This window comes from Cryptomeria japonica, chromosome 6 (assembly GCF_030272615.1).
Source record: "Cryptomeria japonica chromosome 6, Sugi_1.0, whole genome shotgun sequence".
Taxonomy (NCBI): Eukaryota; Viridiplantae; Streptophyta; class Pinopsida; order Cupressales; family Cupressaceae; genus Cryptomeria; species Cryptomeria japonica.
This window is the reverse complement of record NC_081410.1, coordinates 295,183,719-295,255,807: the sequence shown is the minus strand read 5'-3', so window position 1 is coordinate 295,255,807 and position 72,089 is coordinate 295,183,719. Positions and strand designations below refer to the sequence as shown.

Sequence of the window (72,089 nt, the reverse complement as noted above, 5' to 3'; positions counted from 1 at the left end):
AGGAGGACCAGAGCTAACACAAAGATCAAGGGCGACATCAAAGGTCGTGAATTGGAGGAACTGAATACCTCAGCTAACAACATGAAACAAATGGTTGTTCATGCTGAGGAAATTATGAATAGTATTTAGGTCTTTGTTGGTGTCCCAAGTTCTATCTTTTTTATGTCTCTGTGCTTTCCATTCATTGTTTGTTCCGTATTTTTAATGATATGTTATGTTAGTTGACCTCTTTCGATGGGATCATTTTGTCTTTTTGAAGTGATCAGGCACTTTTTTCTAACAGTTCTGTTCTCTTGGCTTGTATAAGGTTCGGGTACCTTTCAAATACCTGCTTTTACTTAATCAAAAAATTACGACCTTTCATTCACAAACACTTTTCTCATAAGAACATGTTAAATACAATAGTCAACTTTTACAATGAGGGTAATACCCCAACTAGTCTCTCATTCCTAATTATGAGGACTTAGATAAAATAATGCATTTCTTCATACAAAAATAAATACAATATAAATCTCCTCACTTACATTTCTGCAATTCAAATATAATATTACATTTCCTATTCTTTCCTTTTTAACAAATTACAATATTACATTCTTTTTCTTTCTTTCTGCAACTAAAGTAAAATCTGCAACTCCTAGCTTTCTTTTCCAAGCAACCTGCATTCAAAATTTAAGGTTGTGACCATGGGGTGCTCACCTCCCAGCCTAGTCTTACTAGAAGCCACCCCTGAGCTTGGAGAACCAAGTCCTAGACGGGTTACACTCAAGAAAACACAAGCAAACATGGGAAAAACTCAACAAACACATTCCCATCCCAAGGCTGAAACTTCATCACATAATGTCATGTTTTATAAGGGTGGAAGTGGACCAAGTACCTTTGAGGAGAACTGCAAGAACTCATGGCAACCAATAACACAACAGAAATCATCTTAACCCCACATCCTTATGACCCCCAAGGCATACATGCCATATTTTCTCCCCTTATGACCCCCGAATGCATAAACAAAACTTATGCAGCAAGGGTCACATCAACAAACTCTTGTGTTCACTCTCAAAATGAGAGCCTCTCACTCTAAGGTTGTCAAACTCCTTCCACCCCCAAGACCATTTTGCCCTCCCAAGGGTAAGATGGCCTTGGATACTCCCAAAACACAATAAAATGCATAAACAGAAATAAGAGGAAGATAACATAATATTTTCACAAAGGAAAGAGCAAGGAAAACAACATTACATTCAAGCAATCCTACAAACAGTTTTCAAATAAACAAGTAAGAAAATGCACCAACCTTGAATCTTCCAAGGGGTTTCTAGGGATAGCTTGGAGAAGAGCATCCCAATTCCACAAATCTTTTTCTGCAACACTTAGCCAAAAATCCCTATTCTAAAACTGTTTTTCCTCCAAAATTGTCAAGATCTCCAAAGATGGAGAGTGGGCAATTAACTCACTAAGCCTCAATCTCTAGCTTAAGAAGGCTTCTCTCACTCCTTCCAACCTCTTGGATAGAGTGAGAGACTCCCATTGGTTGGTCTTCCCTAGGTCTTACACACTCCCTAACCAAGGCACCTCAAGAAGAGGAATGAAAATGGAGAAGAGGAATAACACCTACCAAAAAGGTTATCTAACCAAGGATGGCACTCCTAAAGATGAAATTCGACCATATAGGAAAACCCACTTTTTTGGGTGGTTAAACAAGTCCTAGGGGAAGGACACATGGCCAAATTTGGCCTTCACCCATAGGTACCCCATGAGGCCAAATAAAAATGCCCCAAAATTGACTCTAGGAGTTGATTTAACCCTTTGAAAGTCCACCTAAAGTCAACCTACGGGTCAACTATGAGTTGACCCTCCTTATGGCTCACTATCCTAGATTTCTTGAAACCTTCAAGGATAATTTGGAAATATATCAATTAAACAAAAAGTAAATCTCTCAAAAAGGTGACATGAAAATTGCCAACACAACATGCAACATATGTGTCAAGTGACACTACAAAATAATTCCACATCACAAATACACACATGGCAATTGTCTCTTGAAAGATTTAAACAATTTAATAATTATAATTTACACACATGCAACATTTACGTTTATGAATAAAATACGATACATATGGGGTGTTGTCTCTCCAAATAGACAACCCCTAGTTTTACGAACGTACATAGGCCTAGGCTTGATTCTCCATAATGTTTTCATGGTCACATGGATAATTTTCCTCTGCATCTCAATTACACATTAGTACTTTCCAATAGTCTCATATAATATTAAACACATAAACAAGAATACACATCAATCACTCTGCATACAATTGACACCATCCAATTCAATTTTCTATATATCAAAGCAAATCCACATAAGCAATTATCATAATCCTCATAAACTTAATCCATTCATAAGATATGCATCATATTTCTAGCATCATAATAAAGTCCTGCAAATCAAATAATGACCTACACCATCTCAATGTTACCCTATTCTAGAATCATATAAAATTCTATATCCATAATGTATAGAAATGAAGCATCAATATATCAATGTTATCAAATTCCCGGGATCATATAAAGTTTTATATCCATAATGCATAAAAATAAAGCACCCATAATAGTTCCAACATGAAAATCACTGAAATGCTAGGATGGGTCGGGGTAGGGCCTCACACTTCAGATCTTGGAATCTACATATCAATTGGTATCTGAGTTGGCTCCTTCTTTTGTTTCTTTTTTCTTGGATCGTTATGTGGTCTTTTTTGTGCATTGGATTTATTTTGGCTCCCTGAGGACTTCAGCATCCTCTCTTTCTCCTCATTTGGGTTATGTTATACTTGATCACAATGTTTATTTTGACAAGGTCTCTGATTATGGTTTCCTTTTTGCAATGTGGTATCATTCTAACCAGTGGTTTGGAGAATTGTGTTTCGTAGACAGGGGTGGTTTAGACTGGTGTTTTTTTGGCAACAATGGCTATGCATCCTTCTACTTTAATCTTCCTTCTATATGCTTTTGTTGGCGGCTTCCTTTATATCTAATGCAGCTTATGTAATTGGGATGGGTTTTTTGATGTACTATGCGAATGGGCATTTTGTATTGGGTAGAATAGGCATGTGTTACTTAAGCAATACTGAAGGGTTTTCTTAGTGGTTCTTTCCCTTTAGTGCTTTTTGAACCATACATTGTAAAAAATATTTAAAAATTAATATAGTTCAGTTGTTCTATCCACTTTTATCTATAAAAAAAATAACCCTAATTGTAACCTTAACATAATCTGTACCCTAGACCAGATTTTTAACCTAATTATAACTTTAAATTTAACATTAAATACAACCCTAATCCTATTTTTTCCTTAATTCCATTCCTAGTTCAAAATCTAAGTCTAAGCCTTATTTTAATCTTAATTTAGAAAAGATTAAAACATTATTTTAACCTTAACCATTATTCTAACACTAACTGTTATTATAAACCTAATTTTAATCCTAATAATGATTTTAGAATTATAATAATTATTAAGAATTAAGATTAATATTATTATTAATTAAGTTATAATCATTTATTTAAATTAAATTTTAAAATTAATAATAATAATCCTACTCTCAATTAATAATTATTTAATAAAAAAAATTATATAATTATTAATAATAGATTTATTATTATATATTTTAGGTAATGTTTTTTATTAATAAAGCAGTGTTAACTAGAGCATTGACCCTTTACATAGCCAAAAGGCTATCCAAAATTTAAAAACAGCACAAAGGTGGCAAATAGACCAAGCAGGGGTACAAACCCCAAACAAACAAGTCAAACAGTCAAACACCTGTCAAACTTGCAAAAACCCACCCCAACTCAAGAGTGGGGAGAAACACTCAAATCTTGACCAAGGGGGGTTGGGAAAGGGAGGCAGATTTTCCCTTCCACTTCTGACAAACAACCATCCAGGCAACACTGTCATTAGGAACATTCAAAGAAAAATTAGGCGGGGGGGACCCCGTAGAGTCACTACCAGAATATTGTTGCAAAACAACAGCAGACCGTTTCTATAGAACAACAACAAGAGCAGAATCACCAAGAGAAGAGAGAGGCAGTCGAGCAGGAGCATCAAAAGTTGGAGCCAAAGGGGCATAAGAGTCCATGGCAGAAGTAACATCAGCAAAGGCTTCATTAGCAGTAAGGGGAACCTCATCTCGGGAGGAGACATCATCCTCCAGAGAGGAGCCAACAAAAGCAGACTCAGAAGCATTAATTATGAAATGATCTTTAGTAGCGTCCTTCCACCAAGTTGCAGCCCCTCTGTTGTGGGAGAGAGAATAGTATGAATCTAAGTGACCCATTGAGAAGCATCTTCGGTAGCGAAAGGGGAGGCCCTCATAATCCACCGATTGAGTCCATGGCCTATCCCCATCCATCAGAACCATATCCCCAAGGAGGGGCAGATATATGTCAATATCGATTAACAAACAAGCAAAGGTTGAATGACCCATAGAGGTTGTGGCATCATCAACTTTCAAGAAGTTTCCAATGGAGTTACTGATGACCTCAAAACAAGAAGGCTCCCATAAATGGAGGGGAAGATTAGGGAGGCAGACCCAAACCGGATGAACAGTAAGAAGTTTGGTAAGAGGGTTGAAGGAAGTTGTCCAGGGCTTAATAGAAAGAGAGTAATCTCCCCAAGCCCATAACTTACCCAAAACCAAATCTTGATCAAGAGAAAAAGTAAAAGAAGCAATGAAAAATTCTTTAGCATAAGGAAAAATCTCAATTCCATTAGCAACTAAAGGTTTTCAGGAGTCGCTCACCTAGCTATGAAGGTCTGGAAGAGAAGGCCAGAACCCGTAAAATCTACAACCAAAGCACAACGTTGATAAAACTCAACATTTTTCGCAACCTCCTGGCTACATACCATAACAGGGAAAGTCCTGGCACAGGGAAGAGAACAAAATGGCTTGTGGAGATGAGTAGCAGCTCTGGCCATGCGAGAAAAGCTATGCCTAGGAGAAAATGGAGAAGGTTTGGAATGAGAAAGATCACCAACAATAGGGACCTTGGCACCAGCAACACCAGCCCCAGCGTTAACACCCACAACAGAAGAAGGGTCATCCATAGCAGCAGAGGAAAGAGCTTTGCCAGCTAAACCCCCAGCAACAACAACTCCCCCAACATCGATCGCAGGGGCAAAAGCCAACATCATAGCCTCAACATCTCCAGCCGAACCGCTAGCCACAGCAGGGGGCATCCAAGAGAAGGATCTAAGACGAGGGTAGAAGCATTCAAAACCTAGGCGGGAGAGATGTTATTGTTGCACAGAGAGACAGCCACCAATAGAAGCTTTATTGATTTTAGGTAATGTTATTATTAAAAAATTATTTATAATTAATATATTAATCTTTATACAATATTTTAGATTATATTATTGTATTATATAGATTTAATATTATATGATAAGGATATATAATATTCTACTTCATTTATGTTATAAATATAATTTAGATTATAATTAAATATGTTAATAATATTATCAATACTAAGTATGATATTAAGGCCCGTTGATATGCTTCCTAGGGTAAATCTTAATGGCAGTGATGTGTCTAACGTTGCATGGAGAAAATCGGAGAAGGGATGGGTGAAGATTAACTTTGATGGTGCTTCAAGAGGTAACCCAAGTATTTCAGGAGCTGGTTGTGTGGCTCGTGATGATGAAAGGAAAATTTTGATTAAAGGTGCTCAGAGATTGCAAAATGGAATGAACAATGAGGCAGAGGTTCAAGCGGCATTACTGGCAGTTGAGTTAGCTCATAATCTTAACATTTCCAAACTTTATCTTGAAGGGGGTTTTAAGATAATTATAGATGTAATCTCAAAGGGATCCACACAATGTTGGTGAATCAATAAGTTTATTTCAGTAATTGGCTCAAAATTGAGTGTCTTCCAAGATTATAAAATATCACACATTAAGTGGAGGGGAAATGGAGATGTTGACCTCTTGTCTAGTGTGGCTTGTGACTTGGACCCCCTAATGGTCTGATCGTGGGACAGCTCAGATGTGGAGGTGTTTTGGTAGGACTAATTGGCAGATGATATCATTGTGTTCAAATTTCATAGTACTACAACATCATTTCAACCCAATGGTTTCATTTTTGGCATAGATTTTATTCTTGTATACTTAAATTTCATGCCATCACCTCACTTTGTCAATAAAACAGTGGTCTTTGGTATTGGTTGTACATGAGGTGGAACGCTTTACGATGTGGGAAGCGGCTGGTTGCATTTATTTATTTAAAATTTTCCAAATGTTTTGGCATCATGAAGTTGTTTTTCGTCGAGTGAGAGAGTTTTAATTTATCAATTTTGGGTGTAGTCTTGATTTTGTTTGGCTTTATGTGGAAATGGAAGCGAATTTCACCCTCCATTCCACCAAGCAACAGTTGGCCTTTCTTGACGGCATCTCAGACAAGCGGTTGGTTGGAATTATTTTGTTCTCATGAGGAGGCATTTCTCGATATCATTAAGTGCCTTCTAGGTTGAGAATGCCTGGTCTTTGAATATAGGTACAGGACCAATATGGATATTGTGTCAATGTTGGTGGCCTGGGGGTTGAGTTTTGGCACAAAAGCTAAGGTGGAATGGGTTTTAAAAGCCTATGTGCCAGCCCATTCTCTGTGTGGTCTGGTTTTTTTAATGGAAAGGGTGGTTCTGAGGTAGGGATTAAGGAGACCCTTTGGGGAGGGAGTGATGTCGGACCATGTTAATGTTGAGTACTGGTCTTTTTTGATGTGGAGGGATGGTGTGAATCGTGTGTTGAGAACCAGTGAAATTTGTGAAGTGTGGGAAGACCTTTTGGTCTATATCTAATTTGTGGAGATTGAAAGGGACATGGCGCATGCAGCAAAGAAGAAACATGACGACAACATGAAGATCAAGACAGAGTTTGTAGATGGTTTGGGGTCCACATCTGGTCCGAATGTGGCTTAATTTCTTGTGGGTGGTGAAGGATGGTGCGTGTTGGTGAGGACTCAAACAAATATAAATTTTTTGCCCTAGTCTTGGTGTTGCAGGGCTATCGGGTGCTCTATTTCTTCTTGAGTGATGGTTGCCCTTATTTTGTTGGGTCTTTATCTTGTTTCTTTTGGTTACTTGTTAATGTTTTTAAGGCATTTATGTATCTGAGTCTGTACAGTAGTAACTGTAGGCTTGGTGATCAAGTTGGGATCGCCATTTTTAATTGAAAATTTATGTAGGTAGGATGTTTGGGAAATTGGCATTTTGGTCTTGGGCCAATTGTATGTATGTATTTAGGGGGTGACAGGGTGGTAGAGAATAGATATGGGGGTGGTTGGTTGTGTTTTCAAGCTTTTTGTATCTTTTGTATGTTGTTTATTTCCTATATTAATTAAATATATAAATTACCAATCAAAAGAAAATATGTATAATATTAAATTATTTAGTCAAACCTTTATCTCAAATTTTTTAATAATTTAATTAACCTTACTAATATATTATTATATATAATTTTGTTATTGCCTGATTATATATAATGAACATATTTAATTATAGGTGTTCACCCCACAGCGTGACGGTAATGTCACTAAGCCCCAGTATGGGGAGATCATATGTTTGAGCCATATTGCTTGTAGGTCATCTCTTGTAATACCAATACTCGAGTTGGTGTTGATACCAAGGTGAAAGAATGCTTAGTGGATGATTGGCAAACAAAAACCCCTAGTGGACAAGCTATACTCTCCACATAGGAGCACACGGAGATGCAGACTGGTAGAGTAAGGTTGGCATCACGAGCAAAGACAATGGAGTAATAAGGAGTCAGATGCAGAAGAGGGACCACAGAGCAATAAGGAGGAGGAAGTTATAAATGGAGGGATAAGGGATAACGGAGTGATAAGGAGGAAGAGGTTGCAAATGGAGTGATAAGGAGGAGGAGGAGGTGCCTATAGATGGAGTGATAAGGCGAATGTTGTAGATGGCATGGAGGGATAAGGAGAAGAATGGAGAGATAAGGGGAGTCAAAGATCAAGACCAAGTCAAAGACATATCATGGAGGTGTTAATGCCTCAACAGGTCAAAATCAAAAAAAAACATATTTAATTCTGATTTGATTTTAATATCAAAAATAAATTTAATCTTAATATAATATTTTTAATTATATTATTGTATATATATAGACAAGTATATTAATAATACTTATTATATTAAAATATTTATTCATCTTTTATCTAATATTAAATTTAATTACATACTATATAAAAAAAAAATATTAATATATTTATCAAAGATATATTTTATTTTGGATATTTTCTACTATATAGAATATAATTAATAATAGATATATTTTTTATAGGTCATTTATGTTTCTATTTTTTTTTAAGACATAAAATATAAATTCTAAAAATTCTAAAAAAATGTATTTACTAATTTGTTTAGTAAATCTACTCAAAAGTAATTTGATTCCATGTTTTTATTTGCGGTTAAAAAAACCCATCTTATTTGTTTTAATTTACTATTATTGTTGCATTGGACTCCAGCATTAGGTAAGTGTGTTGTTTTAATTAATACAAGTTAATCATCTTTTTAACTTATTGTGACAATTAAAAAATTATCTAAAAAATATTTATGTTATGTTTTCCTAAAATTTGTGTATAAGGGCTTCGGCCCTAGCTCACCCGGTCGTGGATCGCAACTTAAGGCGTGGGTATGCTCCCCATGGTCTTGAGTTCGAGTCCCCGGCTGTGTTAACTCTGTGTGTGTTGCTACCTTGTGAGTGGGTTGTACACACTGGGGGATTAGTCTTGCTTCAGCAAGGACACCTCCAGATTCCACGATAGTGAATATAAAAAAATTTGTGTATAAGAACCAAATACTTTAGAAAAAACAAAAAAATTAAAATAAAATAAAAAATACTTAATTGTAATTGGTTAAAAATAATTTTTTTAATAAGAAAAAAATTGAAACTCATCGCAATAATATTGGATAAAGGCAAGTACCAATAATTTGAAAAGAAAATTTAAACATAATATTATTTTAATGTACCTTAAAATTTGCCTAAAAAAATTCATTTAGATTGGAGAAAAGCAATTTTTGTAATTTAGAAACTTAAAAATCATGCATCTTAATTTTTTTTAAATTAAAAAAAAATCTAAAGAAATTTTTTTTTGTTCTAATTGGTAGAAAAACAATCAAATAATAACAAGTTAACAAAAATTGAGTGCAATCGATTGCAATAGTACTAGCCTAACAACAAGTACTAATAATTTCATGTCCTTTAAAAAAAAAATCAATCACTATATTTCTTAATTTAAACATTTACTTTTCCCTACTTTATCCTTTTGAAAAGGTAATATGAAGTATAAGATTTAGTTTGGTTTTAAATAAACTCATGCCTTTAAAAAAAAAAATTGATTTGCTATATTTTTTAATTTAAACATTTACTTTTCCCTTATAAGGCATTCCTTTGAAAAGGATATTTTTACTATGAAAACTCTCTTCTTTTTTTATATATATAAATTAAATATGTGAACTTTACTTTAAGTTCATATTTACTATTTTTAATATTAATAAAAATTTAATAATCATATTAATAATATATTTAATATATATTAATAAAAAATTTCTATTGTTTTTTATTAACACAAAAACAGGTTTTGAAGGGACTTGAAACCCTTTACAACTAGATTTTGAATAGACCTGGAACCCTCAACCAAAATATTGCATAAAAAAAGAAACATGAAAACACCAAATAACCATGGGTTTTTTGGCTCCCATAGTCATACACATGGCTTTTAAAAATAGGCTCCCACAACTAAAACAAAAGTTGTTAGAAGAATAGCCAACTGGCCTAAATCCAGAAAAAAAACCAGAAAAAAACTCCAGCCTAAACTCCCTCAACCAAACTACTCTTATGGGAGCAGAGAGTCATGTCAAAACAGGGCTTTGAAAATTTAGTTTTCTTACCCTTAACAGTAATCCATCCCTCTTCCACTTGTGTTGTCTTAGCATGCCAAGCCAATGAGCTCGTCACTAGTCCACCTTCATTCTGAGAATGAATGTCAGCAAAAAGAGCATCCACCATCTTAGGGGTATCATTATTTTTCCTCCCTACAGGCATAACATTGTAGAAAGGCCACCATAATTGATAGCCAGAATGCTATCACAAGAATTTGCAGCCTGGGGCCCATTCCCTCTCTCTTTAGGGGATTCAACATGAATATCTTGCATAGCTTCAGCAACCCCTCCATTTGTGACATCCAAAGAGGATGTCGCTTTACCCTTGTGAATCCATCGCAACCACTTGAGAAAAAATCTTTTGTTGCTTAGATTTTTTCTCAATCATATAATGTTGTTCAGAAGCACCTTTCCACCACGAAGCCTTCATTGTCTTTTTCTCTAATCCACATTATGCAGTCGTGTGACCTATTTTAAAACATCTTCTACATTAGAAGGGTATCCCTTCATAGTCCAAAGATTGAACCCAGCAACCCTTAGAAGATTTGAGTAATATCACTGAAGGCAACGCTTTTGAAACATCCATTTCAACTAGAATACGGGAAAAGGTGGAATGAAGAATATCAAATGATTCATCATCCACCATAGAAAAATCTCCAAGGGCTTCTCCCACTTCCTCTAAAAGAGGATCAGCCCATAGATGAAGGGGGAGATTAAGAAGCCGAACCCAAATCAGGATCTTGTTAAACATTTTAGAAGAAGGATTGAAATTAGAGTGTCAAGGTTTAATCATCAACAAAATCTCCCAACTAAAATAATGATCACATAAGATTATATTTTTATCTTGAGCATTCTCAAAATTTGCAACCAAAATCCCTTTAGCCATGGGGTAAATGTGAACCTTACCAGTAATGAGTGGCTTCCAATGTTCTAAGATCCAAGAAAGCAGCTCAAGGAGGCTAGGCCAAAAACCCCTAAAACGACAGATCACACCTTGCGTGAAAAAAACAAAAACATTATAATATATTTCCTCTTTCGTCTTCACCTTCAGTGCAATGTAAATGGCATTTTCAATAGGAATAAATCCTTCATCAAATGGTCATCTCTTCAACCCTAACCGTGCCCTCGAAGCCTCACCTGTTCGCACAACGCCTCCCTCACCAGAGAGGTTGCCCTTATTCTGTCTACCAAAACTCAGGCCGACGGACGCAGCAACACTAGAACCAACAGTCGACAAAACCCCAGTACGATGAACCTGGCATTCAACAGACGACATAGCAGTCAATGTTAATCAGCAGTCGGTGAAACTCCAGCACGATCGAGCTCTCTTTAAAATTTCTACATTGTTATTTTTAGAACATACAAAAAAATTATTAAATAAATAAGTATTATTTGTAATTTTTTAAATGGGGTGGTGACATGATGAGTATGTCACCGTGTATTAATTATTTTATAGAAAGGGTAAATTCAAATTTTTAAAATATATATTTGTCACACCAATATCTAGTGTATGGATATTTTTTCAAAAAATTATGTTGCATGTATTTTTTTAATGAACTTTTAAAGTGAAAGTAATTAGAGGTGTATGTCATCATGCATAAATTTTTTTGTATGCATTTGAATTAATTTCATTTTTTTGTTGAGACGAGGATATCAATACCTAGGGAAAAGATATTTTTTAGAATTTTTTTACGTGTTAAACAAAGACCTTAATGTTCAATTAAAAACCTACATTCACAACAAATAAAAAATAAATATAATAATAATATTAATATATTCAAATTTTTACTTTTTGGAAAGCTTATTATAAGGGCTACATACTTTAAAAACATTACTTCCAAATGAAATGATTTGATTCCCCAAAAGGTTAGAAGTAGTTTTTTGTCAGCATTTTGCTATGTGCAAAGGAGACTTCATTGCAGCTATGATTTAAGACTAGAGAGATATATCCAAGGGGATTTGATCTGATTCTCTTCAATTAAAATCCTTAAAATGGAACCTCTTAAGGCTTAAATCATTATATTTTCTAAAAAATATGTGATTTCAAACGGAAAAAAAAAAAGATGTCCCAAGTTTGGGAACCATTATTATGGAATTACCCAACAGCACCTACTAGGGCGTTACCCCCAAACCCCTAATATGGGATCTACCTCTAGGCCCCATAAGAGGAGCTCTACCCCCTGCATTCCCCTATTAATTGATTTGGGAAAAAACACAATAGACGAAAACACCAAAATTTAAGCCTGATAACATTATCAATCTTGACTAAGTTCAAGCTGGACGTTGGGCTCATAGCTACAGTGATTGGTATGCCCCACACTGGGCTTAATTTCTTTCGAGACCTTAAAGTCTCCAACAATATGGTCAATATGTTCCCGCGGAAAGAGAAAGAGAGGGTTAGAATCGGCAAAGCCACTGGGGGCTACTACGAAGCTGCTAACATCAAGAAACTATGGGGTTGGGTTCTGAATGCAATTACGGAATACATCACAGTTGAGGGCTGATTCTCCACGGCCCACACCTACCACTTCATTCTCTTAAACCATTTCAGACATGAAAAAAAGGTATCTCTGCCCTACTACCTTTTTAGGTCCCTTTCCAGGTCCCTCAATAAACACAGTAAAAATCCTTCTAACCTGATTCTCCACTGTGGGCTTTTGCTGCTCATCTATGAGCATTGTAAAACCCTCGCCCTGCTGGAAAATAAGAGGATATCTGCCTCTCCGGGTAAGAGAAAGATGGAGGGAGGAGACTCCAGCAAGGAGAAGGCGTCCTCTAGCAAAAAAAGAAAAAGTGCCCCTGGGATGGAAATAGAGGAAATTGATAAGGAATGCAACAAAATGGAGACGGATGACTCCAATGGTGAAGACAGCTGGAAAGATGAGGAGCTGGGTAATGAGGAAGAAAGTGGTGATAATGAGCCTAGTAATGAAAGCCCTATCCTCAGTGATTGCCCTGGTAAGGACAACAGCCATCCTATGGAGGATGTGGATTTCAAGGATGATGAGGAAACTGATGTGAATTCTGAGAAGGAAATGAACAAAGATTCTGAGAAGGACCTGACTAAGGACAAGGTTAGTGAGGATAAGGAAAGTACAGATAAAGGGTTACTCTTGGATAACCTCAAGAAACTCACTGAGGCGAGAATGGATTATGACAGATGGACCTATGAGCTCCTGAAGAATCTAGAAAAAAAGGGGAATAACACGAATGAGAAGAGGGAGGATGACAACAGAGATCAGATAAAATGGAAGCAGAATATGGAGGATAAGGTTAAATCGTTGGAGGAAGGGAGAGAGGCGATGAAAAATCTAATGGGCGTCATCCCGAGTATCCTATCAGTTGTCACTAAAAACTTGGAGGATATTGCTAAGGTCTTTGATCATACCAGCTCTCCTAAACTGGTAGTGTAACTTGACTTGGATGAAGAGACTATCCATACTGGTAGCGATGAAGCTACTCTGGTTGGTGGCGCTACGAAGAGGACCAAGGCTAGTGTCAAGAAAGTTGTGGCTGCTTCTGCAAAGGATCTCCCTAATCTCAGTGATAACATCAAAGAGCTGCATGAAATTAGCAACACCCTGGCGAATGCCCTAGAAAAAATCAACTAGTTTCTCTCTTGGAGTTTGGCTGGCTTGCTGGCTTTGTGGGGCTTTTTCTAGTTTTCTTTGGTTTTCTGATGGCTTTTCGATGGTCTATTCCTTTTTGTATCTCTTTGCTTTTGTTGTTTAAGTTCTACTTGTAAAGGGTTTCGGGGGCCCCTTCAAAACTTGCTTTTACCTTAATCAAAAACTTTATCAATCACGACATAGTAACACAATGATCCATTAATGCCATGAACATATGATCATAAAACTATATCTTTGAAATCCAATAATCCTAATTAAGGCCTACTAGTGTAAAAACTTCACCTCATCATGATTTAATACTACATAATGGTTGCACATAAAGAAAATAATACTACTTATTGTTGTTACATATCATCTATAGTTTATGTGATTAAAAAAATACCATATTCTATGATTTATACACCATACAAATTAGAATTTTGAATCACAATAAAAAAAAATTGTATTCCATATAGTTATCATGTTTGTTGGATCCATCAATAGTCTCTATGGTAAACAAAATGCTATATTATATGATTTATACACCATGTGAATTATAAGTTTGAATCATAATACTAAATCTTTTTCCATTCCATATAATTTATTTTTTCTTTGGGGGCAAAATGTAGCTAACAAAGTCACCAAAATTTAAGCCCAGTAGCATGATCAGCTGCCATATACCAAAAATATCTCACTTAGAGACTAATCCTAGATTCACATTGTTGCACCTATGGCTCCAACTAGATTGGTGCACTTGTACTTGGCTTCTTTCTCATTTCCACTATTATCACGTTTGAAGGCCAACAGAAACTGAGCATGAAATCAATTTTTCTTAAGTTACTATCTTGGTTAACATAATTGTAGGATTTTGGCTAGAGTATTTTTTTCTAGCTTCAACTATCCATCCTCTAAAACTAATCATATGAAATGGTACCCGAGTTGTATATATTTAATCTTAGAGTGAAGGGTTGAACTCTTTGTAAGATGAATGGCACTTTGACAATCATTGTAGAAATTGTTATTCTGATGTCACTTTTCAAATTCTTCCATAAACCTTTGTAACCAAATCATCTCTTCAATAACCTCTGTAGTAGCAACATATTATGCTTTTGTTGTTGAAAGTGCAACAAACTTTTACAATCATGAAAACCAATTAACTATCGTTTCACCTATAATAAACAAATACCTTGTGGTGCTCCTCCTGATATCAATATCTCCCACTAGATCTAAATTAGTTTAGACACCTAAAATTGCCATGTCTAATTAAATAAATATTTTTATTTATTTAATTATTTTATCCTAAGTCGTCTATTAATTAAATAAATTCTTATTTATTTAATTAATTCATTTATCCTCTTGTAAGCCTTTCCTCATTTAAATAAATACTTATATTTATTTAAATTATCTTTCCCTAAATTAAATTAATATTTTATTTATTTAATTGGTCCCACTTCCTCTATTAATTAAATAAATATTTATTTAATTCATTCATTCATTATCTTTTTCACTCTATGACACATGTCATTTATCTCTTAATTTTCCTCTACCTACCCCTTCATTATTTTATTATTTTTTTCTAACTACCCTCTTATTATTTTATCATTTTATATACCTACCCTTGAATCATAGCTGACCATTTAATCTTTCACCTCTTAATCCTATCTCTCAATTTTCCAAGGTATTCTTTATATAAGAGGATTATTTCATCTTTATCAAAATCCTAACGAGAAATTTAGCAATCTGGCAATCTAGCATTGGAGCGTACTTTTTGCATTCCAACATTCTTATTTTGCATCCATCATATCTCAAATCTTCGTAAATCATAGCTTCTTGTGCATGTGCTTCTGAGAGCATCATTTTTTAACACAAGATCTTGGTTGATAGAAGTGCAATGGAGTAATCTTTACCATGCATGTGTGTTTTTAGTTTAGATTTTAGTTTGCATATGTGTGTTTTGCAGGTACTCTATTGAGGATGTTGAAATAAATTTGGATCTTAACTCCCATAAGATCTCGGATATATTTTTCTTCATCTACAATTAGCATATCCCTACAGAGTAGAGTTGGAACCTCCAAAATATAATGCATGAGTAGTAGTACCTCTCAAATATTGAAGAATCCATTTTACTATATTCCAATGCTCTTTTTCAGGATTGTTCATGTACTTACAACTCCAATTACATATACAATATATGGCCGTGTACACGCCATGGCATACATCAAGTTAAGAATTGCTGAAGAGTATGGAAAATTGGACGTGTAGTCCATCTACGCTTGTCTCTTGGAACCTATCTCCTTCGTCAATTTAAAATGACTAGAAAAGGTGTACTAACTGATTTTGCATCTTACAATTACAATATTTTCAACACCTTCTCTATGTAATCATTTTGATACAATGTTAAAGTGCAGTTTTGTCTATCACTTGTTATTCTCATACCAAGGATTTTTTTCATTGCACTCAAATCCTTCATATCAAATGACTTTGCTAATTTCTTCATAAGTTTAGTTATATGCTACATATTAGATCTAGCAATAAGCATGTCATCAACATACAATAATAAAATAATATAACTACCATTATCCAATCACTTAAAATAAACACGATGATCAGAGTGACATTTGTTGTAACTTTGTTCAGCCAAACAACTATCAAATTTCAAATGTCATTGTTGGGGTGGTTTCTTCAAGGCATACAAGCTCTTCTTTAATATGCACACTAAGTCAAGTCCTTGCCTTTGACCTCATAACCCTATGGTTGTTTTATATAAATCTCTTCTTCCAAATCTCCATGGAGAAAAGTTACATTTACATCTAATTGTTCAAGATACAAGTCTTTTGTAGACACAAGACTTGGAATAGTTCTGATTGAATTCATTTTAACAACACAAGAAAAATATTTCATCAAAATCTATACCTTTCCTCTATGCAAAATCTTTTACCACAATCCTTTCCTTATACCTTTCCGTGCCTCCATGTTCAACCTTAAGCCTGTAAACCCATTTGTTTAGAAATTCTATTTTACCTTCAGGTAATTGAACTAATTCCTAAGTTTGGTTTTGTATCAAAGATTTCATCTCCTTTTTCATTACTTGCTCCCACACCTTTCTGGTTTCTACCTACATTTCTCCTACATAACTTTTTGGTTCACTAGAATTAGTCAAAAATACATATTATAATGAAGGAGAGTATCATTCTAAGGGTCTAGCTATCCCGGTAGATCTTCTTGCAGGAAATTGAGGTGCGTGTCATTGTTGAGTATTTTTGGCACCAATGGAACTATATTTTATAGGATTTCATCAAGCACCATATATTTTGTGTCCTCCTTTTCCTATTTATTTCCTTTCAACTAATCTTTGTACATGACCTTCCCATTAAATATGACAACTCTACTCTGAAGTATTTTGTGATTTTCATAATCCCATAATAGATAACCAAAATCATTAACTCCATATCCAATAAAAGTACACTTCTTGAATTTTTCCTCAAGCTTTCTTCTATATTTTATATTAGTATAGACAAATGCTTATAAACCAGAAGTTTTCATAAATGAGTAGTTTAACTTTGTACCCATCCATGCCTCCTCTAAAATATCACCATCCAAGGAACTTGAAAACCCTATGTTTATCAAGTAAACAACAATATCTACATCTATCCAAAATTTTAATGGCAATCCTACATGCAATCACATACTCCTTGCACACTCCATGGTTGTTCTACTCATCCTTTCAGACACACCGTTTTCTTGTGGCGTTCTTGGAACCATCTTTTGTCTACAAATTCCATGGTATGAATAGCTACTATCAAACTCTTTGTTGCATCATTCCCCTCCATTACCTAATTTGAGATGCTTCAACTTATTTCCTATCTCATTCTCAACAAAAGCTTCCCATTTTTTAAAGATATCAAATACATCATTTTTTTTTGGAATGAAATAAAGCCAATTTTTTTTAGTTGAATCATCAATAAAAGTAGCGTAATAATAAGAACCACCAAGAAATGATACTTGATTCCATCCCCATACATCTGAATGGACAAGCTCTAACTTTCTTTTATATATCCAACAAAGAGAAAATTATAATATGATGATCTTGCACATTACACAGCCACTTATTTATCAAGTCATTTATAGTGGTTTACAAAGGTTAGTTTACATACCAAAATAATAGGTGAATCCCTTATTAAATAATGGAAAAAAATTCTTTGGGGGGCATTGCCCCTTATCTCTCGATGAGGGATGTTGTCCCTAGAAACTCAAGTTGAGAGTGTTGCCCCTAAACCCCTACAAAGGGCTCCACCTCTACGCCCTAGTTGGGGGATAGTGTAATAACCCACCATGATTAACCCAACAAAATTTGACCATTCTTTTTTTTTGTTTAATTTATTCATTTGTGTTTGATTCGATCGCATACTCTGGGCATCCATCCATTAGGATTAGACATTCATCCATCCAGGATGAGCATCTAACCATACAGGTTAGGCATATGTCCATATGGGACATAAGATTTCATCTATCCAATATAGGATAGGCATCTACCCATACGGGGTAGGCATCTATCCAATCGGGATAGGAAATTCTCTGGCCAGAGACTTAGACTCATCGGGACCATTCGGGTCCTGAGTCACTCACTAAGTACTACACTCTTCTAATAGGAGTGCACCAAGGTCGTCGTCCTTAGGAGTAATTAAATAACATAATACAAGCTTGAATTCCGCCTCGGAATTTGGCTTAAAGCCTCGGGAAGTCAAGGGTATCCATACGGGATTCCTTCCGAGTATGCATTGAATTAATTTTTCCATTTTATTTTGCTTATCTTTCAAATTAGGATTTTACTCAATCCTTCTTTACCAAGCCTAGACCCCACCCACGAACGCCTAAGTACTAGGGACAACTCCATCCCAAGACTGCCTACATACCTGTTTCGGCACGGGATCAAGGCGTAAAGTATGTAGTTCTATTTTCTACTCTATGGTTTGATGTAAACTGATTAGTGGGCACGCAACCCTTTCTAGGGTCAATGTCCCAGACAGTTTCTCTGCAGTTGCTACCCACGGTGGTAGCACTTAAGCAAAGGCTCAAGATGGCCTATTGCTTGTGGCCTAAAACAACTAGATCTTAATACCTATCATAAGCGTCACCCTTGACCAATTCTCAATTGTCAGCAATTCTTCAAGATTAAATCAATTTCATAAAAGCATTTCACTCATCATCCCTATAGGAGTTTACTATGGTTTAACTCAACGGATGAAGGATCATTTTAGAATTATCTTATTAAATTATCGATCCAAGGGGGATTACCCGCCCCTTGGATTTTAACTTCCAAGTGTCCCTTATTACTCCCCGACGATTTATAGGGACGATGCCACATACGTCGTTGATGCAGCTTTATTAGGCGTTAAGTGCAGTAGCTCAACACGACGGCATTACCTGTAAGCATGACCCAGAGGCACCGTATATACTGAACGTTGCTAGGTTTTCGTTTTCCAACTTCCTTTATTTAGTTTTCTTAACTAAGAAACTTATGAAAACATTATGCTTGAAAACGATTATGACTTGAACATGCAAATTTGACATTGCAAAACTTAATTAAGTGAAATAACTACTTGATGAACTACGTGGAATAAAAACCATAATTAAAATTATTTATTATTCCAAACTTGAAACATAACTTGCATAATGATGACAATTGTGAAACTTGCATATTGATAATTAAACGTGTAACTTGCATGGAGATGGAAACGTCAATAAATGTAATCAATGTAAAGACATTTGCATGAAGCGAAGGTAGTGTAAGTTACATGCAAGAATAATCGCTTATAAAGTCACCAGTCCCAAAAATAGAATTTAGCTTCAAATCATATTAATATGGATTAATTGCTAAATGAATCTTAAAAGATCTAATTATAAATGTTGGTATAATTTAATTTACAAATTTGCTAAAATTAATTATAAATCTACTAAGGATGATTAAATTTTAAAATTACCTAAGTTAAATTTTATTAAACTAAAATCATAAAAAAAAAATTAACAAATAACAAATTGCGGTGAGTTTTTTTTTTTTCAAATCGTTGTTACAAAGGGCAAGTGGGAGTGGGGCCCTACGGGTCCCATCACCACTGCGGACTTGCAGGTACAGGCCCGCAGTGGTGAGGGGACCGCCGTGGTCCCCCCCACTACCCTACGACCACTGCCGTAGTAGTGACCGCAAGTTAGTGGAGGGTACCACTCTGGTACCACTCCCCTATGGAGGTATAACTCTGCTCCCATCACCTGCGACGGCCCGTTATCCCATGCAACGTACGAAGTACCATTTTGTGCATAAACCAAATATAATTTACTTTACATAAATTTAATAATACTATATATATATAGTTTTTCATTCAAGAATATTAAATAGCATAAAAGAAGAATATCTAAACAGATATATGTATAAGAGGAAAAATGTTAATGTAAGAGTGAGAATAATAATTTAATCACAGGGATGAGATAAAATAGAGAAATAATTTGAAATAAAACAAAGAAATAACTTGTTCCAGCGATGCACAAATAACGAATTTATCAAGAGATAGGTAGATGATTATGCTGAGAAATACAAAGCTTTCAAGAAGATTTTCCGGAGTTAATATTCACACAGGGGGATTTATATTTTATTTCCATAGAGTAAAAAGAAGTTTATATTTTATTTCCAGATGTTTTTCTGTTCACAGGGCTCTTAAGGAAATTAAGATTTATGATCAATCTACATTCAGAGAGAGGGAGATGGATTTATTTCTACATTCACAGAGAGAAGTATATAACCAGATATATGTGAGATAAACATATTAATGTAAACAAATGAGAATAAGGATTTATTCACAGGAATGAATAACACAGAGGATTATTCACAAAGAGATTTATATCTTAATATTAGGCATTTTATGTTTGTGGGAAAGTAAGATTTTTAAAAAAGAGAATTACATTTAAATTTTCAATCCAACAAGATCTGATATTTTCTAAAGAAATTTAAACAAATAATAGCCATCTTTCACATGCAAGCAAGATCTGATATTTCTTTTCAAAAAAAAACAATTAAACAAATAATAAAGCTATCTTCTTCTTTTTTAATATTATCCATAAAGAAGGATTTACCACTAAAATTTTATAAAGGAAGATCTAGAAGCTATATTTTGGATGATACCATTTCCTCATATGTGAATGTGAAATAACAAGAAAAGAACCTGGCTATCGAAGTTCGATGTTGAATCCTCTCCAATCTTCTAGCTATCCTCCTTAGATCCTTCCTTGCAACTTGAGAGAAATCTTTCAAACAATAACTTAACAATCTTGCAATGAAAGTGAGACTACCAAGGAAGATCCTACTACTAAAAATTTGGGAAATTTTCTTCAAAACATAATCAACTCCCTTCTTTGAAACTTGCATACAATTTTATAAGAAAATCCCTTCAATTCCACTATCTAGAGAATTTAATTAAAAAAAATAGATTCCATTCCAATATTGGACTCATGCAAATTGATTAAAAACTTAGTGGGGGAGTTACATGCAAGGTGGTGGAGATTCCTCTACAAGCTTCTAATTCCTCCTACAACATGTGTCAAATTGGGAGTGGGAAAAAAAATAAATAAAAATAAAAATAATGCCTTTGAATTATACTCTCCAAGTGTGTGTGTGTTTATTATTATTTTTATTCTTTTATAACATTTATTCAATCATTTTATATAGTTTAACCAAAAATTATATAATAGAATTGTATCAAATCAAAAAGTGATAAAGGAGGGTTGTGACCAAAAGTCCCCTCAAGCCACACGTAAGGGGTTTTTCCCCTTGCACTCCCCCATTAATTGATTTGGGAGGAAAACATGATTAGCAAAGTCACCGAAATTTACACCCAATAGCATGATCAATCACCACATACTAATAGAGCTTCTTGTTACACATCTCAAAATTTCTAAGAGACAACATAATCTAACAAAAGGAATAAGTTGTGTATTTGTTTTATCATGTGCTAAAAATGAACCTAGACTTGTGAAGGAAGCTTTATTTTTAGAAGAGCATGAGTCTAGTTAGAGGCCATGAAAAATGAAATAAAGGCTATAGACAAATGTGACACATGGGATCTTGTTGAGCTACCTAATATGAGGAAAGTCATTGTACGTATATGGACAAATGGTTAGTTGGGGTAGGACAAGGCCCAATTAGTGGCAAAAGGTTACTCCTAGGTTGAAGATGTAGACTTTGGTGGGGATTTTTCTTCTATGGCTAAAATCACCTCTATTATATTCCTTTTATCTATTATTGATGGCTTCAATTTACAGGTAGAGAAAATGGATGTAAAAAACAACTCTTTTGCATGGAGATTTTGATGATGAAATATTTATTGAACAACTTAATAATTTTATGATAAAGAAACTAGAACACTTGATTTATACGCTAAATCAATGTTGATATGGATTGAAGTAGTCACTAAGAATGTGGTATTAAAAATTGATGCATTCGCATAGGATCGTGACTTTATTAAAAGTGAATTTGATCACAATATATTGTTTTTAAATAAATTGATTATCTATTAATTATTGTCCTAGATGTTGATATTATGTTATTTATTAGAAATAATGAGGTGATTAAGAAATTCAATAGTTAGTTATATAGTGCATTTGATACAATAAATTTAATGGCTACAAAATATCTTGGGTTTAGAAATCAACAAAGGTCAAGGTAACAAAATACTATAGTTGAATCAAACAAAGTATGTTGACCCTACTTTATAGTGTTTTTTTGTGCAAGATTGTAAACCAATTAATATCCCTCTTTGGGTTGGCACTAGTCTATCTCTACAACAATGTCTTAAAATAGATTATGATCTTGAAGATATGCATAAAAATCCATATGCTCATGGTGTAGGAATCCTCATGTATATGATGCATAGAATTCCATATGGAGAAACTAGTATTATAGAAAATGAACACCTTGGAGAATGTTGCAAATCTCCTCACTAAGCTAGTGAGCACGAAGAAGTTCAATTGGTGTCGGGAAGCCATGCAACTCATATCTTCTAGAAATTGATTTGATATTGTTGTTAGATGTTAAGGTTGTTCCTTTTTTCTCTTGCAAGTTGTAAGGCCACCCAATCCACACACTCTCACTACATCCTCATTTTCTTATTAGTTCTTGTATGATAACACATTTTTAGGACCTAATTAGTAGATGAAATATTGTATTGGTTTGTGCATTGATAAATATAGTTTAATGTCATGATTGGTTGTGTCATAACATCTAATGAATAGTATTTCGTGTTAACATGATAACTTGTATGCTTGCTTTAATATATTATGTGTACTTTATTTCCATTTTTAGGATTATGTTGATATGTATATTAGCCTAATTCAAATTTAGCTCTAATACTTTAGTATTGTATTTGATGTGCACAAATTTAGAGTATGTAGGTTTTACAATTAATTGGTTAATGGGGTGGCTTGCATAGAAGTAACTTATGGATCCAACAAAGTAACTATGTCACTTCACCTCAGGACTTATGAGATTATTCATGTGCCAACCCATTCACCTTGTCGCCATGAGTATAAAAGACCTAGTGGCATTTGTAAATCTCCAATTGTGTTGTTGCAATTATGTTTTTCCTATTTCTTTTTTGCACTTTTACACTTTGAAGTGTGTTTAAATTTGGAGTTGCTTAATGGATTTTAGCCGCTATCATGATTCTTAGTTAACTCATATTTAGTGTTTTAACTATCTTTTATGTTGAAATTAATTTATTTAAAAACTAATAATTTTCTTGTCAGTTCTTCCTTCCTCCAATATTATGAAATTGTCGCAATCATAAACCCATTTTGTTAATTTATTTAAATAAAAGGAAAATTTTTAATCCAAAAATACTATAATTAATTGTTAAATTGGATGTAAAATATTGATAAAGAGTGAATAATTCAACACATGCTTTAAATTTAAAAGTATGATACAGATTAAAAAAATCATAACTCACAAGGACCTAAAACTTGGCTTGGAGGAAGTTTAAGGCCTAGGTATTCTTCATTCAAATTTTTCTAATGAAATTTTATTGATTCAAAGTTATTTTTTGGCAAGAAGAATTTTTTAGAGTTATTATTTTATTATTATTTGGAGATTTTGGCTTTTTAAAAGTACGCACGCAAAAACATTTATACTTAGAAAAGTGAATGAAAATAATAGAAATGGGTGTGGCAAGGAAAAGGAAAAGGGAGGATTTGATATTTTAAGGAAAAAAGGCCAAAAAAAAGGAAAGAAGATGGGAGGTTGGCCTATAGATGATAGGAAGAAAATGGTCCAAATTTTTTAGTATGCTAGAGACAATTTTGTAGGATTTGGAGTACTTGTTTTTATTATTTGGAACAACAAACTTCTAGGCTAGCCTAGGAACCATGATAGCTTCTTGTAATTTCTATTGGGCACCATTACCTAGTGAGAAACTTAGATTTTATATCCAATGCTGCTGCAACATGTGATTATGCTAGGTGCCTAAATTTCAACTTGAAAGTACACTTTGGGAGGCCATTCTTTCTTGATTTCATAATCTTCCTTGGCTACCATTTGAGAAGCCATCTTCCTCTTATTTTACTTCCATTCTTGGTCCCAAAGAGTTGTTGAAAGTATTATTATTCTTTAGTCAAATCTATATGTTCATTCTTGGTCTAAATGCCTTAAGTGAGTTGAAGATTTCCACTTGTTTTGCTAATTTATGTTGTTGGTTTTACACTGCAAAGTTGCATGCCTAGAAATGAAATGATCTTGTATGTGGGTATCAGGTCAAGAAGAAAGTTGTTCCTATTTTATAGGTTAGTATATTGTGTTTTTCCTTCTACCTTTTTGAATTTGAATTAATGTGGACACATTTTGTGTCTTGGAAGATAATATTTTAGGATATTTCAATAGAGCTTTGTTTATTATATTTGACTATATCATGAAATCTTGTAAGTCTTACAAGTTTGAATGGAATTATCTCAAAACTTGTCATTTATTTTATATTACGCCAAAACAACAGAATAATAAAACCATGTTCCCACTTATCGTCAAGGAATAAGTAGTTAATTAATTAGTTTATGTTATCCTTAATTTTTGAAATCCGATCTTAATAAACTCAAAAAATGGAAATTAACAATTCTTAATTTACTATCCACTTTATACAATAAAATTAAGTGTATTGTTATTTTTAAAAATCCTTGTAGGGTGTTCTTAGATTGTTCTTATTGTTGATTTTTTGTAATGCTTGGATTACACTATAATGTGGGTATCGGGTTACAAATTCAAATGAGGTTGAATTAATTGATTAGAATTTCAATTAGCATATTGAGATATGCAATGCAAGTGATTGTTGTGAACTTGTTGATTCTTCATTGAATGAAGCTCAAATATATTTGTGCCTTTTCCTTAATTGATATTGTGATGACTCCTTTGGATTGTAAGTTTGGAATGCAAACCCTTGTCCTTGTTTGAGTCGATATACTCATTGGGATTTTGTTTGAAATTATGTATTTTTCAGTTAGGACCTTTGATTTGTAATGGTAAGAGATTGTTCTTATTTTTTTCTTATTATTGGTTTTTTGTAATGCTTGGATTACACTATAAAGTGAGTGTTGTGTTACAAATTCAAATGAGGTTGAATTAATTGATTGGAATTTTAATTAGTATATTAAGATATGCAAGTGATTCTTGTGAACTTGTTGATTCTTCACTAAATGAAGCTTGACTATATTTGTGCCTTTTCCCTAATTGAAAGTTTTTTGGATTGTAAGTTTCGAGTGCAAATCCTTGTCCTTGTTTAAATTGATATACTCATTGGGATTTTGTGAGAAATTGTGTATTTTTCAATTAGGACCTTATTAATTTGTAGTGGTAAGAGAATGTTCTTAATTTGTTCTTATTGTTGGTTTTTCGTTATGCTTGGATAGCACTATAATGTGGGTGTTGGGTTACAAATTCAAATGACGTAGAATTAATTGATTAGAATTTTAATTACCATATTGAGATATGCATGTAATTCTTGTGAACTTGTTGATTCTTACTTAATGAAGCTAGACTACATTTGAGCCTTTTCCCTTAGTGATAGCGTGATCATTCCTTTGGATTGTAAGTTTAGAGTGCAAACCCTTGTCCTTGTTTTGAGTTGATATACTCATTGGCACTTTGTTAGAAATTATGTATTTTCCAATTAGGACCTTGTGATTTGCAGTGGTAAGAGATTGTTGTGTTAACACACTTCAAATAAATGGATTGAGAGAGGAATGAGCTACCAATCTCACATGGATTTTGTGTCCCAAACTTGTGTGATTCCTATGTGTGGCCAAATTAGTGTTAGATCTAATTTAGAACCCACTTTTGAGTCTTGTGCATACTTATCATGGATTTCGTATTGGTGACAACTCTTGTGGATGCTTGATAAGAATGTGTTTGTTATATTGATTATAGCTCTCTTCTATGCTAGGGTGATGCTTAGACTAGCATGGTGCTCTGAGATGTGCCCAATGATGATATTATGTTTAACTAGTAGCACATTTTTCCCCTCATTAATCTTAAAGTGTCCAATTTTTTGGTTGATTCCTTTTGCAATATGGAGCTTGGCAAAAGCTTATTGAATTATTCATCTTATACACTTTCAAATGTAGTATTAACTCGTTTATTTTATTATGCTTAATATTTTCAAAAGGGTGCTTTATCACCTCTTAAATGTACTTGAATCTCGAATTTGTGATCAATTTGCATATAAATATTAATTCAATAAAACCTTATGGTATAATCTAATTATTTATAAGTAGATGTGCATTATCAATTGGATTTTAATGTAGGATGTGGATTGCACATTTTCTCATCTAATCTTAATTCGGTTTGTCATTGTTTTACATAAACTTGTTCATTGTTGTTAGTAAATCTCTTTAAACTATTTCTAAGTTTTATTGTGCTTAATTTTCTAAGTTTTATTGTGCTTAATGTTATCTTTTCTTTCAAGAAAATTTGTTAAGAAATGAAAAAAGTTTTGAGTATTTTCTTGACTATACAAAACTATTTTCTTTATGTTGCTTTTATTTAGCCCATTATTCTATCAAATAGTTAGCTCATGCAATTGAGTACCTCCACATACCTCACTATGTACACTAGCATTGTCGAATTACATTAATGTACATACCTCACTATGTACACTAGCATTGTCGAATTACATTAATGTTTCTTTAGCAATTAAATTAATGTTCTTACAAAAAATTTAATTGAATGCTTGCAATTCAGAATTCATTTTTTTTTTAAATACTTTACACAAATTTTATCAATACATTTGTGTACCTCCACACCTCACTATATACATTTCTTTTAGTGATTAAATGAATGTTCTTAAAGAAAAATTAAAGCTTTTTGTTTGGAATTAAATAAAATTTGTGAAAATACATGAACTACTTTTTATGAAATAGGTAAATACTTTATGCAAATTAAATTGATGCCTTAATAGTTAGTACTTGTTGCTAAAAGTAAATAAGATTTATAGGGAAAAAAATTAGATTAAGGTGGATTTTTTAATAACGTAGAATAGTGCCAATAAAAGAATATTGATCGCTAATGTGTATGTAGAAAAAAAAAATCCTCTATAAGCATGTTGATCTCTCTATTAGCAGCAGCAAAGAAGGAAGACTGGGGGGGTGAATCAGTCTTCACCGGAATATAAAACTTTAAGCACAACAACAGATCTAACAAACTGCAATAATAAACAAATAAGCAAATTAACAACACAACACACAACACCAAGATTTTTGAGGTGGAAAACCCAGTTAAGGGAAAAACCACAGTGGGAACCTACCCACAGTAAGATGATACTCTACAGTAGTATGTGAAAATATTACAATGGGGAATGCACATGCATTCAGGCACACTGCTTAAATCTCATTGCTCAAAATATATTTGCCCGGAAGGCTACAACCCTTAGGGAAGTCTCACTGACTTACAACAAGCTTCGGACTACAATCCTGAAGAAATGAACTGAAAGAATAGCATCCAAATGCCTGATTACATTTCCGGTTGAGCACAGTTGTCTGCTCTGCAACACCAATCTCACCTCAACCTCATCACCAAATGATAAATCACTTGTTTGCACATACACCACTTTCTAATAATGCAGACTCAACACCAACACCCAAACTACATGAATAACTCACCTATATATACAATTCATCAACCTTGATAACAAGGTCAGCTAAACCCTCAACCCTCAATTACAAACTTTATCACATAATACAAACATCGACCACCAGACAAACATAATGATTTGCATAGCATAACATGGACCTAATTCAAATTCCCAAACGATCAACTCCATCGGAAATCACGCCAAGATCAACCGCAACACGCTACACCATTGGAAATACATCATAACATGAAAATCAATACCGGTTGATGAAAACCATATAAACTCGCACAACGATCAATGTGGATCACCAAAACAAATAGGACACGACTAGGAAACACCAACAAGCACGTTAGAATCATCTGAAACAGCTGCACCAACACCACTTTTCAAATTTTCATCGGTCAACGTCTAGAAGCTCAAGAACACAACCAATCAAAAATTGTCACGAAGAAAGATAACTTGCGGAGTAGCAAATCACGAACCATCTGAAGTGAAGATGCACAAAACCAACCAAAACAATATCCCAAAGTCTCAGCACAAGATCTGATCACACCGGAATATACCGAAGGAAATATCAACCTCTACAAAACTGTGATCATCAAAACCAAACTACAAAACCGGATCAGAAAATCTTCCCAAATACAACAAAATAAATTACAAGAATATGTTGACATCAATGACAACAACATATCCTAGCAGCAGCAATGCATAACCATATCCAACAATCTCCCCATTTGGCATTGATGGCAACATATGAGTGTGAAAAATAGTCAATGAAAAGAAAGAAGATATCACCAACAAACTCCCCCTAAGATCAAGACAGATAAAGCAGTTTTTCACATGATCTTTCTCCCCCTTTGACAGGAATGCCAAAGATCTCAAAACAGATAAACAAACTCTCTAGAAACGTGAATCTCTCTCCCCCTGTGACACACAACCAAGTCAACAGACTACTCCAGCAGAGGAGCAGCACCAACTCACCAATCCAGATAGAAAGATAAGGCTCTAAAATCCACCGGATCGATGCAACTCAATGCATCGAGTTCTCATCAGGAGGGGTGGATGCCCCTAACTTGTCTCTCAAATAGACAAATGTATCTGCATGCAAAGGCTTAGTGAAAATATCAGCTATTTGTTCCTTTGTAGATATATACTCTCACTAACTTGTTCTCTCAAGTAATGATATTTGATTGATATATGCTTAGTTTTCGAATGTTGCACCGGATTTTTTGACATATTGATAGCACTGGAATTATCACAGTAAATAACAGTAGGCTCATCATGAATAACTCTGATATCTTTCAGCATTTGCTTCATCCAAACTACCTGAGTGCAATTACTAATAGCAGCAATGTACTCAGCTTCAGCAGTAGATAAGGACATTGAATCTTGTTTCTTGCTAGCCCATGAAACCAACTTCTTACCCAAAAAGAATGCTCCACCAGTAGTGCTCTTCCGATCATGTACATCACCAACCCAATCAGCATCAATGTAGGCACACAACATGAAATCATTATTCTTCGAGTACAATACACCATAATCCACAGTTCCCTTTAGATATCTGAATATCCTCTTAACAGCAGTGACATGACTCTCCTTCGAATCAGCTTGATATCTAGCACCCATACACACAGCATGCATAAAGTCAGGCCTAGTCTGAGTAAGATATAGCAGTCCACCAACCATAGATCTGTACAAACTCTGATTAGCTTTCGAAGATTCATCATTTTTAGCCAATTTACAACTAGTCACCATAGGAGTTCCAACCGGTTTGGAGTCATCTAACCCAAACTTCTTCAGCAATTCCTTCACATACTTAGTTTGAGATATGAATATACCTTTTTCTTGTATGTGCAATCTGCAAACTTAAGAAGAATTTCATCTCCCCAATCATAGACATCTCAAATTCTTTCTTCATATCACTGGCAAACTTCATGCTCAAGTCATCATTACCACCAAAGATAATATCATCAACAAAGACTTTAACAATCAAGATGTTATCATTTTCAATCTTGAAATACAGATTACTGTCAGCAGCACATTTAGCAAATCCCAATTTCAACAAGTATTTGTCTAGTCTAGCATACCAAGCTCTAGGGGCTTGTTTCAATCCATAAAGGGCTTTCTTCAACTTACATACCATGTCTCTATCATCCGACAGTGAAAATCCATCGGGCTGCTCAATGTAAACTTCTTCCTCTAGATCACCATTCAAAAAGATCGATTTGACATCCATATGATAAACCTTGAAATCTTTATAAGCAGCATAAGCAAGCAACAGTCTAACAAATTCAAGTCTAGCAATCGGAGCAAAAGTCTCCTCATAATCAATTATTTCTTGTTGTGAGTATCCTTTGCAGACCAGTCTAGCTTTATTTCTTACAACTTCACCAGCTTCATTTAATTTGTTTCTAAATACCCATTTAGTACCAATAGCATTCTTATCGTTAGGTCTAGGAACAAGTTCCCAAGTATTAATCTTTTCAATCATAGCTCTCATCCAATTTTCATCTTTACAAGCTTCAACAACATCTTTAGGTTCAACTTTAAAAATCAAACATACTTCATCAGCAGCTAACCTTCTTCTAGTCATCACACCTTTATTCTTATCACCAATAATCTGATTTTCAAAATGATTCAATCTTACATACCTCAGAGTCTTTTGTTTGTTCAGATTCTCAAGTTCCTGTACATCTTCACCAGCAGCAGCAACATTCGGATTAATAGTCTCTATCGGATCATTCTGCTTAGGTTCTTCAGGCTGAACTGGAACCAAAACAACATGTTGACCATCATCATAATCGCATGCTCTAATCTCCTTCCCAAGGTTCTCATCCACCTTCACATCTGCACTTTCAACTATCTTTCTCAATCTCTTATTATAGCACCGCTAGGTTTTGCTCTTAGTTGAATATCCCAAGAAGATACCTTCATCACTTCTAGCATCAAACTTTCTTATATCCTCATCTCTCTTGATATTACATTTGCTACCAAATACTTTGAAATATCTTATAGTAGGAACATGACCAAACCATAGCTCATAAGGGGTCTTACCGGCATCACCTTTGATGTGAACTATATTGAATGTGTAAACAGCAATGCTAATGACTTCTCTCCAGTAGATCTTCGAAACATTTCCTTCAATCAGCATAGTCCTTGCAACATCCAAAATAGTTATGTTCTTCCTCTCAACAACTCCATTTTGTTGTGGGGTTCTAGGAGCATATAATTGTCTTCTAATTCCATGCATCTCATAGAATGAGTTGAACTCACTGGAACAGAATTCTCCACCTCTATCAGATCTTAGACATTTCACCTGCAATCCGAACTCAATTTCCACCTTAGCTTTGAATATCTTGAATTTGTCCAATGCTTCTGATTTCTCCTTCAAAAAGACAACCCACATCATCATGAAATAATCATCAATTAGCAACATAAAATATCTATCACCTTGCACACTTCTAACCTTTCTAGGTCCACATAGGTCAGTGTGCACAAGATCTAACAATCCATCAGATGTATATTGTTTGCTTAGCCAACTGACATTCCTTACATAACGGATTAGCAGGCTTAACAATCTTAGGCAGATCTCTAACAACTTGTGTAGAACAGATCTTAATCATTGAATCAAAGTTTACATGACACATTCTCCTATGCCACAACCAACTCTCATCTATCTTAGCAATCAAACAAATTTTCTCACCAACATTCAAATAAAAAATGTTACCTTCAGTCTTGAGTCCCAGATGCAATCTGTATACCGGAGGCATTCAAGATCTTGCGTTTACCATCCTTGAATTGTCGATCATAACCCTTATCAACCATCTGTCCAGCACTTAAAAGAATATGTTTCAAACCTCTCCATCAAAAGAAATAGAACCTCTCCAACGGATTACACAGGCTTTGTCATCTCCAAATCTAACTATTCCACCATCATACATTTCCATGCTCACAAATTTGTTTTTATCACCGATCATATGATGTGAACAACCGTTGTCAATCACCCATTCATCATTTTCTTCTACCTTAGCTGCCAAAGTTTTCTCTTCAAAAGAACTAGCAATAGGTAAAGGTTTATCTTCTTTAATGGCAACAAACACAACTTCATCTCCTTCTAATTCATCATCTGTAACACCTTCATCAGTAGCATAATAACAGTTATTTTGGTTCCTAAGCTTCCAGATAGATTTATAAGGCTTGTCATACTTCTCATACTTCTCATATCTATCATTCATATCATGCTTATCAAACTTATCATGCCTGCCATACTTAGCCATTCTCTACAGGCATCTAGAAGCAAAATGTCCTATCTTATTACAAGAGAAACATTTCAAAACAACTTTCCATCATACTTACCGGCACCTTTAGGCAATCTCTGAGCAATCAGTGCTTCAAGCTCATCAAGCTCTATTTCTTGCTCTTCAATCTCTTTTCTCTCTCTCATATCTGGATATTTTGCACTCATCAGAATCATACTTCTGCTTACCGAATACAGATGCAGATGTTCTAAATGTTGTCTCGAACTTTCCATGTGATTCTCCAAACTCACTCAACTCAAAAGCAACAAGCTTTCCAACCAACACATCTCTTGTTACTGTAGTCACACTCTGGATCTCATCAATAGCAGCAACCTTATGTTTATAAGCGGGAGGCAAAGATCTCAACACCTTAGCAACAATTTCATCTTCCCCAATGCTTCCACTGGCACATATGATACCTAGAACAAGGTCATTCACCTTAGCCATAAAAGAATGTATGTTCTCATCATCTCCCATCTTCAATGTCTCATATTTTCCTTTCAAACTCTGCAATTTAGCAACTTTCACCTATTTATCTCCTTCATATAGGGTCTCAAGCTTCTCTCAAATTTCATGTGCAGTCTGAAGTCCCATAACATTTGTCATCTTTGAATCAGTCAGGGCACTAAGCAGTGTTTCCTTCGCTCTAATATTGTATTATGCTTCCTTAACCTCATCAGGAGTAGATGGTCCATCCTGAGGAACAACATAGGGATTCTTTATAATCTTCCAGTAATCTTCTGCAAGACATTTCAAGTGCACTTCCATTCGGTTCTTCCATATAGTATAGTTGCTTCCATCAAACCTCGGATTGTCCTTCTTAAAAAGAATACCTTAAGCTGCCATCTTGGATCTCCTCAAGCGATTAAGCTTCTACCAAAGGATCTGACTCTGATACCAATTGTTAGCAGCAACAAAGAAGGAAGACTGAGAGGGGGGGGTGAATCTGTCTTCATTGGACTATAAAACTTTAAGCACAACAACATATCTAACAAACTGCAGCAATAAACAGATAAGCAAATTAACAGCACAACACAACAGCAAGATTTTTGACGTGGAAAACTCGGCTAAAGGAAAAACCACGATGGGAACCTACCCACGGTAAGATGATACTCTGCAGTAGTCTGTGGCAATATTACAATGGGGAATGCACATGCATTTAGGCACACTGCCTAGAGCTCACTGCTCAAAAGATATTTGCCCAGAAGGCTACAACCCTCAAGGAAGTCTCATTGACTTACAACAAGCTTCGAACTACAATCCTGAAGAAATGAACTAAAAGAATAGCATCCAAATGTCTTATTACAATTCCAGTTAAGCATAGTTGTCTACTCTGCAACACCAATCTCACCTCGACCACTTGTTCGCACATACACCACTCTCTGATAATGCAGACTCAACACCAACACCCAAACTACATGAATAACTCACCTATATATACAATTCATCAACCTTGATAACAAGGTCGGCTAAACCCTCAACCCTCAATTACAAAGTTACATCACACGATACAAAGATCGACCACCAGAAAAATATAATTATTTGCAATGCATAACATGGACCTAATTCAAATTCTCAAACGATCAACTCCACCAGAAATCACGCCAAGATCAACCGCAACACGCTACACCACCAAAAATACTGCATAACATGAAAAATCAATACCGGTTGATGAAAACCACCAAAAACTCACACAACAATCAATGTGGATCGCCAAAACAAATAGGACACGACTAGGAAACACCAACAAACACGTTAGAATCATCCGAAACAACTGCAACAACACCACTTTCCAAATTTTTATCGGCCAACGTCCAGAAGCTCAAGAACACAACCAATCAGCAATTGTCACGAAGAAAGATAACTTGTGGAGTACCAAATCACGAACCATCTTAAATCAAGATACACAAGACCAACCAAAACAATATCCCAAAGTCTCCGCACAAGATCTGATCACACCAAAATATACCGGAGGAAATATCAACCTCTACAAAACAGTGATCAACAAAACTAAACTTCAAAACCGGATCAGAAAATCTTCCCAAATACACCAAAATAAATCACAAGAATATGTAAGCATCAATGACAACAACATATCCTAACAGCAGCAATGCACAACCATATTCAACACTCTTAGTATATCCCAGATAAATGATGAGTATATTTTTATGTGACCTCTTTTTTCTTATGATCACTTGGATAATTAGAATTTAGTTAATATTTGTCACTTGTCATAACTTAAGTAAGCCTATTTGTGTGAGGAAACCACTAGATGATAAATGTGGACTTCCCGTTACATCATACTATATCAAGAAAGGTACTATGTGCTCATCCCTGCTTAGTGGATTAGATTTTTTTTTTTTTTAATGCAGTTTCCTATCATTGTGTTCTTGTATCATGAAAGTGGAATTTTTAGGTGTTTTAGTGACCTATATTACCTTAGCTTCTTATATTATGACACTTACGTGTTTTGAATATTCTAATCTTCCTTCTTTATCCTTGTAAATTTCGTCTATGGGTAGAGAGAAAAATTTATTCTCCCCTATTTTTACAAATGGTTCCAAAGATTGTTGGAACTAGGAAGACATACTACTTACTCTTATCCTTGCTTAAGTAAAGGAATTGAAGCCTTCTCTCGTTAGTGTATGCTCATCATTGAGGCTTTTAAATCTGAAGTTCTCTTGTGCATATGATGATTCAAAACCTATTTACACTAGATTTTAGTTTGATCCAAATTTAATAAAGGTAATTGAGTTGTAAGACAAATATGTGCATAACTTTTTGTAGTCTTGCTTAGAGGTATATGATTTAGGTATCATCTTAGTTGCTAGTAATGGTAATGAGTTAATGGTTGTAGTAAAGATGTGGTTGCTTTGGATCTTTATGCTAATAATAATAAAGAGTGTAAAAAGACTGTGTGTTTCACTTTACCCTAATTAATGAACTTAATAATTGAATTGGTGGTTATCATAATTTTGTATTAATTCTTACTCTATCATAGGTGCTTTCCTACACAATGAATGCATGTTGCCTAGTACATAAAGTTGATATTATGGCATGCTTGTATTTATCCTTTTGTGAATCCTCTTGGGAGATTGTATCACTTTGAGAGGAATATAGCTCTTTCTTTATGTGAGAGCATGGTGTTCTTCCCCTATGTGCAACACCTACACATTCTTCTCCCTTTGTTAAATAATTAGACAAACTGAGAACCCAGAAATTACACAAAGACAAGAATTTAACATGGTTCACCGATTTGGCTACATCCACAGGAAAGCAAGGCAAGGATCTTTATTATTATTGCAGCTTACATAGGGCTTTGCCCTCATTTATATACAATAGCCTTCAACAAAAGACGAAGGGACAAAGAAGGGGAGATGAAAACGAACAGTTAGACTTCACATTCAACAATATCCCACTTGAAGTCTAATTCATGCTACAACTTCACATCTGAGCAACCTCCCACATAAGGTTTGTTTTCCATTCTCTACCAACACCACCAAGTGCTAAGTTATGCCAAGTATGATCTCCTTTACCTACCCCAAATAAAAGCATTAACAACACCCAACCAACATGGAAGTAACCCTCCCTAACCAAGGAAGATCAAACTCAAAATCATTCCAAAACTAAGAACCAACCCAATCATCTCCTACACTATTAGAAGATAAATCTGTCAAGTAGACCAAGAGTGGGGAGTGAGAATGCTCCTCTAGGATACACCAAGTCACAATGATTGTCTCCAAGAACAATCTCCTCTAGGTCCATAATGAACTCACGTCCATCACCAAGTGTAGGCTCCTGGATCTTCTTGCTAAAACCTCCAAAAAAGATCGTCTCAACAAATGTTCTCAAATCCCAAGACAACTCCAGCCTCACCCAACTCTCCTAGTAATCACAAGAACCTCCAAGATCATCCATTGTTAAGCTTCAAAAAACAACACTACACCATCATGAAACTCTCCGAGCAAATGACCAATGTACTCAATACCAAGAGCATCAACAAGACCAATGTCCAAAAACTCCCACTACGCGTCTACATAACCTAGGAACACAACAAGACAACATTATCTAGCATCTCCACAAATGAAGACCGCATGATCCAAAGCACATAACCTATCAAAAGAACAACTGCAATTGCTCATTCTCTACAGAATTAGTTCAAATCCAACATCTCCCCGTAGACTTTGAGGAGCTTCCAATGTCAAAATACTTCCTAGAATCTTTCTTCATTAGATATCTCCTTTCCCCTACAACCTTCATTTCTTTCTCATGGCCTCTTTCTAGTTGTTCTCTGCCACAAACCTATCCTTAGTCAATACTTACTCTTTGTTCTTTTCCCTACATACAATCCCTCATCTCTTTCTTCCCTCACACTCAGAAGTGTTCTTTCCTCTCTATATGCATTCAATGCACAAGCTAAACTTCCTACACCACGCAACCCTTCTTATCCCTCTTCCTGCACTAGCTTATTCCCACATACCTATGTTTCTCTCTCTTAGCCGAATCTCACAATCACTTGGCCATCACAGCCCCACTTCCTCTAGGTTGATTCCTCAATACCTTCAATCTCTTCAAGTCATTGGCATCTATACAAGACCTCACACGTCACATTGGTTGGCATAACATCTTAAAGGTTGTCACTTGCCAGAATTAGGCATTCCTCCTCTACATTTACATCTCTCGGTCTCAATTTTAGCTTTACAATCACATACGGCTTCAAATACTTGTCTCCAATAGCTCGAAACATGGCACATACACCGAAAACACAATATTTGTTACAATAAATAACCCCGCTGCCCATGGCTTCAAAGGGTTCTAAAGTTCCAATGTGTGGTTTGAACCCCTCATTGTTGAGGTGCTTTCTACTTACGCAAAGTCCCACAACTTCCACATCTATCTTGAGAAAACACGCCTTCATGACTTAATCCCACTATGTCGTTGTTACAAGGTCCATGAAGCGGTTTCCCTTCGTGAAGGCCTCGAGAAGCTGCTCCTTGCAATGCAAAGCAGCCTAGCTTGCTGGGAAAGGCCAATCTCACGACTATCTGCACCTCCCTCGAAGAGAATGTATTCATCTTCATCGCATAAATGGCTTTCATTGTGCGTGCTCCCAACTCAAAATTCCTCCCTAAAGCCCACACTTACCACAGCTTTACTTCTCATTCGAAGGATTGTCCCCTCTGAGCCCTCGCTCTCCAAGGTTTGAACCTCCAAACCCTTGCCTCTTAGGGTTTTACAGTCTTTTCCTCAAGCGTGAACATACAAGCCCTCACTTATCATGGTGTTAACTTCTTTTCCTAGGATTTTCTCACCTGACCCTTCTCTCTATTTTCTCACCTGACCCTTCTCTCTATTTTCTCACCCAACCCTTCTCGTCTCTCCTTTCTGTTCTTTTTCTCTCTTCTTATCCAGGGAGCCTTGGCAAGGGCCTTCTCCTTGGGCTGCTTCTCTGCAATGGCTGTGAGAGTCTTTTCTCCCATTGTTTTCCTCTCCTTTGCAAGCTTCTTTTCAACGGGCTTCTTCTCTCCTTTGCCTTGAGCGGGGCTATTGTCTGTTGTGTCCTTAATTTTCCTACCCTCTTTAGCCTGATTTCCTTGGGTCTCACAAGCTCTGATAACAATTGTTAAATAATTAGACAAATTGAGAACCCAAAAATCACAGACACAAGAATTTAGCGTGGTTCACCAAATTGGCTACATCCACAAAAAAGTAGGGCAGGGATCTTTAATATTATTGCAGCTTACATAAGACTTTGCTCTCATATATATACAATAGTCTTCAACAGAATTTAAAGGGACAAAGGGAAGATGAAACAAACAGTCAAACTTCACATCCAACAATATAGTGGTGCTTGTGCTTGTGTTGTCGATGTGTCAAGCACACATGTATGATTTGTGCACTCGATAGCTATGTGTGGAGGTTTAAAAATGTAACATGAACAACCAAAATCTTCTCCATAAAATGAGGCGCTGCCACGTTGTTATCAGGAAACTTTCGCAGCTACTTGAGAAGGGGCTGGGGTAGTGAGTTGGGAGGAGGGATGGAGGAAGAGGGAGAATGCTAGAAGTTTGTAGGAGCGACTGAAAAAAAAATTACAAAGTTTATTGCCAAATGGCCACTAAGGCCACTAACATGTGAGAATTACTTTTAAAATATAAACTACTAAAAGAAATTCCTGATAATAGTTCCTAGAGTGTATGAATTTTTATTTCATTAAACCATTTGGATACGAATAACTCCACAATTTGCTCTGATGCACCTGATGAGAATTTTCAAGTGTCCCCGCTGCACAGGACCCTTTAGTTAAAATTCCTTATATATGCAAAAAAGCAGCCTGTCATTAACGCTAACTAAAAAATTGAATATTGCCACAAAGCAATGAGACGGTCAGAAAGGAAATGAAGAATGATAGATGTATTAATGTCTATCACGTGTGCATGGTCATAAGGATCAGTGTAAAACAAAACCCCATCATCAGTTAGTCGGCGACAGTGGATAGCAAGGCTCTAAATGAAATATTGTTGTATGGTGATAAAACTACTGATTCATGCTGGTGCCAGTTTCCTAACCACCAACTCACGCAGTAGCTAAAAGGATGACTGCGTAACTGCCAGTCTGCAATATTTTCACCTGAAGAAGTTGCATAGACAAAGTAAAAGAAGACTGATGTTCTCTCTTCAACTCTCGGACATTTGAGACACTTCCAACACATTGAGAAAAAGAAAGGCAAAGCCTCCAATCGTAGGCAGTGAATACGGACGAGTGATACATAAGTATGAACAGTGACCAAGATCAAGCCTTATCGTATACGGGAAAAGAAGCAGAGAATGATTGTATAATAAAGCCATAGAATGTTGATATTGTAATTATTCTACTTGTACTCTTCATCCAATCTCTCGCTATCAGAAAACTAAGGATGATATGCGATTGCCACTTCTGGTCAATTTGCCTCACATTATTGTGTTAATTTTCTTGTGCTTGTTATTCAGTGTTGTTCATGATGTTGAAGTATTGTTTATGTTTCATTGCCACTTGTGGTCAATTTGCCTCACATTATTGTGTTAATTTTCTTGTGCTTGTTACTCGGTGTTGTTTATATTTCATGTACAGCACAGCATTAATTCTAGCCTATAAGCATTGTGCGTCTTTAATTTGAAGCAAATTCAAATAGAAGGGCAGTTGTGTGGTTGCAAATTCTATGTGTGCTTGTGTGGTTGCAAATTCTATATGTGTGCTTGTCAGTTTGCATGCAGATCAATATTGTATCTGATCAAAAACACAAACTTTGCAAATCACAAATCAATATTGTATCTGATCAAAAACACAAACTCTGCAAATCACAACAGATTTTTACGTAATTTCTACTGGTTCGATCCTCTTAATCTGTCTTCTCAATGCTGTAGAAGTGCAAAACAATCTGCTGAAAAACAATTATGTTATGCAAATTTGCAAATTTATGTTTTTGATCAGATACTGTTTTGTATGGAAAATAGCCATTGCCCTCTCCCTATACCTACCTGTTCCCCTCATCCCCTCGTTTATGTAAAGCTTGGTTTAAAAGTAAAACACATTAAGCTTGACATTCTGCATCTTTAAAAGATGCCACCACTTGAGAAGCCTGGATTACTGTTAGCGGCCGGTCAAATTTTAACTCGATTGATTCTTTTAGAGACATTTACCATTTTACAATGGGCAACCTACTCACTCCTTTGCAGAAAGCAAAACTAGAAAAAAAAATTGAATGAAATTTAGTGACTTTATTAACTGTTCTACTGAAATAAAGTGGAAACATTAATAAACAAAGTTTTTCAGTTACCCATACTATAACTGAAGTGGCGAAGAGACGTGTTCCACTTGAAACCAGCGTGAGTTTCAAGGGCAGGGGAAAATATCTCGGTGCATGATGAAAACTCTCCCAGGTTTTTGAGTCGGCTTGGGAAATATTATTAAAATAATGTTTAAAAATAAAAATACAAAAAATTAACGCTTGATCCATGATCTATGATCCAGCACTGGTCCATCGATTGGGGAAACTTATAAATGTGTTTCATGTACCATATTTTGATTGAGTTTTAACGCTTGATACGTCATTGTTGTTTGGTGTGATTGACTATCCTATAAGTATTGTTTTACCAAATGTACCACATCGTGTCACATTTGAATTTGCTAGTCTTCATCTTTATCCATATCTACAAAACTTTTATCTAATACCAGTAATGAATACAATGCCCAATAGCTATCATTCTACTATTTGTTTTCATGTTGTGTTGTGGTATCAAGTTTCAAGTTGTACCATAAACCTGTATTGAGATCATATAACATCCACAAATTATTCCTAATCTATTCTTTATTATGAGATTTCATTCAATTTTTGTACATTTTCCATTACTGGTTAAAGCTGTAAAACATGCCAAGCATAGTCTCAAGCCAGAAATACTAGAAATATCAACTACTGCATTTTCTTGTATAAATATAAATAGGTAGAAACACAAACCAATGTTCAAACTCTGTAATTATCAGACTCGTGTTATCCTAATTTTCTGATGGATTTCATCACGTAGATCATTGTAAATGAAGTACTACAAATAGATCTAGAAATCAGTTAACCAGATAGTTGCCATGATAGAGTAAGGCATGATGGTTGCAACCAGCTAGGTACAGGAGGAGATCAAAATAGGAAGTCCCTTATTTAGTGTTGGGGAAGGGTGGGCAGGGTAGAGGGTAAGTTTCATGCATCCACAAAAGGCCACAAAAATTGGGCATGCCTGCCAGAGCCTTGGGACATCTACTCAGAATTCACTGTCTAAACTAAGCAGAGCCTGTCTGCAAGGGAAAGACTAAATAGTGCTGCCTTAATGTTTGCCTGTCGGAAACCAGAATAAAGCATGTCATTAACCTAATTTCGCCCCAACTGCCAAACCATAATATCCAAGACATGGTCTCTCTTTGTTCATCGATGAATTTAGTTACCCTTCCACTCTTTGTAATTCAGGTCGTGGATCAAACATATTTAATTCAGCATCATCTCTGCAATAATAAAAACCAGAAACATCAATTATTTTATTAAAAGCAGGCCATGTTGAATTTTCTCTTTTTTCTTTTTCCAAGTTGCCAGTTCTCGTATGGGATCAGATATGGGTATGGGGTTCTGGTATGCTGGTACAGTGAAAAAAATCTTGGGTACAGTACTTTTGAATGTGTCTGCATTATATATATATATATACACACATATACACATACATGCATACCTACATACATATACATATACATGTGGCTGCATTACACACACACACACACACACACATACATATATATGCATATGTATACATATACTGTACATACATACATATACATAGACTGTACATACATACTGTATACACTTAAAAATGGTTTGAAGATAATTAATTAAATAAGCAATTATTTAATTAATCTCTCCCACCCAATTTAATTGAATTCACTAAGCAATTTGATTAAATCTCTCATTCATCTACTTATTAATAAATCTAAGGATTTATTAAATAGGTTCATTTCATTTCACCCCTTTAATTAATTAATTCCCTCCCATCAAAATCATTTCTTCTAAATCTCCTAATTAATTAAAACAAATCATGAGTTGTTGAGATTAATTAGTCATTTTCCTAATATTTGAATTTCTAAATTCAAATTCTCCTAACTTCTACCACTCCTAAACCTAACCATTCCTAAACCTAACCCATTCTACCTACCACCATGTCCCCTTTCATCCAACATCTTCTAGAACCTTTGTGACACTTGTCACTAAGTGTTCCCTTTCATCCTACCTCTTCTAGAAGCCTCTTGATACTTGTCACTAAGTGTTCCCTTTAATCCAACTCCCTTTGCCAACTTCCTCCAATTTAACCATTGATATCTTCAGATCAATCTCAACCGTTGATTCATGCCAACTCACCCCTAGCCTTGGAAAATGCTATAAATAGACCTCATTTTGGAGCTCAAAGGGTCTCAATTTCATATGATTTTTGCATATCATTTGATCCCATCTCATTCGTAGCTTAAGCATTGTTACTATAGGCATCTAGCTTATAGTTTATCAGTTTTAGCAATGTTATCATGCTCATTTCAGCTTAAATCTTAGCTTAATCATGCTAGGATAATCATGAATTCATATAGCTTAATCATGCTATTCTTGCTAGATCATGCATCTTAATCATTCAAATCCTCCATCTAAGTGTAGTCAAGTCACTGGAATTTGCATACTAAGATCTGAGAGCAAAATCCACACTCGCATTTACTAGGAGGCAATAAGTCGATTAGCTATGGTTTTGTGTTTCATTGATTATATCTTCTAACCATTGCTTGTAATGATTTATTGAGTGCATTGTGGTTGCAAGTACAGGTACACTTCACAGAGCACGACACATACATATAACATATAGTGCGTGTGTGTGTTGATTTTAAAAATATAGGAAGTTGTAAATACACTTGCTAGCATGATACTTCATCATTGATCAATGGTAGTAATGAAGATAAAGTAAATTGATAGTTCAAAATCTCAATATTATGTCATATATCATATATGTCTAGGGCAATTCAAATGAAAATCATTGCAATTACAAAATTTGAAATAAACACAATAAAAATTTTGTCAAATTGTCTTCAATCTTCATAAAAGATCTAAATCAAGGTCATTATTTGGTACAATATCATTTGAACCACAAATAAATGGAGTGCCACTCTCACTAGGTACATCATGTGTAATAGGCTCATCATCATCTATATTGACTCTAGCAAAGCTCTACAATAGATGCATCCAAGTTGGCACACTTAGAAACTATATACCAATGCTTTGTTGCCCCTTCCTTGCAGTTGAAGACGCAAATGAACCAAAGTCTTTTGTTTTTTTCAGCCAAACAGTTACACTTCAATAAGTGGATAAAAGAGTACGTACTCAATTCCATTTAGCCGAAGAACTTGCAACCTGTTAAAATTGGAGAGAAAACCAACACAACTTAAAAATTAAAAAAATTAAAAAAATTAAAGAATTTAAGTAATAAAGTCTACAAATGTTGAAAAATAAAAAATAAAAAATGCTTACTTGTGATAGAATCTAGATTGCAAGAGGTTGGAGGAACAAATAATCTTTCTCATGGAGAAACCATGATGTATGAGCATCTTACTTTTATTGGTCTCCAAAAGCACAAATACTATGATCTCATCCTAAGATTAACTTATCATACTCTTTCCTATCATTATCCACCACTTCTGGATATGAGAAGAGTCTTTGGAATCCCAACTTGTACCCATTAGCAACAACCTAATCTTGGGTAAAAAATAGGTTAATTGCACATTAGGCCTGTTCAAGGGCCTTCTCAGGTTAATCTTGAGCCAACAGATTTGAAGGGGATTTGGGAGTGTCCTGAACCAAGGTGGACGAAAATGAATTTTGACAGGGCATCCAAGGAAAATCCTGGCCCATCTGGTGCAGGGTTTGTGGCGCGAGATTCTCAGGGGAACATCATGGCAATTGGTGCAAAACGACTTGTTGATGGGTCCAACAACGAGGCAGAAGTACAGGCTGCTTGGGAAGCTATTCGGATGGCAAAAACATTGAAGGTTAACCATTTAAATTTGGAAGGGGATTCGTTATTGGTGGTCACCACTATTGCAGAAGGGGAGACAACTACTTGGAGCCTAAATAAACATATTAAATTAATCATTTCTGCTCTCTCCTCCTTTGAGGATTACAAAATAACACATGTGAAAAGAAGTGGCGGACACGCTGTCAAATATAGCAATGTCATCATTGAGAGTTAATGGGCCCGATTTGTTTGAGGACCTCCAAGAGATATGCATTCATGACTTGCTAAGTTTGGTGGCGGCGGACAATACAGTCATTTAATGGTAGGGACAATGGAGGTGATGTTAAGTTTTGGTGATCAGATTATAATTTGATTTTAATTGCCTATGAACAGGTTTTACTCTCAGGATAGAACCTATACAGTTCAAATATATATAATTTTAATCTTCCTCAATGATGATCTGCAGTACGCAGATGAATCACGACACAAAAGAGAGAACCCAATTTGATTAATAATTGTGAAGACAGGATCACGGACTGCTATTGATTTTGAACAGTTCGAATATATAGAATGTAAGACCGAATTGTAATACTTATATCTGCTGCTATATTCATCACAAGGTTGAGGGAGAGGTTGGACATATATATGTAGCATAGAAGCTAATCCAACCAACACAACTTTCATAGCCAACACGACTCTCCCTTATCATCACGACTCTTCCAAAGTCGATTAAACAAAACATGTTTAGCAGCAAGTTAAATAACAAAACATTTTAGTCATTGAATCGGTTCATGTGTTAACACGTCAAAGATTAATTAGTTAAACACAAATTAACAAGGAATCGATTCACACTTAGACATTACATAGAATCGATTAATGTATGAATCGATTCATATGTAATATGCATTACATAAAATCGATTAATATATTAATCAATAGATGTTAATTATCTAAAAAAAATCGAATCATGTAATAGTCGACTCAAATACAATGTATATTCATTAGTAAATCAATTTGTTAAATGATTCAGTCAGATCAGATTACTGACTAACGCTATACTTCAACACTCCCTCTTAGCTAGAGAGGTAATCTGCTCAAGATCTGAGTCACAAAGGTATCACCTCATTGTGATAACAACCAGCATGGCATATCCATAGACATCACCTTATGTGATGTCCACTATTATGGCTTATCCACGGATATCACCTCACATGATATCCACCATAGAGATTTCCTCAAGTAATATCCACCATTATGACTTATCCATAGATATCACTTCACATGATATCCACCATAATGGCATATCTAAAGATATTACTACATGGCATGTCCACGGATTTCACGTCACATGAAATCCACCATGAATATCTCTTTATGTAATATCCACCATTATGGCTTATCCATGGATATCACGTCTCATGATATCTACCATTATGGCTTATCCATGGATATCACGTCTCATGATATCCACCATTATGGCATATCCATAGATATTACTACTAGAGATGTAAACCATTATGACATATCCATAGATATCACGTCTCATGATATCCATCATAATGGTATGATCAATCAATATCATACAATCGTCACCTTACGATAATGATCAAAAGTACAAGTGTTCATCATTGAGAGATCATCACCTCACAATAATGTTCACAGGGGCTCATCAAGCATTAAACCAAAGTAGTCATGGAGTCACACACATGACACCAATCATGATCCATATCAGATTAATAAGATTGCATTAATAAGAGTTTACACTTCATACATCTTTAGAGAATACATTAGTACTATTAAAATAAATCAATGCTGTTGAGACTCAATCTCAGCTAGAGCTACATTTTCTACCATACCAAGCCTACCTCGAAAGTATGCAAACTTTATTCCAGAAAGAGGCTTGGTGAGGATATCTGCAGTTCGTTCATCTGTACTAACATATCTCAACTGAACAATATTCATTTCCATCATGTCTCTAACATAATGATAAGGAATCTCCACATGCTTTGTTCTATCATGAAACACAAGATTGACAGAAAGCTTTATACAACTCTAATTGTCACAATGGATGATTGTAGGGTCTAAAGATTGTCCAAACAATCCTACAAGAAGTTTTCTGAGCCACACAGCTTCTCGAGTCCCCATGGACGCTGCAATATACTTTGCTTCTATGGAGCTGAGAGCAACTGAAGATTGCTTCCTATTGAACCAGGAAATCATAGCCGAACCCAAACTGAAACAACACCCTAATGTGCTTTTCCAATCAATTACACTCCCAGCCCAATCAGAATCAATATACCCATGAAGGTTCAGGTCCACATCATCATATTTTAAACCATATCCAATTGTGTCACGCAAGTATCTCAGAATATGCTTTGATGCAACTAGATGTATTTGTCTTGGTTCACTCATGAACTAACTAAGTGCACTCACTGCATAACAAATATCTGGTCTAGTGTTGACCAAGTACATCAAGGACCCAATCATTTGCCTGTAAAAAGTGGGATCTGCCAAGTCTGAATAAGTTGCATCTTCTCTTAACTTATGCAAGTTTGTTTCCATAGGTGTAACCATGGATTTACAATCCATCTTTCAAAACCTTTTCAGAGTGTCAATGGTATACTTTCATTGACTTAGAATGATTCTATCAGATTTTTGTCATACTTGTAAACCAAGGAAATAGTGTAATAGACCTAGATCTTTCATATCAAATTCAAATGCTAACTCTTGCTTACATTTGATAATAAGATGATCTTCTCCTGTAATTAATAAGTCATCAACATAAAGAATTAGGATCAATATTTCTCCATTAATTACCTTAAAATATAGGTTAGAATCTACATCATTCTTGGTGAAACCCAAGCCCAAAAGGTAATGGTCAATCTTCTCATACCAAGCACGAAGAGCCTGTTTAAGACCATACAATGCCTTCTTTAATTTACAAACATGAGATTCCTTTCCATGTATTACAAAATCTTTAGGTTGCTCAAGGTATACTTCTTCCTCAATTACACCATTAAGAAAGGCAGTCTTTACATCCATTTGATGGATCTTCCACCCTTTTGATGCAGCAATAGCAATCACGGTTTTGACAAAAGTATATCAAGCAACAGGAGCAAAGGTTTCTTCGTAGTCAATTCCCTCCTTTTGAGAAAATCCTCTAGCTACAAATCTGGCTTTATATTTTTCAATACTACCATCAGCAACATGTTTAATTTTGAAGAGCCATTTAAAGGAAACAACTGATTTACCTTCTGGTCTAGGTACAATGTCCCAAACATCATTATTTAGAATAGATTGGTATTCTTTTGTCATAGCATCTTTCCAAACTCGAAGACTAGAAAAGCTTCCTCAACACTAGTGGGTTCTGACTCAACGATTTCACTCATTAATGCAACATAGCTAGAGAATTTGTGTGGTCTTTTACTTTCCCTGAAGGTTCCTTTTGGTGCTGCAAAACCTTCAGCCTCTTGCATCATTTTTCTTGGCCAAAGAGGTCTTTTTCAGTTTACAACAATGTCTATAGGCCCATCAGTAGGATCCAAGGGTTCATTTGGATTAACAGCTTCCACAAGTTCACGAGTCTCCCTCTGAATCTCAAGAGTATGGTCTTCTTTCATACTTTGAGGAGGCTCTTGATCTTCAATGTCTATCTCATGGATATCCTTGGATTTTCTGAATGCAACATCTTCTTCAAAGATTACATCCCTACTTAACTCAATCAATTTTTGTCCTAGAATATAGATCCTATAAGCTTTAGATGTTTCATTGTAGCCTACAAAAATTCCCTTCTTGCCTAAAGGTTCTAGTTTTGATCTTTTATCTTTGGGTATGTGTATGTATACTGGGCAACCAAAGATTCTCAAGTGGCTTATATCAGGTTTTACTCTTGTGAATGCTTCTTCGGGTGATTTGTTTCCCAAAATGTTGTGAGGGCATCTATTTTGAATATAAACAGCAGTTCTAGAAGCTTCAGCCCAAAAAGAAGAATGGAGATTTTGGTCATGGATCATGACTTTGGCTGATTCTACAATGGTCCTGTTTTTCCTTTCTACCACACCATTTTGTTGAGGGTTATAGGGAACACAAATTCCCTCTTAATCCCAGCATCACTACAAAAGTTTCTAAAGTTATTAGAGGTTTACTCTCCTCCATTAACTGATCTTAAGGTTTTGATTCTTTTCCCTGACATATTTTCCACTAGGGCTTTGAATTCCTTAAACCTCATTAGTACTTCATCAGATTCTTTACTTTTCAAAAAATATATTCAAGTTTTCCTAGAATAGTCATCAATGAAAATAACATAGTACAAGAACCCACCAAAGGAAGCTACTGTCATGGGGCCACATAAGTTTGAATGAATAAGTTCTAAAACATATTTAGATCTACTTTCACTCTTATGAAAAGTACCTTTAGTGTTCTTCCCCAAGGCACATCTTTTGCAAGTTCCTTCATGTTCTTGGTTAAGCTTGGGAAGTCCTGTTACCATCTTTTCCATCGAAGGTAGAGCACGAAAATGAAGACGCCCCAATCTTCTATGCCAAATCTCACATGTGTTTGAAGAATCATGAATTAGTGCTTGAGAAGAAGTAGTGCAAAGTTGATAGAGACATCCATGGCGAACTCCTATAATTTGAGCCTTCTTGATGTTTGTCTTCTTGGGCCATGCTAGGACCTTCCCATCCATGAAAGCAATTCGGTAGCCTTTGTCTTCCAAGGCTGATATGGAGACCAAGTTTCGTTTAATCCCTGGTACAAATAATACATCAGTCAATTGTATGGAGATGCCTGAATTTAGTTGTAGAGTAGAGGTCCCAACTCCTTTCACTGAATAGCTAGAGTCATCTCCAATGGTAACTTTCTCATTTGATGTTTCCTCCACCAAGTTATCTAGATGTTCTCTAAATCTCATGATGTGGCATGATGCCCCACTATCAATTATCCAAGTGTTGTGACCGGTAGCCACATGACTTGAAAGAGCCGAACAGAAGATGAATCCATTTGAATCTCCTTGAGGAAGAGTTTCGTCAACATGTGCAATGGAGGCTTGAGGCATGGTCCTGGTAGGACATTTCATGGCATAGTGACCATATTTGTCACATCTGAAACATTGTACTTTTGACATATCCTTCCTTCTCTTGGACGTAGAAACACCATTTGATTCTTTGTCTTTCTTTCTTTTGAAGTATCCTTTCTTTACCTTCTTCTTGGTGGAGTGTGTGGCTAGAACATGAATGTCATCGTTTGTGGAGCTTTGTCCAATCCCTCTTGTGATTAGTCTCGACTCTTCTTGAATGCAATCAGTTTATAGACGATCAAACTTAGGAAGTTTAGATCGTGCACTTATCCCTTGAATGAATGATTCCCAAGAAGACGGGAGACCATTGAGGGCCAACATGGTTAACTCTTTACTTTCAATTGTGTGACCAATGGTGGAGAGCTGGTCTCTTAGTTCTGTTATCCTCATGAAGTATGAGGTGATAATTTCACCCTTTATCATTTTTACATGATGGAGTTGTTGCTTTAATGCAAAAGCTCTACTAGTGTTATTTATCTCATACATACTTTCTAATGATTTGAACATATCATAGGCCATTTCCAATTTTGAGATAATTGGTACAATATGATCTTTCACTGCATCCACCAACATTTTCATAGCTTTATTGTTCTTTTCATCCCTTGGAGCTTTTCACTTTCTTCATCAGGTACCGGTATAGCTTTCTTTATGAATTCATCTAATTCGTTTTCTCTTAAAGCAAGCATGATCCTAAACTTCCAAGATACAAAGTTGGAAGCTCCTTCAAGTCGATCCTCAAATCTAACACCATTCACCATTTTGATGTATAGAAGGGAGTTGAAGAATTAGAGGATATAGAGAGAGTAGTCTCGCCTATATAAATCTGATCTGATCTTTTTCTTATGCTGGCTCTGATACCATGTTAAGTTTTGGTGATCAGATTATTATTTGATTTGAATTGCCTATGAAAAGGTTTTCCTCTCAGGATAGAACCTATACAGTTCAAATATATATAAGTTTAATTTTCCTCAATGATGATCTGCAGTAGGCAGATGAATCACGACACAAAAGAGAGAATCCAATTTGATTAATAATTGTGAAGACAGGATCACGGACTGCTATTGATTTTGAACAGTTTGAATATATAGAATGTAAGACCGAATTGTAATACTTATATCTGCTGCTATATTCATCACAAGGTTGAGGGAGAGGTTGGACATATATACGTAGCATAGAAACTAATCCAACCAACACGACTCTCCCTTATCATCACGACTCTTCCAAAGTCGATTAAACAAAACATGTTTAACAGCAAGTTAAAAACAAAATGTTTTAGTCATTGAATTGGTTCATGTGTTAACACGTCAAAGATTAATAAGTTAAACACAAATTAACAGGGAATCGATTCACACTTAGACATTACATATGAATCAATCTTCCAAAGTCGATTAAACAAAACATGTTTAACAACAAGTTAAAAACAAAACGTTTTAGTCATTGAATTGGTTCATGTGTTAACACGTCAAAGATTAATTAGTTAAACACAAATTAACAGGGAATCGATTCACACTTGGACATTACATAGAATTGATTAATATATGAATCGATTCATATGTAATATGCATTACATAGAATCGATTAATATATTAATCGATAGATATTAATTATCTAAAAAAAATCGATTCATGTAATAGTCGATTCAGATACAATGTATATTCATTAGTAAATTAATTTGTTAAATGACTCAGTCAGATCAGATTACTGACTGACGCTATACTTCAACAGGTGATTGATCTTTATATTCCCATTGAATAAGTTTCATTTTCATTGGGCACGAGTAAGGCCTTGAAGTTTGGGCAGGTGACAGATGCCATGGAGGCAAATTTCTCGTTAGCAACTGTTAGGAAACAGCAATGTTTTCATGACAAGATCACAGAGAGGCGACTCCGCCATGTGTTTAAGATTGAAGACCCTGTATTTTGGCAAATTATTGTATGGATTCTAGGTAAAGAGTTCTTGAAGTCAAAGCATTGGTATCGCTCCAACATTAATATAGCTTCGATCTTTATGGCTCGGGATTAGAATTGGAGTTGAAGGAGGTAGTTCTAAGGTCTATGAAAGAATGTGTGAAGCCGGAGTGGTGTGGTGGCATGACAATTGCTGTTTTGTTTTTACGATATCCCTTATCCCCATATTACAAAAACCTCTCTCATATATATATGAGAGCAAAAGTTATTTATGAAAAGACATGTCTTTTCGAAACACTAATTGTTAATTTTGAACATTCCTAACAAACTTAAGTAAAAAGAGATTAAGAATTCCTAAATGATGAATATAATCATCCTCTTTAAAAGTCTTGATCTTAATACTCTGTTTCTTCAATTCTTCTCCTTGTGAAAGGTATTCGAATATCATTTGGTTGACAGTAGGGGCCATGTCTTTGCTTCGATCCAACCTTGATAGAGCCCGATCCTTGATGCTCACAAGTTCATTCCGCAAATCTTCCATAGACATTACTCCTCCTTCTTTATAAATCGAGGGCATTCCAATAGGGCTCCCATCATCCAATTCTTTAAGATCTCCTTTTAGCATATCTTCGAATTTAACATGATCTTCTATATATGAAGTCCCTTCAGCTTTCTCCTCTTACGTCGTCACATCAACACTGTTTATCACTTCATGCAATCGTGTTTTTAACCTTTCATGCTCTCTTAATGCCTTAATGGTTCCAGTGTACACCCTCCAATAATGTTCGACATGTATAAGCAGGTGTTGAATCGGTGTTCAATGATATCATTAACCAATTTATCCATCTTTTGCTGGATATTATTTACTTGTTTGGTAGCCTTATCCGCTTGATACTTCCAATACAGAACATCAGAAACATCATCCAAGCTCTGCCCTGTGGGATATGAGGTATATTCACTTAAAGGAGTTCCTGTCTCAAGTTGAAATATCTTCGTTTGTAACTTTTGATTCTCCTCTTTAGATCTTTCATATAAGCCCTTATAGGTAATGTTTTCCCTGACCAAAAACTCTGTCTGATCCAAATTTAATTTGGCTACATCCAGGTTCAATTTTGCAGTGACCCTAGAGTCAGTCTTTCCAACCTGATGAATCATAAGGTGCCCAAAGGTTTCTTCAATATCCACAATAATTGGTCTTTTTCCTTTTGGATACAGTGCCCATTGTAGGAGAGCTTTTTGATCAGGATCATATCCGGAACCTAGGAACAATTTATCTATTTCTTGAGGCAACACTTGTTGATTCAAGTCCTGCTTCTTCAAGAATCCATCAAACAGAAGTGCTGAATTTATGTCCCAACCAGAAAAGATGATAACACCAGCCTCTTTTAATATTTTCCTCCCTTTCTCAGGGGTCATATTTTTCATGAGGGTATCGATTTCATCCTGTAGCCTTTTCATCTATTCTTCTTCTAGTCTCCCAGCCATACTTCGTTTCACATGAGCCCCTTTATACTGGTACAAGAATGAAAGGAATTCCCTTGAAGAAGCGAATCCGTCATCAGCAACAAAGTCTTCATGCTCTGTCATCCTTATATCAACTACATCTTTAATATTGAAATCACCAGTGTCCACATCTACCTCTGCTTCAAAACCAGGGGGATAATCTTCTCTTGGGGAGTCAGCAGGGATGCTACTAGCAGCAGATTTTGGTGACATGTGAGCCAATGGTTGACTATCCTTTTCAGTGTTGATAAAATGGAGGAACTGTGGGGGGACTCTATGCATAATCTCTACCTCATGTTGAAGTAGTTTTTTGGCTATTTCCAAAGGATCTTGGAGGTTTCCAAGTAGGTCTCCATCCACCATCCCCCTTGCTCTTTTCCATTTGAAGACTTCCCAAGTCATTTCGCTTCTCTCTCTCAAAACCCTGGCCTCTTCCCTTCCAAGGTTCTTGATTAAATCATCTGGCATTTCAACCACATGTATTCCGGCTTTTAGTTTCTATGATGCCCTTGCAGCTCTTATATATCCCTCAGGATCAAAGTTCTCTCTAGGATCACCCAGAGTCATGCCATAATAACCTAATTTATTTTGAAGTAAATGATAGCTTTTGGAACTTTTAACAATAAAATCAGAAAACACCAATAACCCTGGCACAATGGATTGTTTACCAAAATCCGTAAGATGTTTGGCACTGACAGCAGACAATTGTCTCACAATCTCTAGGCTAGCCACCCTGTTTGGTACTGTAATTGGAAGCATGTAAGGCTTTCCTTCATACCCAAATACCCTGATTTCTGTGTGATTAAGGTGGCAATACCAGTCACCCCAGTTGTGATCAATCTGAGACTCTGGAGAGAAGTCATTTGGCCTGAGGAATCTCTTAATTTCAGGAGACAGAGTATAATCTCTATGTTGTCCAAAGGCCGCACTAAGAGGTTTCACAAAATATTCCTGAAAGTGCCAGTATTGGTTGTTTATGAATCTTTGATCCCATGCAGAAACCCACAACTGAACTGGTTTCTTCAAACCATTCTTATCATAAGCTTTGAAGCTGAAATCGTCTGACCAAAAATTGATTTCTTGTCCACAATAAAGAATGATGTGCATCAATAAAGAATACAACGAGAAATGGACTTTTACAAGGTCTCCTTTCAACTTTTCCAACCCATGATTTAGGGCTTCTGCAACATAAGTGGCGTAGTCAAATGACCTAGGGTCTTTCGATTGTAAATCAGCACATAGAACCATAACCCCAATATCCATGAGAGGATGAGCCTCTAAGCCTAATACTTGGGCTGCAGCATAGTATGTGTACTTAAAATACGGATGGAATTGGTTGACATCAAATGGCACCTTGTCATTTTTACTGAATGGAACAAAGGACCCTCCTACTTTTGGCCGGTGAATGGGTAATCTCCATGTCCTGTAGATGTCCTCCAAATTAAAGAATTCTCGTGAAAGTTTCTGTATATCAATTCTCTCTTCTACTTCCCAGTCTAGATCAAATACCATATCAATAGTCTGTTTGTTAATCACCACCAAGGGATTCCCTCGGTAGTCGCATATGGTTTTGGTTTTTGGATCATAGCAATCTACCAGAGCTTTCATTAATTCAACATCCACAAATACATTCGGGACTACCAATTTCCCTAAGTTTTTCTTCCACAGGTTACTTATGGGCTCAGGAGCATCCCTTCTCTTGTAACTAAATAGGAACAACTCATGTCCTCTGATTTCAGTCCATATGTCTCCTAGATGTTCAAATCTATCTTCCAACCCTTCTTCTTCACTCTTGATCTTTTTGGACCTCACACTGGATGTCGGGCACTGGTCTAGCAAATCCTGAGTCAAAGCTCTACCCTCCTTTTTTCTGTAGTTTGGGCTTCTCTTCAGGGTTTAATTCTTTCCCTTTTCTACTCTTTTTAGAAGAAGAAGAAGGTTCCATAATTTCAATTAATACGAGAAATCACACTTACTTGGAGAACTGTCGAGCTCTTCTGATTGTTGCTTACGAACTTCAGCAAACTCCTTGCAATTTTCCGTCTTTTGGCATCAATCTGGGTCTTATGAAAATTCGATCAATTCAGCTGTAATTGCATGGGCAACTTGTGCACAGTTAATATCTCTGCGTTTATAACGGCTATTCAAATGTTTAAACTTAATTGCAGATGTGACATTCTCCACTTGGGCTTTTAACTCCTTCGCGGGAAGTACTGTTCAACTGAAATGATCATGAATCGAGTTTTCGATGAAACCCTTGTCTTCGGCTGAATACTTTGATCTTTCATCGAAAGTTCACTTTCATCGATATCACCTTATCGGCGAATGGCCTATGTCGAAAAACCATTTTCTAGTCTCCTCGAAATCATCTTTTCTTCGATGAACTTTCCTTCGATGAGTCATTCGTGAGTTTCATCGAAATCATATTTCGATGAGTTCTGTTCTTCGGTGAAAGTTTATGCAAGCCCTCCGAAAGTTCTTTTTCTTCGATGTCCTTTTTATCAATAAAACCCCTCTGTTTTTGTTCGATATAATGTTATCGATGAGATTTGCTTTTCGATGAATGTTTTTTAAGTTTCTTCGGCAGTTGTATTTCCTCGACTTCACCTTTTGCTTTTTGCTTTTCACTTTTCGATGAAACTGGAGTATCGATGAGCGGCTTCTTTTATTTATCGAAAGAGATATTCCGCCGAAGACATCTTACATAGTGTTTTACACGTCATGTTCCATTTCGATGAAAGTATTCTTTCGGTGAAACTCCTTTCGAGATGCTCGACATGATATTTTGGCCGATGATCTTTTAGTTTTTCACGCCTATGGGAAGATTTTTTTTTATTTCAAATATAGTGTTCAACAACGTGATCGATTGCGAGGCTGAAGGGGCAGAGATGAGCCGGAGACCCAGGAGCCCTATGGCTTGAAGGATAAGCAACAGAAAATTTAGACCAGCGCAGCTTGTTGATGTTGTGGTTTTCTGTGTTTCTTTGTTAATGTAAGGTTTGTTGAGAAACCCTTTAAATGTCGAAACTTGTTTATACAATATCTCTATCAGTTTATAAGGAAAAGGGATTTAGGATTAGTGCAACATGGAGCATGGCTCTGATTTTGGTTAGGTGCATTCTGTGAATGTTGTTTTGAGAATGACGGGTGATAGTTTTAGGGGTGAAGGGGGAGGGGGTATTAGCAATTTATGGTGCTTTTTCAATGCATGTATATTTTTACAAACAAATTAATATAATTATCTATCATCGATAAAAAAAAAACAAGTTAATTACAAATTAAAATATATGTAAACATGGCATAAATTAAATTTACCTTAAAAAATTCCAAATTTGAGAAAGTCTTGAAAATGCCTTGTGTTGTGACCATTTCACACATTGCCCCATCAAAATGGGGACCCCCTCTTTTTTTGCCCAAGTCCTAGTCTCTTAGCCTAATATCTCCCTCTAGCAAGAGAAATGAGTGAGTTTGTTAGTCTTTGGTAACATCTGGATCACATGAGAAGTGAAGCCCATCATGAGTTCAACCAAAGAGTGAATGAGAGATTGCTAGTAAGGGATACTTCAAGTGCCCCTCTCTCAAAGTGAATTTCACTCCTATTGCCTCAAATTGAAGGAGAAATCATATTCGAAGGGAGTTTTGAGGTCTTATAGTATATAGAGGCATAAACTAAGGCATAAAGTAATAAGATTCAACTAAAAAGTGTGTTATCAAGCTACTTCAAGTGCTCCTCTTGAGGAGCGAAATTCACTTCAAATGCCCTTAGTTGAGAGCGAAATTGTTCCTAAAACGCACCATGAGCCTAGTTTCAACAAACTCAAATGGAAGGAATGAAGGAGAGTGAGCAAGAAATCACTAAGTGTCAAGTTTCAATCCACTTCGGGTGCACCACTCTTAGAGCGAACTTCATATGCACCCCTTGTGGAGCGAACTTCATGTGCTCTAGACTCAAAGCTAAATTCCTCCTAAGACTTCATGTTGAGCATGCTATGACGTATAGGATTTGAGAAAGTGAGTGTAAGTGAACGAAGGACAGTTAGAGTGTTGATTTTAGATAAACTTCAAGTGCTCCTCTAGAGGAGCGAATTTCACTTCAAGTGCTCTTTGATAGGAGTGAATTTTCCGTTTTGGCCTTCCATGAGGTAAGTTTGACATGTTTTCATGAATGAATGTTTGAAAAACCTAAGGTTTGAGTCAATGAAGCAATGAAAATGATCGAGAACGAGTTTACTTTTGATTTGAAATTAATTTCAAGTGCATAGCCTTAGGAGTGAACTTCAAGTGCATAGCCTCAGGAGAGAATTTCATGTGCATGTGATTTGGAGCGAACTTCAAGTGCATGAAAGTTGGAGTGAACTTCAAGTGTATGCATCATGGAGCGAATTCTACTTCGGGTGCTCCTAATTGAGAGCGAATTTGCCTCATTTGCCCAAGAGATGATGTGAGATTCCTTATAAAAGCATTGCCTTGAGCCGATTTGATGTTTAGAAAAGAATAATTTTGAGTTAAGGTGATGAAAGGTGAGATTTGAGAGTAACTTTATGTGCATGTGATTTGGAGCGAACTTCGTGTGCATGTGAATTGGAGCGAACTTCATGTGCATGTGAGTACGAGCGAACTTCATGTGCATGTGAGTAAGAGCGAACTTCATGTGATCATTGTTGAGAGTGAAATGCTTTTCATAAGGTGAATTATGTTTGAATGCACTTTCATGCTTATCAAAGACTAAACAAACATTAATTTGGGACCAAAAGAAAATATAAATTTCTTCAATTTGTGTCAAGTCGACCAGCAAGGGAAACAAACTTAATTTTAGTTTTATTAAGCTAGGTCAGCCTACATGGGGAGAGACACAACCTTTCCTTTAAGCACCTATATAAGGGTATTCAAACAATCATTTCAAACACCAATTCAAAACAAATCCTTCCTCTCTAATGAGCGAATTTCATCAAGATCAGTGAATTTCATCAACATAAAAAGCGAATTTTAGCATTGAGATTGCAGATTCAAGAGCGAACTTCATCATTGAACAACAGAATTCATCTAAGGATAAGCGAATGTCATCTGCAAGAAGGAATATCACCAGCAAATTTGTCCTAAGGAGCAACGAATTCAATCATTACAAGGGCGAATTTGTTCAACCACACTCAGCAACAGCAGGTTCCTCAATTACATCATTTGATCAAAAGCACCATATCAGGTTGAATCATCAAAAATTAGGGGTAAGTGCATCATATTGACTGATAGAAGATCAGGTACAGGTCTGATTGGAGACAATTGTTTATCTTTTTATTAAATTAGACCTCTCCTATTATTGCTAGTCCACTAGAAAGTGCAAGTAGATGTAGGGAATCAGTCTTATTTAGCAGCTAATTTCAAATTCATTTGAATTCAGGATTGATTTAAATTGACATTGTAGGACATCTACTATCATTCTCATAGGTTTAACCACGTTAAAACTTTGCGTATCTTTCACCACATCTCCTAATTTACACATCTCTCATAGGTGAAGGATGGCGACAGCTAAACCTAGTGGAAATGTGAACCGTTAAGCACTCACCAAAGAGGATTTGAGGAGCGGTACATTAGAATCCAAGATCACCTCTCATTGGAGCAGGATAGGAGACACCAATCTTGGGAAATTCTACACCAAGAAGTTCCGAAGCCCGTTATACACAAGCGAACCTACTACTACAGCAAAGAAGATGATGGATAGCGGGATTATAAATGCAGCTGGCTTCCCTCCTGTGGTGCAATGCTATGAGTTAATTGTTGAATGTGCCCAACACTATGATTCTCGCTCAAGAAGAATAGTGGCAAAGGATAGAAGAGTACTTGCTTATCTCTCAGAGACAGCCATTAGTGAAGCATTTCATCTACCGGAGCCTAAGGACATCATCTATGTGAGTGTGGAAGGTGCTAAGTCAACCCGTGATGATGATTCAAAAGCTTGTTTAAGGATCATCGACAAGTTTTGGTTATCAAAGAGTAGAGGTGGTAAGAGCAAAATGCCCGGCAGATTACACATAGTGGACTTCAAAGATGAATTCAGAGACTTCATCACCCTACTTCATCGTGTGGTTGGTGCACCTGAGGCTTCATATTTCAAGGACTGGATGTTTTACTTCATAGAGACAGTCGCTCATGGCAAGAAAGCAATCAATTGGGCGAGACTCATCAGCAACAGTATCGATGTGCAACTAAGAAGACTAATGCGCACTAGGACATTCTATATGAGTTCCTATGTTATATACTCTCTTGCAAGGAATTATGAGTATCCCGGGCTGGTGTATAGAGGCATGGTCGGAAGAGGACCAGGAGAAATAAAAGTGCATGAGTGTTATACACAGCTTCATCATCCGACTAAACAACACTATAGAAGAGTGATTGATGCATTCACTATGCACATCACAAGATCACTTCAAGGTGGAATTCATCAAAGACTCTCTCCAAAAGCACAAGCATTGGTTCAACAGTATGGTGCATGGTTTATCCAATTCCCAAAGTTCACTTATATCAGAGTTCAAGGATGTCCTCCTCCCTACATGTTGCCACGCTACCTGACAAACAAAATAGTGCTACTTGAGGTGGTGAGACAATTAGTGGCATATGTCAAGGCATATAGGCACAAGCATGGAACCAGTATCTCTTTTCCTATTTCACTTGGAGACTCTATCAAAGTGTGTCCTTCCCTTCAAGCAACCAAGAACGCCGAAGGAGAGTTAGCTCTCTATTCACTCAAGCCATTCACTCCTAGAGATCACTTTGATCCATATGACAACATAAAAGGAATTATGGGAAAGAAGTATGAACACCAATGGCAGTTAGAAGACTATTGGATGAATATTCAAGATGATGTAGAAGTGAAGAAAAAGATGTATTCCAGGCTACCTCTTGATTTCCTCCGGAAGTGTAAGTTGTTTAAAGTTGCTGATCAAGTACAAGATAGCGGCAAATATCTCCAATCTGCCTATGACAAAGAAAGCAAGGAGATCCAGATCAATTGGGTTGACTTGGAGGTCACGGATTTGAAGGAGTTGATGAAATAAGTCTTGGAATACACTCGCATATGGATAGACATCCAGCATCAAAAATTGAAAGAACGGAATATAACAATGACATTCTACTCAGAAGCAAGGAAGGACAATGAAGATGATGCAAGCACGAGTGGAAGTGCTTCCCAATCATCTCACTCAAGAGGTTCGAAGAGGAAAGATAATCATGGAGAAAAGGAGCCATCAAGGAAGAAGCATAAATCAAGTTCTAGTCATCCTTCTAGTACGTCCTCTACGTGTGAAGAAGAGTATCAGGATGAAAGACATAAAGAACAAAGGATAGATAAGTAATTGAGTCAAGGAGTAAATAATCAATGGAATCTACAATTCAGAATGATAAAGGCAAAGACAAGTCATCACAAAAACAAAAGGATCTCACTCCTCACAGTCAAGAAATTGATGAAGATGAAGAAGAAGACAGTGATGAGACCACTTCTCCACCTAGAGATGAGCAAATGCTTGAAGAAACACAAGTTGAAGAAGGGAGATCATCTATTCATGAATGGTTTAAGGAAAGGCAAGCCAGAGAGGTGATAGCAGTTGATGAAGAACCAACATATGACTTAGAGAGCCTTCTAAGTCGGGCTCAAGAGGTCACCGAGAAAAAGAAAGCTATGAAGATGTCTAGGGTGATCAGAGATGATTCGGGTTCTCAGAAGCAACAAATAGCTACTCCAATGGTTAACAAGTATGAAGATGAAATCACAACAGATGAATATGATATGGAGACTATTGATTTGGGTCCACTCACCTCCGAGCAAGCCATAAGTGATGCAAATGATTCATTAAAGGCAGTGAATGATATGCTTAGAATGAAAGTAGAGAAGAATAAAAGGTCAGAGAAAGAGATAAGTGTGTGGAGAAACTACTTCCAACAATTCCAAGAACCATTGAGACAGCAGAATCCAACAGCTACACCACCACCTTTGCTTCCTTCAGAATCAGTTAATCATATGGAGAAGATGAGAAATTCAGCACAACTGATGGACACATGGATAGAAGACTCTTATACCAAAGTTAGCAAGTTTATGAAAGGTATAATGAAGACACTTGATACAGTCATAAAAATCCTTGGAAGGACTCATGTCCTCATAGAGGCATTTGAACCATTTGCTCATACCAGAGATGTTATCATTCCAGTCCTGCAAGTAATAAGGAAAACACCCAGGGAAGTTTAACAAGAGAGAAAATAAGAAGAGAAGGATCTACACCCATCTTTCTGCATTGGAGTAGTCTACTTCGCACAAAGAAGATCGTTTTTGAAGATATTAGAAACGGATGCAGTCAAGTTCAAGATGATAGGCTATAAAGAATAAGCAAGAACGTAAAACTAGCTACAAATTAAGCAAACCTATGAGAATCACTGCTAAAATAGTTAGGATTTGGCCTTTGTTTTATGGAGAAGCCTTAGAGCTAGGAATTCTAAATGTCATTGGAAAAATTTTAGCATTTATACTAAGGCTGGTCTTATGTAAAATAGTTCACATCTGTTTGTGGAAGAGATGAGGTTTTTACAATTGATATTCTATATGTTGAGCATTTGCCTCATCTTTTCTCTTTCAAATAACAAACTTGATTTTAATTTATGGGATCCATATCCTTAGAGTAATTTATTAATGTCAACTTTCAAATACATGTTCTTTTAAAACCTCTAATGCCCAGGTCTTGCTTTCATCTAATAAAGAGATACAGTGAGATAAATTTACTTTTGCAAGAATTACAACCTTGATCACGATGATGCATAACATCCTTATAGTGTTCCCTAATGTTTCAATGTTTCTTCGTGATCAATTCCAAACAAAAATAGTTATTTGGTGCGAGAGGGCAAGCATTGTTAATAGTAGGCGTGCCACTCCATAGGTTTAATAGTGTTTCTTTTCTTTAAGAAGATAAATCCGATGAAAACAAAAATAAAAGTTAATTCTGCAAGTTTGAACTGATTTGGAGTCATTACCAAATTCAAGTCATGTTGATATGATTTGGATTTGGTTGATAATTTGATAAGTATGAGATAGGAATACTTAAGTTGCATTTGGGAATTGGCAAGCCTGTTTGATTTCTTTGTCCATTTTGTACTTTACATTAAGTACCAACACCTACATACCTATGTTCCACCAAGTTTCGGGGACGGGGACGGGGACGGGGATGGGAGGGGGACAATGGGACATGTTTCTGGTACGAAGATACTTTTGGGCCCATTTTTAAGGGATGGCTGTTAAAAAAATTAAGGAATTTTTAAAAATATAGAGAAATTTCAATTATGCGTATCATAACATTGATAAAGCATTCATCAAAGACATTGTAGAAGATTTCCAAGTTTCAAACTGTAAATAGTAAACATAGAAGTCCATAATCAGCTACCCATAATAATGAAATGATAGAACTAAAAAAATTTATGGCTGTCTGTAATCACCACATGGTAGGTCTGAGAGTCTAAATCAAAACCAGAACTTGAGTCTGAGTTACAGCTCCTCCTCTTGCTGCTCTTCTCCTTCTGTGCAAATCTGAAAATGAATGTCTTTTTCTTCTTTTTGGTTGTTTTATGCTTAGATTAGGTTTTGGTATTGTTTAATGTGGTTTGGGGTAGTTGTGGGCTCAGCCAACCTTTTTTCAAATTAAAAATGTGTTTTTTTTTAATCTAACTGTCCAAAAGTGGCCTAGGACGTAGGAGACAGCCAGAAGTCCCCTATGTCCCCGGTCACTCCCAGAGGTGTCCTGGAAATGTTTCCAGAAATCTACTCGATTTGGAGACGGGAAGGTACTTCTAAAAGCCGTCCCTGATACGAAAATGGGGGTACCAGGACAAGGGACACGTCCCCGTGGAACATAGCTGCATACACCTTTATTTTGCCTTGCTCTAATAGTATCGTGTCATGGAAAGGACGGTTTTTAAGTGTAGCCTTCTATTTTTTTATAACTTGCCTTGTTACTTTAGCCTAGAAAAACAAATATTTTTGTTAAAGGAGTGAATGCAATAATATTTAACCTTGCGTTAGCATTAACTGACTCTCTAGGATGAACCTTAAATTGTGTGTATTTATAACAAAGTTTAAGACTCTCATTTCCATCCAACTGCTGATTCTGGTAAGAAAAGCTAAGATACCAGGTTCTTTTGTTTTAGCCTGGGTCCTGGTAAGGGTACTGTTTGGGTATGGGTACGGCTTGGGTTCTTCCTGGGTGCCTAGGTTCTCTATGGATTCTTCTGTGAAGGACCCACAAAGAACCCAAGCATCCAGGAAGAACCCAGGGCCATATCCAAGCACTGTTTCATAAATTAAAACCTCAGTTTCACTCTCACAACTTTGTGACATCAATTTTTATCAGAATATGCCAGCAAGCAAGCAATTAAATATCATTTCAGTTGCATTTGTGAGCAATACATATGAACATGGGGTTAGTAAGCTTTATATCAGCATTACTGAGATTGATTTCAGTTAATTTACATTTGCATATGTAACAGCTGTTTGCTTATGTTTTGTGAAATCACTTTCCTTGTGTTGTTAATGATTTGGCATTTTGTCAAATGTTTGAAAAATGAAATTGAACCAGCTTCTACACTTGACACAGCTAGTGGTAGTAGCAATCCAATTAATTGTAGTTCAAACGAAATTGAACCATATGTTGATATTGACCTTGATGCTTCTGATGAAGAAAATGAATATTAAAATCTATTATAATTTGAATTTTCATTGTGTAATGACATTTTGAGACTTGAGTATTTTCATTTTTGCAAATTATGAATGAGGTATCAAAATATTCTATCCTTTGATATTTATAGGCAATTAGGCAATTAGGAATTTATGAGTGTCAATAGTTATACACTGATATAGTTTATATTTTATAATTTTGATGTATATATACGTATATCTATATATATATACACACGCATACCCGTACCCAAGACAAAAAAATTTGCCATACCCACAAATCCATACCCGTACCCAAATCAGTAACTTAGAAGAAAAGCAATGAGCTGAGATGCAGAGAAAACTGCTCTTATACAGTAAGGATTCTAGCAAAACGCTTTCTGGGTTTTATTCTTTGTTCTTTCCCCTTTCTAAATCATTTTGAAGTTTTGAATTTGCTCGAGGGACGTAAAAGTTGACTGTTTGAACGCTATCCTATTTTGTTGCAATCAGCAAATTAGAGATTGATAAGTGATTATATAGTGAAAATATACAATTTCAAGGGGTATAATCATTCTGCATTAATGTTATTGCCTTGGAACTATACCATTGAAATTAATACTCGTATGGGTTCGTCTTCTAGATATTGTTTTATCCATCCTGATCAAAGTGAGGTGATCAAGACATTCTTTGTTATAAACTATGTTACCGGATTCATGGGATTGGGTTTGGGTACGAGTTCAAGTTCGGCCCTAGGTTCTTGATGGGTTCAAACCTAGTGCCCGAGCAGAACCCTGGGTGAAACCGAGCCAAACCCACGCCAACCCAGGCATTTCCAATGCCATGGGTGTCCAAAAAAACCATTTAAAAATTAAGAATGTCCCTCAACCCTAATTTTGCCCTACCTTTCCTTCTTGTTGTCATTTCACCTCATTTTTTCAACATAAAACTTACATTCTCACCATTTTTTTCTCCTAGCTGGTTTTGAAGGTTGTTGATTTAGATGCTACAGTTGCACAGCTTGCCCAAGTCTCTATAGATGAGGCAACAATTGCACTTGACATAGACGTAGCTAGTGGCAATGCAATCTAATGGATTGTGGTTCAAATGAAGTTGAACCAAATGTTGACCTTGATGCTTTTGATGAAGATAAATATGGATATTAAATATGGATTGTAAATTGAATTTTCATTGTGTAATGACATTTGGATACTTGAATATTATCATTTTTGCAACTTATGAATATGATATTGTGCGTGTGCATGTGTGGGTGTGGGTGTGGGTGTGTGAAATTGTTGTACTCGAACCCATATCCTGTGCCCGCACCCGTACTCGAATCAGTAACTTAGGCTATAAATATTTATTATCATTAGTTTACACTCGTTAGTGCATAACTTGGGGGTTGATTTGCAATCTCTTCCATAATAGTTGTGTGTGTGTAAAATTGTTGTATCCAAACTCATATCTTGTACCCGAATCGACAACTTAGGCTATAAATATTAATTATCATTGGTTTACAATCATAAGTGCATAGCTTGGGGGTTGATTTGCAATCTCTTCCATAATAATTGTGTGTGTACCCAAACCCGTATCCCATACCTGCAACTGTACCCAAATTGACAACTTAGGCTATAAATATTAATTATCATTGGTTTACACTCATAAGTGCATAGCTTGGGGGTTGATTTGCAATCTCTTCCATAATAGTTGTGTGTACCTGAACCCGTATCCCATAACCGAATTGACAACTTAGGCTATAAATATTAATTATCATTGGTTTACACTCATAAGTGCATAGCTTGGGGGTTGATTTGCAGTCTTTTCCATAATAATTTGATTTACATGTTCATTAGATACATGATGCATAGGCATATAGGTATGCTAGCTTATCAGATATTTACATAATGAATTAGATTCCATCATGCATGTTGGCCACATAGGGCTAGATCCTTTGTGATGGGTTGGGTTTCTCGAGTAGAGAACCATGGGGAAGCTTATACTTTATGGTAGGGTGGATATCACCTCGGTGATGTTGTCTCTCTTCTTCTTCAAGGTACAAAGAGGAAACGAAGGAAGGCTAGTAATGCAAGTGTTAAATGTACTTATCTACTTATGATTTACTAATTGAAAAGAGTACACAACTCTTATTTATTGGCTTATATTGTCATTTATAGTTCTAATGTTATTATGCAAGGGCATTGCTGCTATAATTAGATGGTTGCATCTATACATAAAATGATTGAGTTTTATAGTTATGAAAATATATGATAATTGGACTTACACTGATTGTGATGGTTGCTTAATCATCATATATTTAAAATGAGAAGGAAAATTTTATACATATGACTCCTAGATTAGTATCCATTAACGTTACTTAAATCATTATTTTCATATTTTATTAGGTTGTTAATAAGCATACTGTTACATAAAATGCTAGCAATACTTTCCTAGTACTCACTCACATACAAATTTCTTATATCAACAATCCAACACGCCTTCAAACACAATCTTTTCCTACAATACATGGCTATTACAACACTCTATCATGTTTATCATTTCAACAACATAAGCAATGCCAAACAGAAAGCAAAAAGAACAAAGGAACATACACCCGTGATCAAGACACACAAATTGCCTTATAGAAACTCAAACGCAAAAACTCTAGCAAGAGTGAGCATAACCTCCTCATTCCGATATCTTCCATTCTTCCCAAAAGCATGCATGGCCCTTGGGTTGAGAATGAACCTTGACATCACTTACATCCTTATGCTATGCTAATCTACCTACTTTAGTCCACAATGAACTACATGAAGGTTTTACAAAAGGGTCAACTCCTCAAACATCCTTTACTAAAAGATGCACATCGAAATTTTTTCTCTCATGGCTCAAGACATCTCCTCAAACTAAAAGTGGCAACTTTGACCCCATGGTCAAGCATCTTTGACCCATTTTTTAAGATCGGTAATAGATAAAAGCACTAATAGATGAAACAAAAGTGGGCTAAGGCAAGCCAAATAACCACATACAACTCTAGACTAAGATCTTTTAGAAAGTATACAACGCTAATCTCATCTAACACATAGTAAGATAATTATAATGGCTAGGAACTTCCAGTTTAAATTAGAAAGGCATAAATTGTATGCGCGCATGTGTGTTATGAAAGGAAAATAAGATAGATAGCTGGTTTACCCCTCCCGCAAAAACAGATAGTCTATTGGTAAACTTTTACATATAGACCTCTTTGTGAAAGATAACGCACAAAATTTACTCACATTCCACTGTCCCTGACAAAAACTATACATGAGCATAGTTGTTTCCCTTGTAAACAATGTGAGCCTGTGAAAAGAATCTCCAAAATCTAAAAACTATATGTTGTGAGGATATTAAACATCAATATAACAAATACACAATTTGGTCCTGCTTTTAAATATATAATAAACCGTACATGCTAGATTTTATACAGACATCAAGAATGTCATAGAAATATTGACGATTTCAGTATCGTCACCTTCATTTTCAGTTCTGCCCTCCTTTTCCTCTAGAAGATTCATCAAAGATGAGAACAAGCACGGACTCCAAAGATTTCTTAGTCACTATGTAAGTCTAAACTCTTTAACATGCTCTATATCTTTCCTGCATTGGAAAGGAAAAAGTTAATGATATGCAAACCTATTTACACGAGTATATTCCATAAATAAAGAGTAACTGTTATACTGGAAACACAATTGGATAACTGAGTTTTGTAAGATTGCGATGCCCAGATATCTACCTGAGAAATCGGTCCCATATTTGCATTAAGGTTTTCTTTGTCTAGTACTACTTTCATTTCTAATATCATCTTCCATCTCAACTTTAATTTCATCAAAATCATCATCAGTCAATTCTTCTTCATCTTCATCTTCGTCATCTGCTGTCTCTGTCTCTGCACTATCATCAACAAGAAATCCTCCAAGCGTGTCGTCGTCGTCGTCATCAATACTGTCATCCAACTGAACCTTTTTGGAGGCAACATGTTTTGAAGCATTGCTAGTGGCATCTCTTCTCGAACTTTTTGATCGTGTTTTGAATGGCGTTGAGTTTTTGCACATCTTGAGTTTATTTAACTGCTCTTTTTCCTCGTCACTTTCACCCATCCAATCTACATCTCCCTTTGTGGCTTTTGCTTCTTTCTTTTTTTTATTTTTTCTTCTTGTACCATTTTGCTTTCCATCTTCCGAAACATTTTCATCATCAGTACTCTTTTCAGATTCATTACCAAGGTGCCAATCCCATTGGCTCACATCATTCATGCATCGTTTCCCAAACTGTTCAAATTCAGACCCCTCCACCAAGAATCCAAAGTCTGTTTCAAATTCAAAGCACAGAATAGAGTGACACAACAACTAAATAAAACATACTTGATAAAAATCAGAATCACTCGTTCCCATTGATACGCCCCATGGATGCTAAACAAGAAAAATTCTGTGTGTGAATATATACAAGTGCAAATTCAGGAGAGAGATAAATCCCATATTTTCAAGCATTGTCGTATGGATAAAAAGACCAACGCAACTACTGAAGATCCAAAAAGGAATAATAAGTATTGAATAATGCTAAATGAGGATTGAATACTAGACCAAACCAGTGACACAGTCTTTTGCGAGTGAATATATACAAGTGCAAATTCAGGAGAGAGATAAATCCCATATTTTCAAGCATTGTCGTATGGATAAAAAGACCAACGCAACTACTGAAGATCCAAAAAGGAATAATCAGTTTTGAATAATGCTAAATGAGGATTGAATTCTAGACGAAACCAATGACACAGTCTTTTCTCAACAGCAAAAACTCTTTAGAAGCACATTCTCCATGCAACTTCCATTCTCCAGTATTGAGTTGGCCTAACGTTAATGTGTGCATATTTTAGAGAAGAAGTACAAGTTCAAATATGAAGGGGTAGGATAATATAACTTCTGATATGAAGAGGTAGGATATGCATACCTTACTAAAGGTACATAAGATAAATGGAGAGACAATCTTCTTGTTGGCTTCCACCAAAAAGTCTAATACACCAAATGTGTATCTTGCTTGGCGGTAATCATAAAAAAACTACCTTTAATTTTCCCTCTTTACACAACTTGGGCAATTTGACTTGAGCTTGATATACCTTACCTATTTTAAGCCTATCGACATAAACAAACTTGTTTACCCTGTCTTTGTACACACTAGAGGCGAAGGCTTTCAAAAAAGTTATCAGACTGTCGTTAGGATATTGTGTGTTAAATAGCATAAATAAAGATGCTAAGATGATCTTAGCAGAGGACTATATGCAACGATGCCTTTCAGGATAAGCTTTGCTTTTTTAGAAAAGAAATAAATACATAATTATTGACTTGGAGTAACGCAATTGAATCTTAGATAATGTATCATATGATTTAATACACTCAAAAAAATATTAGTGATATGAAAATAAATATATAATTTTATGTGAGAAAGGAGGGGAAAACAAGACCTTGTGTCAAACCTAGATTTTATCTGTTTTGTCACTGAAAAGGGGAAAAACCAACCTGCGAAGGGGTTGATCCATGAAAGGTCAGATGGGTTCAGACTAAAATCTCTGCCTTGAATCTGCTTTCGTTCCACAGCTTCCTCAATCCCCAGCTTCTTTTTTAATGTGAAGAAGTTTGGGTTTTTCACAGACAGCGAAAACTTATCCCCAGCCTCAACGTAGGAGCTTTCGCCCTTTTTAAGAAATTCAAGTGAGGAATCTGCTTTTGCCCCTGCTCTAAAATGAAGTATACAGATTGGGTTTGTTCCCAAGACCTCTACAAGAACCCTGCCACTGGTCTTTTGCAATTCCAGCGTCACTTGGTAACGCGAAACAGTTGGATCAGTGAAGGATTGGGGTGTATTCCTTCGTCTTCCCAGCACCATTTTGGAACCGCGTTCCACGCATACTGCAACAGCATTGTCGTCCCCTACAACCTCCATGTGCTACATGGATTTCTCAATCTGACTCCCTCCTATTTCTCTCTCTAAGCAATACATCCATCTTCCCTCGCCAATATTTTTGCATAGGATTCAAAGAGCATAGGGGAAAGGACCCAGTAGTTGAGCATGTTCCAATTGTTGTGAGGGTTGTTGATACCTTTTGTTCCAAAAATTGAACAAATAAAACCTATTGTTTGAAACAAAAAATATCAATTTTTGTTAGGAAATGTACCAACAGTTGTTAGGAAATGTACCAATAGTTGTTAAGAAATGTACTAATATTGTAAAAAGTAACCAATCAGGTGATGCCACATCGGCTGCACAACTATTGGGGTCTCTTTTGCACGCCTATTGGTCTCACTTTTTTGGGGGGCTGTTTTGGACACCTTGGCAAAAAGCATGCTAATGTGGCATCATATTTGATGATGTGGCCCTGAAACCTTAGTTATAAGCAGGGGACTTGCCAAGTAAGTTGCTATAAAAAAATCGGAGTGATTCGAAATTTCCAAGTAGGATTTTGAGAAGCGTGAAGTTAGGGTGCACGACTACTGGGTCCTTTCCCCTACTAGAGGAAAAACACCTCATAAGAAAACCTTCGGTCACAGCTCATAAAATAAACATATAGTATCTAACGGATCAGTTTATACACTCAGCCCAAAACCATATACAAAATGCGACCACAACACATATAATAATAGTTTTACATAGAGCCCATATGACAATTTGCCAAAAAAACCCATCGAATAATTTTCAAATGTAGACTCCACAGCTGCTATCAATGGAAGAAGACAGAATTTTCCAAAGCCCTGTGTCAAATATCATGAGCCAAAAACCTTCCTGCCAAAAAAAAAACTATCAAAAAACCTTTGGAAAAACACTATTGTATCAAATACCATGAGCTCGAACTCTCCTCCAGACAACGAACATGAATACTTGAAATGAAAGGGGAAAGCGAGAATAATTATCATCATAAAATTTTACATCAACATTACTCAAGAAAATCACATAGCTATTGCTGCAATATTACATGCTACGCGTGTAACATTTTCATGTTGCCGCCATTACTGGTATCTTGTGGTATCGTATATGGAAAGAAATCCATTGAATGATCTTGTGTGGAAAGAAGTTTATTGAATGAATGAATGAGGCCAAATAGTTTATAGGATTATGGATAGTTAGTAAAGAAGGTATGCAAAGTCGGAACAAATCCAAACTGTTAAACCTCTTTCTCCTTCTCCTTCTACATCTTAGATCTTCTCTTGTGTAACTTGATTAAGAAATCTGCAACTTTTGGTATCTTTTCTTCGTCAAATAGACTACTTAAGGTGTTCACATTTAGTGTCTCAACATACTTACTTCGGATGTCACTGTAGGCTAGGCACTCCATGATGTAATGTCATTCAGTCTCCACCACCCCTTGCATACAATATCTACACCTTCTATCTTCCCATTCCTCTTTGAGTACCGTCCATCTCCCAGTTTCACATCTACGTTGATGTGAGCTGGTCCTTATTTGAGCAATTAGCATTTTTGTCTTCCACTTTATGTCCATTCCTATGTAGATCTTTTGTGTATGGTCATGTGTAGGATTGAAGTGTTTGATATAGTATTCTTTTTTCCTCCCCAACTGACCTGCCCACATGTTTTCTTTAAATTTTTATTGTACGTATTTTTTTATTTCTCCAATGTTATGTGGGCAGTCTTGTAGGTTAATACTCCATTTATTCATCCATTTAATGTTTTGTTTCATCCATGTGCTCTTCCTTCTATCTAATTTCCCCCCTGCTGCCATTTTTGGTCAGCGATATATCTCCATGTTTTCTAACCTCCTTAAGTAGCTTAGCAATCGGAACATAGCTAATGCCTCAATAGGGAAAGCCCCCGCCTTCGCTAGGACAGCCTCATATGGGATAGATAATTTAATCTTGAGACTGATCGTAATTAAATGCTTTTGTAATCTCTCTATTTGCCTATATTTCCTTGTTGAAGTGTTGCTGCCCCATACCTCACATCCGTACAATATCACTGGAACCACAAGAAGCCCAAAAAGAGTTTTCTTAGTTTTCCAATCCCATAGTTTTGCTCTTCTGCATCTATTTTGGAGTGAATATAAGACTTTCCATCCTCCTTGGATCCTTTTTGTTCTACATGTTTCCCAGCTGAGTTTATTATGAAAATCTAGGCCAAGGTACTTATATTCATTGACCACTTGTAAGGTGTTTCCCTCAAAGACAAATTCTCTATGGACCTTCTTTCTTTTCAAGGTAAAGATAATGACCTTGGTTTTGTTAGTGTTCATCTGCATCCCCGCCTCTTGGCAAAATTGTTCTAGAGCCTTCAGGTGTTCTTTCAAATCTTGTGTTGTTTTTGTCATTAAAACAAGGTCATCAACATATAAAAGCATATTGATTACATAGTTGGTCAGATGAACACCCTCACCCCCAAACTTGTCTATCCATTCCTTTAACTTGTCAACGTATAGCCCAAATAGGGTAGGAGATAATGGGCAGCCCTACTTGACCCCAATGTCACTTCTAAAACATTCTGATAGTCCATGTTTTGTTTGTAACTTAGCCCAAACTGGTCATACAATCTATGAACAACAACTCTATATTGTACTGAAATTTCAAATCTTCCATTCTACTCCACAATTTACCTCTAGGTACTGTGTCAAAAGCTTTTTTGAAGTCCACAAAACAACAAAAGACTTTCCCTTCTTGTTTATCCCATACCTTCTCAATCAAGTGTCTGAGTGTTATCAATGATCAATGGTAGAATAGTACTTTGGTCTAAAGCTCGCTTGCCCATTTGCTCTATTTCCCTCCTTTTCAGCCCAACTACTAATTTTCCTTTCTATCATGCTCCCAAAAAGTTTACCGAAGGGATGATTGATCATTATAGTGCAATAATTTGAGGGGTTATTGATGTCACCACTTTTGAGCAAAGGGATGACCACACTAGTTGATCCATTTGTTGGAAACCCATTTTGGATGACTCCATTGAATATTCTTTTGATGTGAGACGTGAGGATTTCTAATTCCCACCTTAAATGTTCTGCATGTATGCCATCTATGTCTCGAACTTTACCCACTACAAGCTTTCTAATTCCTTCTCTAATATTGTCTGAGGAAAAGAGTTTACTTCTTGATCTGATCATCGAAGGGCTATCTTTGTCTTGATCTCTCTCATATAGTCGCTTTGCATATTCTAGCCATCGAAGATTTGTGATATTATTTTATTTGTCTGTGTCTCTTTGTTGCAACTCTTTCCAAAAGCCCCTTGGATTTTGTCTCCCAAGCTTAATCAATTCTTTTCTTCTTGTTTTTTTCATTCTCGCTAGTTTTGTATATTCCTTGTTGTTACCTCGTATTTTGACCATTTTCTTTGTTGCCTTACGT

At 35.9% G+C, this 72,089-nt stretch overlaps 2 protein-coding genes across 3 annotated transcripts; one reads left to right on the top strand and one right to left on the bottom strand.

The window, feature by feature from the left end:
* Window positions 1-42,514: 42,514 nt before the first annotated feature.
* On the bottom strand, window positions 42,515-68,821 carry LOC131031649 (uncharacterized). Of its 2 annotated transcripts, XR_009103109.2 has the most exons (4): window positions 68,268-68,821; window positions 66,491-67,063; window positions 66,230-66,354; window positions 42,515-42,952 (listed from the first exon to the last, which is right to left on the bottom strand). XR_009103109.2 is itself a non-coding variant. In XM_057962792.2 (3 exons), the coding sequence occupies exons 1-2, from the start codon at window positions 68,689-68,691 to the stop codon at window positions 66,516-66,518; spliced, it is 972 nt and encodes a 323-aa protein (XP_057818775.1). In that variant the 5' UTR covers window positions 68,692-68,821; the 3' UTR covers window positions 66,079-66,354; window positions 66,491-66,515. The 2 variants fall into 2 exon arrangements, 1 of the variants encoding a protein (XP_057818775.1); XM_057962792.2 differs by lacking the exon at window positions 42,515-42,952 and having other exon boundaries at window positions 66,079-66,354.
* LOC131032242 (uncharacterized) lies at window positions 43,411-43,788 on the top strand. Its single transcript, XM_057963196.1, has one exon. It carries the CDS (start codon window positions 43,411-43,413, stop codon window positions 43,786-43,788), a length of 378 nt encoding a protein of 125 aa, XP_057819179.1.
* Window positions 68,822-72,089: the final 3,268 nt, after the last annotated feature.

What these genes read in the sequence shown, in the direction of transcription:
- LOC131032242 (XM_057963196.1), top strand. Translation starts at nt 43,411, where the DNA reads ATGAATTTTGACAGGGCATCCAAGGAAAATCCTGGCCCATCTGGTGCA.
- LOC131031649 (XM_057962792.2), bottom strand. Translation starts at nt 68,691, where the DNA reads ATGGAGGTTGTAGGGGACGACAATGCTGTTGCAGTATGCGTGGAACGC. An exon ending in ATGGATCAACCCCTTCGCAG is followed by an intron (nt 67,064 to 68,267) that starts GTTGGTTTTTCC and finishes AATTTGAAACAG; the next exon opens with ACTTTGGATTCTTGGTGGAG.